The sequence below is a fragment of the Phyllobates terribilis genome, unplaced genomic scaffold, assembly GCF_046119375.1.
Source record: "Phyllobates terribilis strain yellow unplaced genomic scaffold, ASM4611937v1 Scaffold_11__3_contigs__length_659146591, whole genome shotgun sequence".
NCBI lineage: Eukaryota > Metazoa > Chordata > Amphibia > Anura > Dendrobatidae > Phyllobates > Phyllobates terribilis.
This window is the reverse complement of record NW_027362771.1, coordinates 288,926,520-288,998,608: the sequence shown is the minus strand read 5'-3', so window position 1 is coordinate 288,998,608 and position 72,089 is coordinate 288,926,520.

Below are 72,089 nucleotides of genomic sequence, written 5' to 3'. Positions count from 1 at the left end.
TCCAAAGCCAGACTTGATTGTTGGCTGAGTAACACTGATGCATGTTTCCTCCGTCCCCTCCTGCCAAACACATTCAACAGAAAGGTGATGATTATCCTCTTTGTCTTCTGACTGTTGCTCGCCCATCACCTCTTCCTCCTCCATTTGTTCCTCGGCTCTTGCACCTTCACTAACATTATGTCTGGTATAACCAAACCCCCTCGATCGCAGGAAGCCACCGTCACTTGGTATCCGCCTGTGTGACGACAATCTGGAACTCTGAGACATTCTTATCCCTTCCGCATCCTCCTCTTCTTCTGGGACAACCACCTCCTGCCGCACGCTATTAAAATCTTTGCCAGCATGTAGATGACCGGAATAGTGATGTTGATGACAGCATTGTCAGCGCTAACTAGTTTAGTTTCCATTTCAAACCTGTACAGAAGGGTGCAGAGGTCCTTAATCTGCTCCCACTCCGTAAATATGATATGCCCCATGTCCTTACTGAGTTGGCTTAAGCTATACTGCATCAGGGCTCGTTGCTGCTGCCTCAGTTGCTACAACATGTGCAGAATGGAATACCACCACGTCGGCAAATCACATATCAACCTATTAACTGGCATGGAGAAAGACCTCTGTATCGATGCAAGTCAATGACATGAGGGATACAAACGACGGAATTGAGCACACAGCTTCCATACTTTCTGAAGCAGCTCATCCAGGCCGGGATAGTGGTGGAGAAATCGCTGTACCACCAGGTTGAGGACGTGAACAATGCAAGACACGTGTGTGAGTTTGCCTCGGTGTAGGGCCGCCAACAGGTTCACACCGTTATCGCACATGGCCTTCCATGGCTCCAGGTTCAGCGGAGGCAACCATTGCTGAAACTGAGCCTGGAGAACTGTCCACAACTCTTCAGCTGTATGACTGTGATCTCCAAGGCCTATTAATTTGAAGACTGACAGATCGGACCGCCCACTGGACCAAAAATCTCAGAAACAGATCAGTCATCATGTGTGGAGAAAGTGGGCTCTGTGTATGATCCCAAATCAAAGACATGGACATGACCTTTGAAGTAAATATACTTCAAATGTCGTGAAGGGGTTAAATAGTAATAAATGCTAAATATTTCTAATAGAAAAACAAAGGATTGTGAAGGGGATAAATGGTAATCAATGTGAGATAAGAATTGTGGACAAATTGATTATTTATCTGTACTTTTAATAAACAACTGTGCAAATTATTTAACATTGGGGCACTTAGGATCAATCCATCCCAGGACTGCAATGTATGGAGTTTATATGTTCTCCCTGTATTTGCATGAGTTCTTCCAGGTACTCTGTATTCCTCCCACATTTATTAATAAATGTTCAAAGGGGTTAATTGCCTTTTATGAAATTGGCCTTAATCTCTATTAGAAGGGACATTAGATTGGCAGAAGCTGATGTTTACAATGACAATCTCTGAACAGCGCTTAGGAATATATTACATAAGCAACAGCAATTAAGTTGAAGTCTAAAAATGTCATTTGAAATTTCATGATGAAAAGTAGGCTACATTAGATGATAATTGTGTTTCAAATTAATAATATTGAAAAATCCATAAAAGAAAATATTTCTTAAAGAATTGTAATGGATTATCCAAAATTCTAACTTTCTCATGTAGCCGTTAAACTAAACAGGAAAATGGCAAGCAATGAAGTGGGAAACTAGTATAAATGTGATTTCAAAACAGTTTCAATGAAATACATTTTAGATCTAATTGCATTGGTAGAAACATAAAAGACGTTATAAATATAGACAATGTTCTGTCAGCTTTTGTTCAGGTTGCGCTATAGGGAATTATTCAAGTGCTGCTTTCTGTTTTTCGATATGAATAGAATATTGTCTTGCTGCTTAAAACATGTGTAGGCAGACCCTAAGAAGTCTTTTCTGGTGGAAAACTTTTGACTTCCTACAATTTTGATGAATGCCTGTTTATAATACATTTAACCCCTACCAGGAGCTAGTTTTAACAACACATTTCAATTGTGTGCTCAAACTAATTCTTTTTATACAATCATATCACAGTTAATTCATGGACAAATGAATTCTGAGAACTTCATGGATAAGGACTCCAAAAAAGAGTGTTTCATTTTATAGCTGTGAAGCTTATTACTCTTGAAAAATCGTTATAAGATGTGCAGATACAGAGCATATACTGTAGATATGAATTTCAAGACCATTAAGAGAAAACTTCCATCCAATAATAAATAAAATAAATTATATGCTCTATGTATTTGCTGGTGTTGTTACCTTTAAAATGCCAACTAGCAGATTAGATGCAACAAGTTATGTTAGCCATTATGTGGAATTGCACTGAAACTTTAACCCCTTTACCCCCGAGGGTAGTTTGCACGTTAATGACCAGGCCAATTTTTACAATTCTGACCACTGTCACTTTATGAGGCAATTACTCTGGAATGCTTCATTGGATCCCGCTGATTCTGAGACTGTTTTTTCACAACATATTGTACTTCATGATAGTGGTAAAATTTCTTCGATATCACTTGCGTTTATTTGTGAAAAAAAAGGAAATTTGGTGAAAATTTTGAAAATTTTGCAGTTTTCAAAGTTTGAATTTTCATGCCCTTAAATCAGAGAGATATGTCACACAAAATAGTTAATAAATAACATTCAAAACATGTCTACTTTACATCAGCACAATTTTGAAATCAAATTTTTTTTTTGTTAGGGAGCTATAAGGCTATAAGGGTTAAAAGTTGACCAGCGATTTCTCATTTTTACAACAAAATTTCCAAAACCATTTTTTTTTTAAGGGACCAAATCACATTTGAAGTCACTTTGAGGGGCCTCTATGACAGAAAATACCCCAAAGTGACACCATTATAAAAACTGCACCCCTCAAGGTGCTCAAAACCACATTCAAAAAGTTTATTAACCCTTCACGTGCTTCATACCAATTAATTGAATGTGAAAGGAAAAAATGAACATTTTACTTTTTTTTCACAAAAATTTTATTTTAGACCCAAATTTTTAATTTTTACAAGGGTACCAGGAGAAATTGGACCCCAAAAAGTTGTTGTGCAATTTCTTCTGAGTATGCTGACACCTCATATGTGGGGGAAAGCCATTGTTTGGGTGCACAGCAGGGCTCGGAAGGGAAGGAGCGCCATTTGACATTTTCAATGCAAAACTCGCTGGAATTCACAGCGGACCCCATGTTTCGTTTGGAGAGCCCCTGATGTGCCTAAACAGTGGAAACCCCCCACAAGTGACCCCATTTTGGAAACTAGACCCCTTAAGGAACTTAGTTCGATGTGTGGTGAACACTTTGAGCCTCCAAGTGTTTTGCAAAAGATTATGACGTTAAGCCAAAATAATTTTTTTTCCATAAAAACAATTTTTGCCACAATATTTTTAATTTTACGAGGGTACCAGGAGAAATTGGACCGCAAATGTTGCTGTGCAATTTCTCCTGAGTATGCTTATACCTCATATGTGGGGGAAAGCCATTGTTTGGGCGCACAGCAGGGCTCGGAAGGGAAGGAGCGCCATTTGATGTTTTCAATGCAAAACTCGCTGGAATTCACAGCGGACCCCATGTTGCGTTTGGAGAGACCCTGATGTGCCTAAACAGTGGAAACCCCTCACAAGTGACCCCATTTTGGAAACTAGACCCCTTAAGAAACTTATTTAGATATGTGGTTAGCACTTTGAACCCCCAAGTGTTTTTCAAAGGCTTATGACGTAGAGCTGTGAAAAAAAATAAATAATTTTTTTTCCACAGAAACAATTTTTTGCCACAATATTTTTATTTTTACGAGGGTACCAGGAGAAATTGGACTGCTATTGTTGTTGTGCAATTTCTCCTGAGTATGCTGATACCTCATATGTGGGGGAAAGCCATTGTTTGGGCACACGGCAGGGCTCGGAAGGGAAGGAGCGCCATTTGACATTTTCAATGCAAAATTTGCTGGAATTCACAGCGGACCCCATGTCGCGTTTGGAGAGCCCCTGATGTGCCTAAACAGTGGAAACCACCCACAAGTGACCCCATTTTGGAAACTAGACCCCTTAAGAAACTTATTTAGATGTGTGGTGAGCACTTTGAACCACCAAGTGTTTTGCAAAGTTTTATGAAGTAGAGCCGTGAAAAAAATAATCATTTTTTTTCCACAAAAACAATATTTTTCTGCAATATTTTCATTTTCACAAGGGTACCAGGAGAAATTTAACCCCAAAAGTTGTTGTGCAGTTTCTCCTGAGTACGCTGATACCTCATATGTGGGGGAAAGCCATTGTTTGGGCGCATGGCAGGGCTCGGAAGGGAAGGAGCGCCAATTGACGTTTTCAATACAAAACTCGCTGTAATTCACAGCGGACCCCATGTTGCGTTTGGAGAGCCCCTGATGTGCCTAAACAGTGGAAACCCCCAACAAGTGACTCCATTTTGGAAACTAGACCCCTTAAGGAACTTATTTAGATGTGTGGTGACGTAGAGCCGTGAAAAAAAAACATTTTTTTTCCACAAAAACAATCTTTTTGCAGCAATATTTTTATTTTTATGAGGGTACCAGGAGAAATTGGACCCCAAATGTTGTTGTGCAATTTCTCCTGAGTATGCTGATACCTCATATGTGGGGGAAAGCCATTGTTTGGGCGCACGGCAGGGCTCAGAAGGGAAGGAGGGCCATTTGACGTTTTCAATGCCAAACTCGCTGATATTGACAGCGGACCCCATGTCGCGTTTGGAGAGCCCCTGATGTGCATAAACATTGGAAACCAACCACATGTGACCCCATTTTGGAAACTAGACCCCTTAAGGAACTTATGTAGATGTGTGGTGAACACTTTGAACCCCCAGGTGCCTCACAGAAAATTATAATGTTGACTTGTGAAAATAAAAAAAAAAAACATTTTTTCCACAAAAATGTTAAAAAAAATATTTTCACAAGGGTAACAGGGGAAAGTGGACCTCAAAATCTGTTTTCCAGTTTCTCCTGAGTACACTGATACCCCATGTGTTGGAGAAAACTACTGTTTGGGCGCATGTCAGGGCTCGGAAGGGTAGGAGTGATGCTTTGTAATGCAGACTTTGATGGAATTGTTTGCGGGAGTCATGTCAGGTTCTCAGAGCCCCTGATGGGCATAAACAGTGGAAATGCCCAACAAGTGCCCCCTTTTTGGAAGTGGTAGCTGATTTTTGAATTCTATAATGTAGTGTCATATGTCAGTTGTGTAGGACAACCTGACTAACACTACACAACTGACGTATGACAACCTGACGAACACTACGTCAGTTGTGTAGTGTTCGTCAGGTTGTCATACGTCAGAAATTAATTTAGTAGTGCATGGAAGTATGGTACTTTTTGAAGAATTCTTTCATGCACAGGCCAGGTTTGTCGGGGCAGGTGTCAAATTGATAAATGGTGTCCTTGCGTATTCCCCTTTTCTAACACACTCAAAACCTCATTTGTGACTTACCTTTTTTTGCGACTTGAGGGATCTGCCCTGGGAAATGCTGGCCTGGTACAATTCTCGGTCCTTCAGCTCTGAATGTACTGGGGCCCGCTTCGACACCGCTGCCAAAGATCAGGGCCTTGATAACTGTCTCCTGGAAGTGAAGGTACGACGTAGAAGTCTGGCCTGCACATTGTGACAGAAGGAAAGCGTTGAGCATTGCCATCTGTACAAGGTGCACCGCCAACTTTTTATACCATACCTTGGCCTTTCTCAAAGCACTGTACAGCTGGAGGACTTGATCAGAGAGATCAACTCCCCCATGTACTTGTTGTACCCCACTACACAGTCTGGTTTGCCGACCTGTGTAGGGGAACCTCGTACAGTGCTGAGGCAATGCCATCACCATGTATGGTGGTCAAGATAAGGACATCCCTCTTGTCCTTGTACTTGACCACCAGCAGGTGGTCGCTACATTGGGCTCTGCTCTCACCCCTTCAGAGAATCTGCTCAATTAGTGTCTTTGGGAGGCCTCTCTGATTTTGGCGGACAGTACCACAGGCTAAGTTACGTCGCGCCGAGAGGGTTTTGAAGAGAGGGACACTGGTATAAAAGTTATCCACGTACAGGTGATAACCTTTATCCAGCAGTGGGTGCAACAAGTCCCACACAATTTTCCCAATCACTCCCAGAACAGGGGGGCATTCAGGGGGTTCAATCCAGGAGTCCTTCCCTTCCTAAACTCTAAACTTGTGAGGGTACCCTGAGGTACTCTCACAAAGTTTATACAGCTTGATTCCGTACCTGGCCCTCTTACTGGGCAGGTACTGACGGAATCCAAGCCGCCCCTTAAAAGCAATTAAGGACTCATCCACACAGATGTCCCTTTGGGGCACGTACACTTCTGCAAACTTGTTGCTGAAGTGTTCGATGACTGGCTGAACTTTGAAAAGACGATAAAAGTTCGGGTCATCACGTGCAGGATACCTTGCATTATCATTGTAATGCAAGAACTTGTGGATGGCCTCAAAACGTGTCGGGTCATGACTAGAGATGAGCGTTGTTCTACTCGAACTGTTCGCCAATCTCAAATTCGAGCTGTTTTGGGTGGTGTTCGAGCCGTTCGGCGAACACGAACAATTTGAGAAAAATTCGGCTGTTCGAGGTTATGTTCGATAACTGTTCGTGCACCAAAATCATAACTGGATTTTTTCTCAGTAATGATGAAAATTAATGTTAATACGCAGTTTGAGTGTACAGCGGGGTGGGGGGAGGGGCAGGGGATGGATCTCTGCAGGAACAATGAAGATCTCCATTTTTTTTTCTCTTTCCCGCATTTGCAGTGGGGAGGTGCAATCTGTCAGCCTATCAGCAGCGCACACACGGAGCGAAGTGCTTTTTTTCACACAAGCAAGGGCATGTGTCATTGGCAGTGTATGTCACATGTCCTTGCCCTATAAGACCAAGCCATTTTCCCCGTCGCCACCATTTTCTCACTGCTGCAGCTGCGTGTTAGACGGCACCGCTGTTGCTGTGTGCGCTATACCTTGTTAATTTCAAGCCAATTTTCGCACAAATATACAGATAGCTTGGGAGTAGGGAATAGTTGTGATTGCAGTCCTTTTAAGGACTAGGTTACAGCATTTCCTATGACTTTTATCAGGGAGGTCTGTGCTCTTAAATAGATAGATTGTGGGAGTAAAGACTAATTGTAATTGGAGTCCTTTTCAGGACTAGGTTACATCAGTTCCTATCAGTTTTTGCCAGGCAGGTCTGTGCCAGTGCTGTGCAAGTTTTTTTCACAGCATTTGGCTGAATCTAGCAAAGCTAATCCTTTTTGGCCTATTGCAGAGTGTGTTAGTCGATGGAGTAGCCTATCTGTGTTGCAAGATATACCACCTGTGTATAGAATACCAATTTTTTTACTGCACCTAGTGAAGTAAAATCTTTTGGGCATAGCATCATTCTATTAGTCCATCTATACTGACCTCCATCAGGTTGCAAACTGAATATAATTTTTTTCTGCATCAAGCTCTGAAAAAATATTTGGGCTTCTAGCTGTGTGTGGGACTTGTTGTATTAGTCCATCTATACTGACCTCCATCAGGTTGCAAACTGAATATATTTTTTTCTGCATCTACCTCTGAAAAAATATTGGGCTTCTAGCTGTGTGTGGGACTTGTTGTATTAGTCCATCTATACTGACCTCCATCAGGTTGCAAACTGAATATATTTTTTTCTGCATCTACCTCTGAAAAAATATTGGGCTTCTAGCTGTGTGTGGGACTTGTTGTATTAGTCCATCTATACTGACCTCCATCAGGTTGCAAACTGAATATATTTTTTTCTGCATTTACCTCTGAAAAAATATTGGGCTTCTAGCTGTGTGTGGGTCTTGTTCTATTAATCCATCTATACAGACCTCCATCAGGTTGCAAACTGAATATAATTTTTTTCTGCATCTAGCTCTGAAAAAATATTTGGCCTTCTAGCAGTGTATGGGACTTGATCTATTAGTCCACCTATACTGACCTCCATCAGGTTGCAAATTCAAAATAATTTTTTGTATGCATCTAGCTCTGAAAAAATATTTGGCCTTCTAGCAGTGTGTGGGACTTTCTCTGTTAGTCCATCTATACTGACCTCCATCAGGTTGCAAACTGAATATAATTTTTTTCTGCATCTAGCTCTGAAAAAATATTTGGCCTTCTAGCAGTGTGTCGGACTTTCTCTATTAGTCCATCTATACTGACCTCCATCAGGTTGCAAATTAAAAATAATTTTTATCTGCATCTACAGTACCTCTGAAAAAATATTTGGGCTTCTAGCTGTGTGTGGGACTTGTTGTATTAGTCCATCTATACTGACCTCCATCAGGTTGCAAACTGAATATATTTTTTTCTGCATCTACCTCTGAAAAAATATTGGGCTTCTAGCTGTGTGTGGGACTTGTTGTATTAGTCCATCTATACTGACCTCCATCAGGTTGCAAACTGAATATATTTTTTTCTGCATCTACCTCTGAAAAAATATTGGGCTTCTAGCTGTGTGTGGGACTTGTTGTATTAGTCCATCTATACTGACCTCCATCAGGTTGCAAACTGAATATATTTTTTTCTGCATCTACCTCTCAAAAAATATTGGGCTTCTAGCTGTGTGTGGGTCTTGTTCTATTAATCCATCTATACAGACCTCCATCAGGTTGCAAACTGAATATAATTTTTTTCTGCATCTAGCTCTGAAAAAATATTTGGCCTTCTAGCAGTGTGTGGGACTTGTTCTATTAGTCCACCTATACTGACCTCCATCAGGTTGCAAATTCAAAATAATTTTTTGTATGCATCTAGCTCTGAAAAAATATTTGGCCTTCTAGCAGTGTGTGGGACTTTCTCTGTTAGTCCATCTATACTGACCTCCATCAGGTTGCAAACTGAATATAATTTTTTTCTGCATCTAGCTCTGAAAAAATATTTGGCCTTCTAGCAGTGTGTCGGACTTTCTCTATTAGTCCATCTATACTGACCTCCATCAGGTTGCAAATTAAAAATAATTTTTATCTGCATCTACAGTACCTCTGAAAAAATATTTGGGCTTCTAGCTGTGTGTGGGACTTGTTGTATTAGTCCATCTATACTGACCTCCATCAGGTTGCAAACTGAATATATTTTTTTCTGCATCTACCTCTGAAAAAATATTGGGCTTCTAGCTGTGTGTGGGACTTGCTGTATTAGTCCATCTATACTGACCTCCATCAGGTTGCAAACTGAATATATTTTTTTCTGCATCTACCTCTGAAAAAATATTGGGTTTCTAGCTGTGTGTGGGACTTGTTGTATTAGTCCATCTATACTGACCTCCATCAGGTTGCAAACTGAATATATTTTTTTCTGCATCTACCTCTGAAAAAATATTGGGCTTCTAGCTGTGTGTGGGTCTTGTTCTATTAATCCATCTATACAGACCTCCATCAGGTTGCAAACTGAATATAATTTTTTTCTGCATCTAGCTCTGAAAAAATATTTGGCCTTCTAGCAGTGTGTGGGACTTTCTCTGTTAGTCCATCTATACTGACCTCCATCAGGTTGCAAACTGAATATAATTTTTTTCTGCATCTAGCTCTGAAAAAATATTTGGCCTTCTAACAGTGTGCCGGACTTTCTCTATTAGTCCATCTATACTGACCTCCATCAGGTTGCAAATTAAAAATAATTTTTATCTGCATCTATGGTACCTCTGAAAAAATATTTGGGCTTCTAGCTGTGTGAGGGACTTGTTGTATTAGTCCATCTATACTGACCTCCATCAGGTTGCAAACTGAATATATTTTTTTCTGCATCTACCTCTGAAAAAATATTGGGCTTCTAGCTGTGTGTGGGACTTGTTGTATTAGTCCATCTATACTGACCTCCATCATTTTGCAAACTGAATAAATTTTTTCTGCATCTACCTCTGAAAAAATATTGGGCTTCTAGCTGTGTGTGGGTCTTGTTCTATTAATCCATCTATACAAACCTCCATCAGGTTGCAAACTGAATATAATTTTTTTCTGCATCTAGCTCTGAAAAAATATTTGGCCTTCTAGCAGTGTGTGGGACTTGTTCTATTAGTCCACCTATACTGACCTCCATCAGGTTGCAAATTCAAAATAATTTTTTGAATGCATCTAGCTCTGAAAAAATATTTGGCCTTCTAGCAGTGTGTGGGACTTTCTCTGTTAGTCCATCTATACTGACCTCCATCAGGTTGCAAACTGAATATAATTTTTTTCTGCATCTAGCTCTGAAAAAATATTTGGCCTTCTAGCAGTGTGTCGGACTTTCTCTATTAGTCCATCTATACTGACCTCCATCAGGTTGCAAATTAAAAATAATTTTTATCTGCATCTACAGTACCTCTGAAAAAATATTTGGGCTTCTAGCTGTGTGTCGGACTTGTTGTATTAGTCCATCTATACTGACCTCCATCAGGTTGCAAACTGAATATATTTTTTTCTGCATCTACCTCTGAAAAAATATTGGGCTTCTAGCTGTGTGTGGGACTTGTTGTATTAGTCCATCTATACTGACCTCCATCAGGTTGCAAATTGAATATATTTTTTTCTGCATCTACCTCTGAAAAAATATTGAGCTTCTAGCTGTGTGTGGGACTTGTTGTATTAGTCCATCTATACTGACCTCCATCAGGTTGCAAACTGAATATATTTTTTTCTGCATCTACCTCTGAAAAAATATTGGGCTTCTAGCTGTGTGTGGGTCTTGTTCTATTAATCCATCTATACTGACCTCCATCAGGTTGCAAACTGAATATAATTTTTTTCTGCATCTAGCTCTGAAAAAATATTTGGCCTTCTAGCAGTGTGTCGGACTTTCTCTATTAGTCCATCTATACTGACCTCCATCAGGTTGCAAATTAAAAATAATTTTTATCTGCATCTACAGTACCTCTGAAAAAATATTTGGGCTTCTAGCTGTGTGTGGGACTTGTTGTATTAGTCCATCTATACTGACCTCCATCAGGTTGCAAACTGAATATATTTTTTTCTGCATCTACCTCTGAAAAAATATTGGGCTTCTAGCTGTGTGTGGGACTTGTTGTATTAGTCCATCTATACTGACCTCCATCAGGTTGCAAACTGAATATATTTTTTTCTGCATCTACCTCTGAAAAAATATTGGGCTTCTAGCTGTGTGTGGGTCTTGTTCTATTAATCCATCTATACAGACCTCCATCAGGTTGCAAACTGAATATAATTTTTTTCTGCATCTAGCTCTGAAAAAATATTTGGCCTTCTAGCAGTGAGTGGGACTTTCTCTGCTAGTCCATCTATACTGACCTCCATCAGGTTGCAAACTGAATATAATTTTTTTCTGCATCTAGCTCTGAAAAAATATTTGGGCTTCTAGCAATGTGTCGGACTTTCTCTATTAGTCCATCTATACTGACCTCCATCAGGTTGCAAATTAAAAATAATTTTTATCTGCATCTACAGTACCTCTGAAAAAATATTTGGGCTTCTAGCTGTGTGTGGGACTTGTTGTATTAGTCCATCTATACTGACCTCCATCAGGTTGCAAACTGAATATATTTTTTTCTGCATCTACCTCTGAAAAAATATTGGGCTTCTAGCTGTGTGTGGGACTTGTTGTATTAGTCCATCTATACTGACCTCCATCAGGTTGCAAATTGAATATATTTTTTTCTGCATCTACCTCAGAAAAAATATTGGGCTTCTAGCTGTGTGTGGGAATTGTTGTATTAGTCCATCTATAATGACCTCCATCAGGTTGCAAACTGAATATATTTTTTTCTGCATCTACCTCTGAAAAAATATTGGGCTTCTAGCTGTGTGTGGGTCTTGTTCTATTAATCCATCTATACTGACCTCCATCAGGTTGCAAACTGAATATAATTTTTTTCTACATCTAGCTCTGAAAAAATATTTGGCCTTCTAGCAGTGTGTCGGACTTTCTCTATTAGTCCATCTATACTGACCTCCATCAGGTTGCAAATTAAAAATAATTTTTATCTGCATCTACAGTACCTCTGAAAAAATATTTGGACTTCTAGCTGTGTGTGGGACTTGTTGTATTAGTCCATCTATACTGACCTCCATCAGGTTGCAAACTGAATATATTTTTTTCTGCATCTACCTCTGAAAAAATATTGGGCTTCTAGCTGTGTGTGGGACTTGCTGTATTAGTCCATCTATACTGACCTCCATCAGGTTGCAAACTGAATATATTTTTTTCTGCATCTACCTCTGAAAAAATATTGGGTTTCTAGCTGTGTGTGGGACTTGTTGTATTAGTCCATCTATACTGACCTCCATCAGGTTGCAAACTGAATATATTTTTTTCTGCATCTACCTCTGAAAAAATATTGGGCTTCTAGCTGTGTGTGGGTCTTGTTCTATTAATCCATCTATACAGACCTCCATCAGGTTGCAAACTGAATATAATTTTTTTCTGCATCTAGCTCTGAAAAAATATTTGGCCTTCTAGCAGTGTGTGGGACTTTCTCTGTTAGTCCATCTATACTGACCTCCATCAGGTTGCAAACTGAATATAATTTTTTTCTGCATCTAGCTCTGAAAAAATATTTGGCCTTCTAACAGTGTGTCGGACTTTCTCTATTAGTCCATCTATACTGACCTCCATCAGGTTGCAAACTGAATATATTTTTTTCTGCATCTACCTCTGAAAAAATATTGGGCTTCTAGCTGTGTGTGGGTCTTGTTCTATTAATCCATCTATACAGACCTCCATCAGGTTGCAAACTGAATATAATTTTTTTCTGCATCTAGCTCTGAAAAAATATTTGGCCTTCTAGCAGTGAGTGGGACTTTCTCTGCTAGTCCATCTATACTGACCTCCATCAGGTTGCAAACTGAATATAATTTTTTTCTGCATCTAGCTCTGAAAAAATATTTGGGCTTCTAGCAATGTGTCGGACTTTCTCTATTAGTCCATCTATACTGACCTCCATCAGGTTGCAAATTAAAAATAATTTTTATCTGCATCTACAGTACCTCTGAAAAAATATTTGGGCTTCTAGCTGTGTGTGGGACTTGTTGTATTAGTCCATCTATACTGACCTCCATCAGGTTGCAAACTGAATATATTTTTTTCTGCATCTACCTCTGAAAAAATATTGGGCTTCTAGCTGTGTGTGGGACTTGTTGTATTAGTCCATCTATACTGACCTCCATCAGGTTGCAAATTGAATATATTTTTTTCTGCATCTACCTCAGAAAAAATATTGGGCTTCTAGCTGTGTGTGGGAATTGTTGTATTAGTCCATCTATAATGACCTCCATCAGGTTGCAAACTGAATATATTTTTTTCTGCATCTACCTCTGAAAAAATATTGGGCTTCTAGCTGTGTGTGGGTCTTGTTCTATTAATCCATCTATACTGACCTCCATCAGGTTGCAAACTGAATATAATTTTTTTCTACATCTAGCTCTGAAAAAATATTTGGCCTTCTAGCAGTGTGTCGGACTTTCTCTATTAGTCCATCTATACTGACCTCCATCAGGTTGCAAATTAAAAATAATTTTTATCTGCATCTACAGTACCTCTGAAAAAATATTTGGACTTCTAGCTGTGTGTGGGACTTGTTGTATTAGTCCATCTATACTGACCTCCATCAGGTTGCAAACTGAATATATTTTTTTCTGCATCTACCTCTGAAAAAATATTGGGCTTCTAGCTGTGTGTGGGACTTGCTGTATTAGTCCATCTATACTGACCTCCATCAGGTTGCAAACTGAATATATTTTTTTCTGCATCTACCTCTGAAAAAATATTGGGTTTCTAGCTGTGTGTGGGACTTGTTGTATTAGTCCATCTATACTGACCTCCATCAGGTTGCAAACTGAATATATTTTTTTCTGCATCTACCTCTGAAAAAATATTGGGCTTCTAGCTGTGTGTGGGTCTTGTTCTATTAATCCATCTATACAGACCTCCATCAGGTTGCAAACTGAATATAATTTTTTTCTGCATCTAGCTCTGAAAAAATATTTGGCCTTCTAGCAGTGTGTGGGACTTTCTCTGTTAGTCCATCTATACTGACCTCCATCAGGTTGCAAACTGAATATAATTTTTTTCTGCATCTAGCTCTGAAAAAATATTTGGCCTTCTAACAGTGTGTCGGACTTTCTCTATTAGTCCATCTATACTGACCTCCATCAGGTTGCAAATTAAAAATAATTTTTATCTGCATCTATGGTACCTCTGAAAAAATATTTGGGCTTCTAGCTGTGTGAGGGACTTGTTGTATTAGTCCATCTATACTGACCTCCATCAGGTTGCAAACTGAATATATTTTTTTCTGCATCTACCTCTGAAAAAATATTGGGCTTCTAGCTGTGTGTGGGACTTGTTGTATTAGTCCATCTATACTGACCTCCATCAGGTTGCAAACTGAATAAATTTTTTCTGCATCTACCTCTGAAAAAATATTGGGCTTCTAGCTGTGTGTGGGTCTTGTTCTATTAATCCATCTATACAAACCTCCATCAGGTTGCAAACTGAATATAATTTTTTTCTGCATCTAGCTCTGAAAAAATATTTGGCCTTCTAGCAGTGTGTGGGACTTGTTCTATTAGTCCACCTATACTGACCTCCATCAGGTTGCAAATTCAAAATAATTTTTTGAATGCATCTAGCTCTGAAAAAATATTTGGCCTTCTAGCAGTGTGTGGGACTTTCTCTGTTAGTCCATCTATACTGACCTCCATCAGGTTGCAAACTGAATATAATTTTTTTCTGCATCTAGCTCTGAAAAAATATTTGGCCTTCTAGCAGTGTGTCGGACTTTCTCTATTAGTCCATCTATACTGACCTCCATCAGGTTGCAAATTAAAAATAATTTTTATCTGCATCTACAGTACCTCTGAAAAAATATTTGGGCTTCTAGCTGTGTGTCGGACTTGTTGTATTAGTCCATCTATACTGACCTCCATCAGGTTGCAAACTGAATATATTTTTTTCTGCATCTACCTCTGAAAAAATATTGGGCTTCTAGCTGTGTGTGGGACTTGTTGTATTAGTCCATCTATACTGACCTCCATCAGGTTGCAAATTGAATATATTTTTTTCTGCATCTACCTCTGAAAAAATATTGAGCTTCTAGCTGTGTGTGGGACTTGTTGTATTAGTCCATCTATACTGACCTCCATCAGGTTGCAAACTGAATATATTTTTTTCTGCATCTACCTCTGAAAAAATATTGGGCTTCTAGCTGTGTGTGGGTCTTGTTCTATTAATCCATCTATACTGACCTCCATCAGGTTGCAAACTGAATATAATTTTTTTCTGCATCTAGCTCTGAAAAAATATTTGGCCTTCTAGCAGTGTGTCGGACTTTCTCTATTAGTCCATCTATACTGACCTCCATCAGGTTGCAAATTAAAAATAATTTTTATCTGCATCTACAGTACCTCTGAAAAAATATTTGGGCTTCTAGCTGTGTGTGGGACTTGTTGTATTAGTCCATCTATACTGACCTCCATCAGGTTGCAAACTGAATATATTTTTTTCTGCATCTACCTCTGAAAAAATATTGGGCTTCTAGCTGTGTGTGGGACTTGTTGTATTAGTCCATCTATACTGACCTCCATCAGGTTGCAAACTGAATATATTTTTTTCTGCATCTACCTCTGAAAAAATATTGGGCTTCTAGCTGTGTGTGGGTCTTGTTCTATTAATCCATCTATACAGACCTCCATCAGGTTGCAAACTGAATATAATTTTTTTCTGCATCTAGCTCTGAAAAAATATTTGGCCTTCTAGCAGTGAGTGGGACTTTCTCTGCTAGTCCATCTATACTGACCTCCATCAGGTTGCAAACTGAATATAATTTTTTTCTGCATCTAGCTCTGAAAAAATATTTGGGCTTCTAGCAATGTGTCGGACTTTCTCTATTAGTCCATCTATACTGACCTCCATCAGGTTGCAAATTAAAAATAATTTTTATCTGCATCTACAGTACCTCTGAAAAAATATTTGGGCTTCTAGCTGTGTGTGGGACTTGTTGTATTAGTCCATCTATACTGACCTCCATCAGGTTGCAAACTGAATATATTTTTTTCTGCATCTACCTCTGAAAAAATATTGGGCTTCTAGCTGTGTGTGGGACTTGTTGTATTAGTCCATCTATACTGACCTCCATCAGGTTGCAAATTGAATATATTTTTTTCTGCATCTACCTCAGAAAAAATATTGGGCTTCTAGCTGTGTGTGGGAATTGTTGTATTAGTCCATCTATAATGACCTCCATCAGGTTGCAAACTGAATATATTTTTTTCTGCATCTACCTCTGAAAAAATATTGGGCTTCTAGCTGTGTGTGGGTCTTGTTCTATTAATCCATCTATACTGACCTCCATCAGGTTGCAAACTGAATATAATTTTTTTCTGCATCTAGCTCTGAAAAAATATTTGGCCTTCTAGCAGTGTGTCGGACTTTCTCTATTAGTCCATCTATACTGACCTCCATCAGGTTGCAAATTAAAAATAATTTTTATCTGCATCTACAGTACCTCTGAAAAAATATTTGGACTTCTAGCTGTGTGTGGGACTTGTTGTATTAGTCCATCTATACTGACCTCCATCAGGTTGCAAACTGAATATATTTTTTTCTGCATCTACCTCTGAAAAAATATTGGGCTTCTAGCTGTGTGTGGGACTTGTTGTATTAGTCCATCTATACTGACCTCCATCAGGTTGCAAACTGAATATATTTTTTTCTGCATCTACCTCTGAAAAAATATTGGGCTTCTAGCTGTGTGTGGGTCTTGTTCTATTAATCCATCTATACAGACCTCCATCAGGTTGCAAACGGAATATAATTTTTTTCTGCATCTAGCTCTGAAAAAATATTTGGCCTTCTAGCAGTGTGTGGGACTTTCTCTGCTAGTCCATCTATACTGACCTCCATCAGGTTGCAAACTGAATATAATTTTTTTCTGCATCTAGCTCCGAAAAAATATTTGGCCTTCTAGCAGTGTGTCGGACTTTCTCTATTAGTCCATCTATACTGACCTCCATCAGGTTGCAAATTAAAAATAATTTTTATCTGCCTCTACAGTACCTCTGAAAACTTATTTGGGCTTCTAGCTGTGTGTGGGACTTGTTGTATTAGTCCATCTATACTGACCTCCATCAGGTTGCAAACTGAATATATTTTTTTCTGCATCTACCTCTGAAAAAATATTGGGCTTCTCGCTGTGTGTGGGACTTGTTGTATTAGTCCATCTATACTGACCTCCATCAGGTTGCAAACTAAATATATTTTTTTCTGCATCTACCTCTGAAAAAATATTGGGCTTCTAGCTGTGTGTGGGACTTGTTGTATTAGTCCATCTATACTGACCTCCATCAGGTTGCAAACTGAATATATTTTTTTCTGCATCTACCTCTGAAAAAATATTGGGCTTCTAGCTGTGTGTGGGACTTGTTGTATTAGTCCATCTATACTGACCTCCATCAGGTTGCAAACTGAATATATTTTTTTCTGCATCTACCTCTGAAAAAATATTGGGCTTCTAGCTGTGTGTGGGTCTTGTTCTATAAATCCATCTATACAGACCTCCATCAGGTTGCAAACTGAATATAATTTTTTTCTGCATCTAGCTCTGAAAAAATATTTGGCCTTCTAGCAGTGTGTGGGACTTTCTCTGTTAGTCCATCTATACTGACCTCCATCAGGTTGCAAACTGAATATATTTTTTTCTGCATCTACCTCTGAAAAAATATTGGGCTTCTAGCTGTGTGTGGGTCTTGTTCTATTTATCCATCTATACAGACCTCCATCAGGTTGCAAACTGAATATAATTTTTTTCTGCATCTACCTCTGAAAAAATATTGGGCTTCTAGCTGTGTGTGGGACTTGTTGTATTAGTCCATCTATACTGACCTCCATCAGGTTGCAAACTGAATATAATTTTTTTCTGCATCTAACCCAGCCAATAGTTTTGGCCTAATACCACAGTTTGGCCACTCAGCTCTGCTCGGTTACCATCCATTGTTTTTTTGTGCAAACAACTCCAGAGTTGTGAATTAGTTAACCACCAAAATGAGTGGAAAAAGGCCTGCTGCTGGTGGAAAGGGGAATAGGCGTGTTGGGAAGGGGAAAAAAGGTTGTGTCCGTGGGGTAGGTGTTAAAGCAACAGTAACATCTGCAGAAGAAAGACCATCTTCCAGCCAAACTAAAATGTCTACTTCTTTTAGCGGACAATGTGATAAGATCCCTTTCTTACGGCCACGCCAATCGCTACAAATTCCAGATGAGGCACAAAAACAGCAGGTGCTTCAACGGATATCAAGTGCTCCTTTAAGTGGGCTCTCCTCCACATCAACTTCAATATCACAAATACTCCAGTCCTCAAAGGTGTCACCCCAATCGCACTTGCTTCCTCACAGCTCCCAAATCTCCAGCTGCCCGTCTGAGTATGAGGTAGAACAGATGGTTGAGTCTGCAGAGCTGTTTACTCATACTATAGCCTGGGAATCAGAGGTCGACTCCAGCGCTTCTGTGAATCCAGACGAGGAAACGATCTGCACTGATGGCCAGAATCTTTATGATTCGGATCCAGGACCAGACGCAGAAGGTTCTGACCATAATGTAGACCCTCATTCCCAAACTGTAACTCCTGTTGGTGGAGACAATGAGGAAGACGATGATAAGACTCAAATACCTGATTGGAGCGACAACTTTAGTTTTTTGTCAGGGCAGGAACAGGTTGGCTCTGAGGACGACGGGTGTGATAACGCACAGGGTGATGATGATGAGGTTGGAGATCCCACTTACTGTCAACCCACAGTCAGCCAAGAGATGAGGTAGCAGAGGAGGTGGAGGAAGATGCTAGTGACGACGAGGTCAGGTTGCGCCTTCCTGGACAGAGACGTAGTACTGGAAGCACGTCAACAACTGCATCCTCAAACACAATTCTGCCTCTCACCACAAGTCGTGGTGGCTCTTCAGGTCGCATGGGTGCTAAGCCTTGCATAGCCTGGGCATTTTTTCAGATCGATAAAGATGACCCAACTCGTGTTATCTGTAACAATTGTCAGCAAAAGTTAAGTAGAGGCCAAAAAATACATAGTTTGAGTACTTCATGCATGAACCGACACATGGACATTAAGCATAAGTTGCAGTGGGAAGCTCAGTGTGCTACAATGCGGCCTAGCCGGCCGGGCCAACCACCATCTGCCATATCTTGTGCATCCGCGGCCTCTTCATCCTCTGTGACTGGGGGGACAGCAGTCACACCTGTTTTGGGGCGCAGACCTGCCACCTCTTTACCCGCAACAGCCAGCGTGATTGGCAGGTCATCATTTTCTTTGGAGGTGGGAACACCAGCTGGTGTTGAGCGCTGTCCGACATCGATAGCACCACCTTTGGATCAAGGCAACCTAACATGTCCGCCTGCATCTTCCTCACAGACCGGCAGTTTGCCGGGGACACCCTTATCAACCCCGTCTAAGCACAATAGCCAGCCCTCGGTCCCTCAGATGTGGACAAGTAAAAGACCATTTCCTCCTAGCCATGAGAAAGCTAAGAGGTTGAATTTCACCATCTGCAAGCTCTTGGTTACAGAAATGCTGCCTTTCCGCCTGGTGGACACAGAGGATTTTCGAGACCTTATGTCCGTCGCAGTGCCCCAGTACCAGATACCCAGTCGGCACTACTTCTCAAAGAAAGGTGTGCCTGCGCTCCACCAGCATGTCGCACACAACATCACCACTTCTTTGAGAAACTCTGTGTGTGACAGGGTGCATTTCACCACAGACACTTGGACGAGTAGGCATGGACAGGGGCGTTACATGTCGCTGACTGGGCACTGGGTAACTATGGTGACAGCAGGACAAGGGGCTGCTGTCCAAGTCTTGCCGTCCCCACGAGTTGTGCGTCAATCCTCTTTATGTCAAAGTTCCTCCACTGCTTCTGCCTCCTCAACCTCCTCTCGGTCTTCCACCTGCACCCAAAGCCTGTCTGGTCATGCCACAAGCTTTCTAACTGCGCAGAAGGGATCCTGCACACCTCCTTACTATGCTGGCAGTAGGGCTCAACGTCATCAGGCGGTTTTTACATTGAAATGTCTGGGAAATGTGAGTCACACAGCTGAGGAGTTGTGGTCAGCTCTGGAGAACCAATTTCATGAATGGTTGTCTCCACTGGACCTGAAACCAGGGAAGGCCGTGTGCGACAATGCTGCAAACCTGGGTGCGGCCCTTCGCCGGGGCAATGTCACACACGTGCCTTGTATGGCTCACGTGTTGGACCTGGTTGTCCAGCAATTTTTAGCCCACTATCCCAGACTAGATGGCCTTCTGCAGAGGGCACGGTCGCTGTGTGCTCACTTCTGCCGTTCACATCCCGCAGCTCAGCGACTTACATCTCTACAGAAGTCGTTGGGCCTTCCACTTCACCGGCTAAAATGCGATGTGCCTACCCGGTGGAATTCAACTCTGCACATGTTGCAGCGACTGTGGCAGCACCGACAAGCCCTGGTGCAATACGTTCTGACGTATAGCCTGGGCCAACGAGATTCAGAGGTGGGGCAAATCACGCTGGAGGAGTGGTCTCAGATCAGAGACCTATGCACCCTTCTGCACAGTTTTGAAATGGCGACAAAGATGTTTAGTGCTGACGATGCCATTATCAGCATGACTATTCCGGTGATTTACATGCTGGAGCACATGTTAAACAGAATTCGGAGTCAGGTGGTGGCACAAGAGGAGGTGGAGGAAGTAGAGGAGGAGGAGTTGTATGCGGAAGGGCTAACATCTGCAAGGTCCAGACAGTCGGCAGCACCAAGGCGGCAGGCATGTGAGGGTGGGGGAGATGGTTTTACCAGGGCGCATGGTAGCAGCCAAACTAGTGAGGAAGGTGCAGGAGCCCAGTAAGAAGTGGAGGACGAACTGATGGAAGACTCATCAGATGAGGGAGACCTTGATCACATTTCTGTTGTGCGAGGTTGGGGGGAGAGGACAGAGGAAGGAAGCATGATTGTTTCCTCGCCACCAACACAACAGGGACTTGGTGCTCCTGGATGCGCAACACACATGAGTGCCTTCTTGCTGCACTACCTGCAACATGACCCTCGAATTGTGAGAATTAGAAATAATCCTGACTACTGGGTTGCCACACTGTTAGATCCCCGGTACAAAAGTAAATTTGCAGAAATTATTCCTGCCATAGAAAGGGATGCACGCATGCAGGAGTATCAGCAGAGACTGTTGCAGAATCTTACATGTGCTTTTCCACAAAATACCAGTGGTGCACGTAGTGAATCTCACAGTTCCAACTTGCCAACCGTGGGACCGTCAAGTGTTCAGCACTCAAACCGTAACAGAACCACAGTATCTGCTGGTAACATCAATTTTGCGGAATCATTTCACCACTTTTTTAGCCCATCCTTTGCAAGGCCACAGGAGACAAGAAGTCTGACACATAGTCAACGCCTAGAGACGATGGTACAGGAGTATCTCCAAGTAAACATTGAAGCCACGACTGTGTCACTGGACCCTTGCTCTTTTTGGGCTTCCAATCTGGATAAATGGCCGGAGCTAGCCACTTACGCCTTGGAGATCTTGTCATGCCCCGCAGCCAGCGTTCTGTCTGAACGTGTGTTCAGCGCTGCTGGTGGTGTGCTGACAGATAAGCACACGCGGCTCTCCACTGATAATGTAGACAGACTCACGTTCATAAAGATGAACAAATCATGGATCCGAAACGACTTTTCTACCCCTGTGTCATCCTGGGGAGAGTAAAAGCTTGATGATTGGTTAAAACACCCTACCAACCGTTTTAAGCTTTCAAATTACTAATCATGTTTATCTGTATCTTGGCTGGAAAATAATTTGGGCTTTGTAGCAGTGTGCAGCACTGATCCTATTAGGCCATCTATACTAAAGCTTCACCAGATTTAAAATTAAAAATAATTTTTAGCTGCATCTAGCCCGGAAAATAATTTTGGGGCTCCGAGATGCGCAAGACACATAAGTGCCTTCTTGCTGCACTACCTGCAGCATGACCCTCATATTGTCAGAATTCGAAGTAATCATGACTACTGGGTTGCCACACTCTTAGATCCCCCAAACTTTTCGATCAACCTTTTCATTTTAATAAAGACCAAAAAAATGGTCATTTTTGAAATTATAAGCATTAGCAGGTTGTTAGAAACTGAAATCAAACAGTTTTCAACTCAAAACTTTATTCTAGGTGATGTTACATTTTCACATAGGACCCCTTGTTCGAAAGGAGCTTCTGAACTCTCTCGTCCATTGAATTTGTCAGGTTTTGGATGGTTTCTGCTTCAATTGTTTTGCATGAGGACAGAATACCCTCCCAGAGCTGTTGCTTAGATGTGAACTGCCTCCCGCCATCATAGACACTACTTTTAATGATGCTCCAAAGGTTCTGAATGGGGTACAGGTCAGGGGAGCATGGGGGTCACACCATAAGTTTGTCCCCTTTTATGCCCATATCAGCCAGAGATGCAGATGTTTTATATGCAGCATGAGATGGTGCATTATCATGCAGAAAAATGATCTTGCTGTGAAATACACGGTTCTTCTTCTTGAACCATGGCAGGAAGTGCTGTTTGAGAAAATCCACATACATTATGGAGTTCATCTTTAGCGCCTTCAGGGATCCTAAAGGGGCCGATAATCTCTCTCCCCATGATTCCAGCCCAAAACATTACTCCACCTCCTCCTTGTTGGCGCTGTAGCCGTGTTTGCGTGGGGTGTCCATCAACCAGCCATCCTCCACTCCATCCATCTGGACCATCGAGCGCTGCACCGCACTCATCCGTGAACAAAACTGTTTTGAAATCAGTCTTCATGTAATGTTTGGCCCACTGGAGCCGTTTCTGCTTGTGTGAAGTGGATAGAGGAGGTCGACAGGATGGCGTATGCACAGCTGCAAACCTCTGAAGGACCCTGCATCTTGTTGTTCGGGGGACGTTGGAGGCACAAGCAGCTTCAAAAACTTGTCTGCTGCTATGACAAGGCTTTTTTGCCGCTGCTCTTTCAACCTGACGTAATTGCCTGTAGGAAAGAGTCCTCAATTTGCCCTTATCAGCACGCACACGTGTGTACTGTGAATCAGCTACATACTTCTTGATTGCCAAGACACTTCATCCTGATCATCGCACAATGTTGATTGTAGTCATGCCTTGACCTAAACACTCCACAATTTGTTGCTTCTCAGCAGCCGACACATCCTTTTTCTTTCCCATTTTGGCAGAAAATGTAGGCTACTTAATAATGTGAGAGAGCCTTCTTAAGTAGTCTTGCCTTTCATTGGACACACCTGCCAAACTAATTAGCACAGGTGTCTGCAATTGCTTACAGTGATATAAAGAGCCCTGACACACATCACCATCAATGAGTTTAACTGACAAACAAACAAATTCTTCCCTTATCACTCCCAAACACTTTTTGCATAATAATTTGGAACGCAGTGTACATGTGCTTTTCCACAAAACACCAGCGGTTCACGTAGTGAATCTTACAGTTCTAACTTGCCAACCGTGGTCTGTATGGAGTTGTTCAATAAAGGGCCCAGAATTAAGATAACATAGATGGGAGAGGTCTCTATGAATAGGAATTCCTAAGTATTTGATACCCTGTGAGGGCCAGGCAAAGGGAAAGTTGGACTGGATGGAATCCTATATGGATTTGGGGAGGGAGACATCGAGGGCCTCAGACTTCGCTGCATTGATTTTAAAATTTGACCATGTAACAAAGTGATCTATTTCAGCCATAACAGCATGGATGGATATATGTGATTGAGTGATATATACTAGGACATCATCAGCAAATAGAGAGCACTTGTACTCGGTGCCTCCCACCTCAATCCACCTAATATTGGGGTTATGGCGAATTGATGAGAGCAGGTGCTCCGTCACTAGGATGTATAAGAGAGGGGACAGAGGACATCCCTGCCTTGTCCCATTGGTGATTGTGAAAGGTGATGAAAATGTTCTGACGCACCCCCTGGGCCTTGGGACACCCGGAGCCGGACCCTTTTTGGTGGATGCTGGTGGTTGTAGTCTTCGTGGCGGCGACCCGGTTCCGTGGCTCAGGGCGGTCAAACCAGTGGCGGAACTATTTATGTGGTTTTGATGTTTAAATGTACGACTACGCCACCCGTGAATTGCGGTCAGAGTGAACCGCCGCTACAGGGCAGACCGCTGAGGCTGGTGTTGTGGGTGCAGCAGAGCGTAGCATAACTCCCCACGGGAGGAGTATAGCCTCAGGGCAGTGTATGCGGAGGATGGGGGTGATGGTGCAGGGCAGCAGAAGTAACGACACGGAGTCAGTGATGCAGTTCAGGGCCTTTACTCACAGTTCTTATTATCCAGACCACGTCTGCAGGTAACGGCTGCCCACGTCGTACTGTGCTCACCAGGTGAGGGGCTCAGACAACTCCCAGATAACTTTGGAGCACTTCACAGGACCCCCTTTGTGTGTCCTTTGTCTGGCCTTTCTTACCAACACTTCTGTCCGGCTGCCTCGGGCCTCCTCTTGGTAAACTTGGCGCCAGTTTCCCTGACCCTATGTGGTGCCTTCCTAGCGGGTGTAGCGAGGGGCTGCGCCACATAAAGTGTCAGAGTCTCCGGTTTCTAGCTGAGGGTCGTTTCCTGCCTCCACTAGTTCGGGGACCGGTCTCCCCCTTTGGCTTGACCCCTCCACGCAGGTGGATTCGGGCGTGCGGTGGCGACTCGCCCGTCCGCACCCCTGGGATCCCTTCATTCCTCGTTCCTGGAGCCTTCTCCGCTCCTCTTCCTTCCTTCTCCCTCTTCCAGGCCTGGGCCTCTGTTACTAGGCCCGCCTCCGGAGCAGAGCTCATGCAGAGCCCCTGCTCCCTGCCACTTCTGCTCAGACTTCTCTGCACTGAACTAAGATGGTGCCCACCTTTTATACTCCCTTCTCAATGCACCCAGGAACTGCTTCCTCCCTGCTCCTGCACTACAGGGTTCCCCTTCCTCAGTGTTCCCTCCCCCCACTCCAGCCAGGGACAGGGACTGTCGTGCCCATCTCAGGGGCATATTGGTCGCCCTGCCCCACGGCAATGTGGTGTAATGCATGCAGGTGTCGGGTCCTGATCCACACTCCATCCTTACCTGAGAGTGAGATATCACACCTCTGGGTGAGGTGCAATACGTCTGTAGCAACCGAGCCCTCAGGGTGCTACAGTTCCATTTATCTTCAGCCTAGGTGACGTATTGTGATACAGGGCCGTGATTTTGGCTATAAAAGGGTCCCCTAGACCCCTACCCCAAGCTTTTTAAGAGAATCATATATGGCGTGCCAGGAGACTCTATGGAATGCTTTCTCAGCATCCAACGAGAGTAACTAATTACAAATTTTTAACTGCATCTAGCCCAGGAAATACTTTGTGCCTAGTAGCAGTGTCTGCTAGTCAGCGGATTATCCCGGCTGTTAAGCAAGCTACACCACCTGTAGTTTAGACACTTAATTTTTTCAAAGGAAATTCTTCGGGACCATGGGATACTTAGTGAAGATCATCAGGAGGCACCCCAAGGCATAGGGGCTGGGACTGGCAGTAGGATGCCTTGCGGTGGACAGCCGAGCTCGATCCTTATAAAAGCTTTTTAACTGCAGCAGCTTTAGTGGATGCTACTGGAGCTGGAATTACGCGGCTGCTGGCATGAGACTTGCCCTCCAATAGATCCTTGTAAATGGATTTAAAGTGTATTCATTCAAATTAGAGAGACAATTTAAATTAAAAAGCTTAGAGCTGCCTCCACCACAGGGGGGCTCGCTCGACCCACCAGCGGACAGGCACCAGTATTGGGAGAGGGGGGCTGGCCATCAGGGTTCACCGCTGCTCTGGCACAAACCCGGCGACACGGAGGTGGCACGGGCAGGAGCGGACTGGCCGTGTCGGCTTCTCACTTTTTGGATTTTAGAAGGGCATGACATGCCTATATCTGTGTCTCCCCCTCCTTTTACTACTCCACCTCTTTTATTTTCGCATGACTATATGTACTTGTCACTTTTCCATGTGTTAGTTATGTCTTCTGAGCAGTTTGTCAGCTTTTGGACACCTTTGAAGGTGTTTTCTATGTGTTTCTATGTGTTTTTGTTTGCCTGCCATTGGTTTTAACGGTGTTCGAAGGTGTTCGACGAACAGTTCGACGAACAGTTCGGCGAACACACGGGTGTTCGACGAACCGAACCGAACTCGAACACTACGGGGGTGGCTCAACACTAGTCATGATCATTCGGAGCACTGGACTGTTATACAAAACGTCAGCACTCCAGTATTGATGAACCTCTGGCTTCTTCACGATCCCCATATGAAGGATCAGGAGACCAGTTATAAAATGATGAAGAGGGGTTTTGTTCCAAAAACTGATGAGTGTACAAATTAGTTTGGCCCACCATGAGGTTTATAAAATCCTTAGAGAAAAAGACTTTGAAAAAGTCTATTTCTGTGAGGCCGGTGGTGTCAAACTTGATTCCTGATTCCGCCACGAAATCAGGAATCAGTCGCTCATAGTTTTCGGGGGGCGAGATCCATATGGGGTCAGTAGAGGGGGGCTCTGGTTCGTCTTCTCTCCTGGGACGACTGCGGGGTGGTCCAGCAGCACCTGATGAGGAAGAAGAGGAGGATGAAGAAGAGGACGATGAGGCATCGGAAAAATAAAAAAATGTGGGATCCTCGCCCTCACTGTCAGTGTCAGTGTCGGAGGCAAGAATAGCATATGCCTCCTCCGCTGAATAGCGAGTTTGGGATGAACAGGACAATTTTTTTTTTGTTATTTATGTAGTGTTTGTGCGTCTGTACTTTATTTATAGTGTGTGTGTGTCAGTACTTTATTTAGAGTGTGTATGTGTAAGTGTGCTTAGTGTGAATTTTTTTTCTGACAAAAAGGGAAAAAGGGACTACTGTATGTGTTGCAAACAGTGAGCACGAGTGTGGATCGGTGAACTAGGTCACTGATCAATGCTCGGCAGCTGCTGGATGTACGCACGGATGTGTGAGAAGTGGGAAGAGGGGAATTGGGGTGGAAGAGGGGAGATCAGAGATGACTTACCAAAGTCTTCTCTGTTCTTCTTCCAGCAGCAGGCTCTGGAGCAGGATCAGCAGCAGGACCGATGCAGAAGACCCAGGAGCAGGAGACGGCGCCCGGGGCAGGAGATGGTGCCCGGGGCAGAAGACAGCGTCCGGAGCAGGAGACTGCGCCCGGGGCAGGAGACTGCGCACGGGGAAGAAGACGGCACACGGGCAGAAGACGGCACCCGGGACAGGAGTCGGCGCCCGGTGGCAGGAGACGGCGTCCGGAGACGGAGACGGCGCCCGGAGCAGGAGATGGCGCCCGGAGCAGGCACTGGAGCCCGGAGCAGGGACTGGAGCCTGGAGCAGGAACTGGAGCCTGGAGCAGGAGACCAGAACCAATAGAATTAACAAAAAAAATCCTGAAAAGCAGCGAGCACGGACGTTGATCAGTGACGTAGTCACTGGTCAGCGCTCGGCCGCTGCAGGATGCACGAAAAAAAAAAATGGTTGGAAGGGGGATAAAAAGAGGGGGGAGGGGAGAGCGGGGGATTGGGTGGATGAGGGGAGAACAGAGATTGCCTTACCAAAGTCTTCTCTGTTCTTCAGCAGGATCAGCAGCAGGATTAGCAGCAGGCTCTGGAGCAGGAACCACAGCAGGTCAGGAGCAGAAGACCCAGGACGCTGGAGCAGAAGATCCAGGAGCAGCAGCAGCAGCGACTGGAACAGGCGAGAAGATGGTCTTGTGGTGTCACAGAAGATTCTGTGGCACTACAAGGCCCAGCGACAGACAGATCAAATGTGACCGCTCTGTAGAAATCTTCACCAAGTGTGAGGGTCTGCAGGGCGGTCACAGGGGGGTGATAGGGTGGTGACAGGTGGAAGTCACCACCCAGTCACCTCCCGGTCAGGTAATCTGATTGGAGTGATCGATGATGACATTGATCGCTCCAATCAGAGTTCCTGAATACAGGTGACCGGGTGGTCACAGGGAGGTGTCACCTCTCTGTGACTCCCTGTGGTGCATGCTCTGCCCCAGCCATGTGATTGGTGCAATCAATGTCACCAATCAGACATGGCTGGGGCAGAGCACGCACCACAGGGAGTCACAGGGAGGTGACACCTCCCTGTGACCGCCTGGTCACCTGTATTCAAGAACTCTGATTGGAGCGATCGATGTCATCATCGATCGCTCCAATCAGAACAGTCTGGGGGCTTTCATCACATTGCAGGGGATCAAGGGGCGGTGACAGGCAGGTCACAAGCCGGTCACCACCCCATGACCGCCCTGCCACCGTGCGGTTCCGCTATGATTGGTGCGATCTATGTGATCGGTGATTGCACCGATCATAGCGCTTTGGAGTCAGAGCTGGTGACTCCTAGCAACAGGCTAGGATCGGTGCTCTTAGGAGCACCGATCCTAGGCTGCACATCACTGTTTCCGGCAATCTGATTGCCGGAAACAGTGAGAATGCTGTGATTGGCTGTTCAAAATTTAACAGCCAATCACAGCAATCGTGGGTGCGGGGATGCCGGCGCCATCTTTCCTGAGGTGATATGGCACCGGAAATTTAATGCGATCACCACGACTTTAGTCGGGGGACGGCATTAAAGACCATGACCTAATAGTACGTCATTGGTCCAATCGGCCCAGGTCACAATGACGTACTATTAGGTCACACGTCAGAAAGGGGTTAAATTGGCTCTGTCAAGTACACACTTCTCTGCACATGACATGGGGTGTACTTGCATAGGTTAATGTATCTCCTCTCACTCAATTGTGCTTTCACTCTGCAATAAGCTCCAAATAAATCATACCTGACACAGTGCACACAGCCCAGCTACACAACACGCTGCCACCACTCATCAAAGACATGAGGTGATGAGTCCCCAAAATTTGCTACTGTCTGATAATCAAAAGGATCACGCACTCTCTGAAAGGCTATAGATTCTTTAAAGCATACAAGGACTAAACATATTAAAGTTTTAAGCTTTAATATAATGTAAATACTTTACAAAACTATTCTCAGAGTGACACCTTTATTGGCTAACCAGAAAAAAAAAAAAAAAAAAAAAAAAAAAAAAAAAAATATATATATATATATATATATATATATATATATATATATATATATATATATATATATATATATATACTGTATATATTTAAATGTATAATATATATATACAGTACAGACCAAAAGTTTGGACACACCTTCTCATTTAAAGATTTTTCTGTATTTTCATGACTTTGAAAATAGTACATTCACACTGAAGGCATCAAAACTATGAATTAACACATGTGGAATTATATACTTAACAAAAAAGTGTGAAACTACTGAAAATATGTCTTATATTCTAGGTTCTTCAAAGTAGCCACCTTTTGCTTTGATGACTGCTTTGCACACTCATGGCATTCTCTTGATGAGCTTCAAGAGGTAGTCACCATGATCTTATAGTACTGACTTGTGTTCGGTATACGGACTGTATTTGATGATACTATATGTGTACAAGTTTTTAATTTTTTATTGTTACATGGGAATGTGCTCATCACTAATGGTGATTAGAGGACACTTCTGACAAGTAAATTCCTTAAGTTAGGGGGCTGTTTCTAGGAGAGAAGTGGTAGTTCTGGGAATACTCATTTCAGTCTGGGGTCTCTGTGGAGTATGGGTTGGAGATGAGCACCAATTTTCCTTGAAAATGAGGAGAAAGAGGAACAACCATGTTCACAGCAGGGTGGCACTCAAATCAGCTTACGGGCATCACTGGAGTGTATCTGGGGGGATGCAGTGAACCCAGACAATACATCTCCCACCGAGGACAGCTTGTCATTGCCTCTGGACAGCATGGCATATATGAGCCAATACATGCTTATGTGGCGGCACAATGACCGCCAAGTTGCCCATTTTGTTACCCGTGCAGATTACTGGGTGGCCACCCTGCTACAAGGACAGCACACCATTATTACATCAATACCCTTGCAGCGGGGTCACAAAATGCGTGAATACAAGTGCACGCTGGTAAAGAAACTACTGACTGCTTTCCCACCTGACAGCAGGGGCTCAGTGTAAATTACAAGGCAGAGGCGGAGGAGGAAGTTGCCAACTCAGCTGGGGCACCACCACAGCCACCTTGGAAGCAGGGATAGCATGGCCAAAATGTGGCAAAACTTTATGAGCATTCTACAACATATGGCTCCACCATCTCATAAGGTCCATATTAGCAGGAGGCAGCATTACAACTGCATGGCGGAAGAGTACGTGTCCACACGTCTCCACGTAGTAACTCATGGGTCTGCCCCATTTAACTTCTGCATCTCCAAATTGGACACATGGCATGAGCTTGTCCTTTATGCCTTGGAGGTGCTGGCCTGCCCTGCGATAAATGTACTGTCAGATCATGTGCTTTGCATGGTAGGGGATGTGATCACAGCCACGCGCACCCGTCTGTTCATAGCCAATATGGGAAAGCTAACATTCATTCCACAGGACTTTGGTTAACTAGAAAACCATACCAGCTCCACTCAGTGTTCAACTCTATTTGCCATTCCTTTCATTTGGGTGCATTCTGCCCAAATAAAAAAAAACTGTGTAGACTACCTCCTCCTCCACCTCTTCCACCTACACCATCACGTCCACCTCCTCCACCTCCTCCTCCAATTAAACCTCTGCCCCCTGGATTAATCCTCCCTTGCCTCTTCCACCTACACCATCACGTCTACCTTTTCCTGCTCTTGGACCTACGCCTCCTGGTTCTAGATTGCTAGTTTTAGTTTTGTTAATTCTGTTATTTTATTTCAGTTCCCTAAAAAAAACACAAAAAAGAATACAAAGTACAAAAAAAACAACAACACAAAAACAGTGTTGGATTACTCCTCCCTTGCCTCTTCAACCCACACCACCACATCCACCTCCTCCTCCTCCACCTACTCCACCTCCTCCATTTGGACCTCTTCCTCCTGGTTCAAGATTTTTTATTTCTGCTCTGCTTAGCATAGGGACAGGATGCAGCTGTAGTGGGGGACTCTATTAGGCTTTGTGTGTGAGCAGTTTTCCAAAAAGACTCTTTATGCGTACTCTGCACCTGTGTCTGTGATAGTACAGTAGATTAGCATCCACATTTTTTTTAATCTGCAACCGTGTCTGTAGGAGTCATGTGCGACAAAACTAATTTTTCTTCTCTTATGCACCCATGTCTGTGATAGTATTGTGTGTAAAAATAAATGTTTCCAATCTGCAACTGTGTTTGTGGGAGAACTCTACCTAAAAAACACTTCAGAAAAGGAGGAGAGCATCAAAAAAAGGACATGGACGTGGTTGTCATGTGTTTTTTTTGCCATCTTGTGCTTCTTGTTTCAGATCTGTATCATCTGCTGGAAATGAGTTTTCACTCAGTTCACATACATCCCTTTGATAGTCCACAACATGCTAGCTGCTTTCCATGCATTCCTTTACCGGTTCATAATTTTACAGCGATCTGTAGTCAGAAATTCAAAAAAATGAATTCAAATTGACTGATTTTATGACCATTCGTGGTTTCATTGTACCATTCGTGTGTATACAGCAGACGTGGTACAGGGCCTCTTCTTCAAAATTTTTTTAGTCCAATCCAGTTCACAAATATTTTAAATTTATTCCAAAATTTGAAGAATGGGTAATTTGCGTAAATGTTGCATTTCTTGGATGTTGTACCCATTTATAAGGCTCCCACTCCAGATTTAAATCATGATTCACTGCACTTCAAAGACACTAGCAAATAATAGAGCCCATGCAGCACGGTGGGGTGGTCAAAAGGGAGAGCAACTCGTTGAGCGGGCAGGTCCAGAAACGGCAGGCATAGAGAAAACATCCCTTGCATGGCGAGGTTGAGGAGAATGGCATCCAGTGGATACCACAGCTGCCCTGCCTCATCAACCACCAAGGAATCGCACAGGATCGCTGGGGAGACGGGCTAGGGCATGGGTGCCTATGCGATGCCTCTGTTAGGCTTTCCATGCATTCCTTTACCGGTTCATAATTTTAAAGCGATCTGTAGCCAGAAATTTAAAAATATGTATCCAAATTGACTGATTTTATGACCATTCGCAGATTCACTGTACCATTAATGTGTAGTCACGGTATAGGGTACACGCGGCAGTCGAGGTACAGGGCCTCATCTTCCAAAATTTTTCAAATCAAATTCACTTAATGATCTTTTGAAATTCATCACAAAATTTTTCAAAGGCCAGATTCACTGTACCATTAATGTGTAGTCGCGGTATAGGGTACACCCGGCAGTCATGGTACAGGGCCTCATCTTCCAAAATTTTTAAAATCAAATTCACTTAATGATCTTTTTAAATTCATCACAAAATTTTTCATAGGCCAAGTCAAATTTTTGTTGTCTTTCTTGTTGTATCATATCTGTATGAACTACTGAAAATGAGTGTCCATTCTGAGAACATACCATACCACAATCCATATCTGGATAGCTTTCTTCCATACATTCTTTGACAGATTCATGTTTTTTATGGTCATCTGTAGTGAGAATTTTTTTTTGAATTTTGATCACTTTATAGCGCCATTAATTCCACAACACTTTACAGACATTATCAGCACTGTCCCCATTGGAACTTACAATCTAAATTCCCTATCAGTATATCTTTAGTGTGTGGGAGTAAACCAGAGTACCTGGAAAAAACCCATGCAAAGACAGGGAGAAAATAAAAATTCCTTGCAGATGTTGTCGTTGGTGGGATTTGAACCAAAGATCCCAGCACTGCAAGGCTGCAGTGCTAACTACTGAGCTACCATGCAGGCAAAATTAACTAATTTACTGATCATTTGTAGTTTCACTTTACCATCCATGTGTGTGCGGCTGTGGTGGGAGACTTTAGTGTATGCTACTGGAGATGGAATTACAATGGCAGCTGGCACCAGATTTGCCCTTTAATAGATGCTCATTAAAGGATTTAATTACTCATTCCAATTACAGAGCCTCTAAATTGTCATAGATGGCTATTTATCTTGCAATTTCAACTGCTAACTCAGTTGAGGAGTGGTTAATTTGCTTGACTGCTGCATTCCTTGGATATGGTACCCATTTATCTGGCTGCATCTCCGGAATAGAACCCTGAATCCCTGTTACCCGTGGTCACCATGGAACAGAGCCCGTACGGCACAGAGGTTGGTTGGAACAGAGAGTGACTCGCTGTGCTGATAGGTTCCGAAGCGGCACACATACAGAAAACAACCCTCACACAAGGAGAGGGAGTGAATAGCCTTCAGAGGACACTACAGCTGCCCTGCCTAGTGATTCCTCAAACCCAAGGTAATGCAAAAGGTTGCTTGGGAGAGAGGCGAGGGCGTGGGGGCCTATGCAGCGCCTCTGTCAGACTTAGACCTGCCTCCACCATGGGGGTCCTTTTTTATTTAATGCTATGCTATTTTAAGTAATTTCTTTATACACATTTGTTTACAGGGCACTTGTCTTATTCGGGCGGGAGCTCGGGTCCCCACCCTGCATGTTTGGCACTCTTTAGAGAGTCAATGAACATGTAGGGATTGCTTACCCCCTTTATGCTTACTTTTGCAGCCCCCCAGCCCATAATATGACCATTTTATACCCATTTTAAAAGAACTGATGTTTGGTTTGCTATTGACTTCTATGGGGTTCGGGGTCAAGTTCGGATGCCGAACTGAACTTTGAACTACAGTTCGGCTGAACCTGACGAACCCGAACATCTACAGGTTCGCTCAACCCTACTGATAAACTTTTAACCCTTCTAACATCCTAACAAAAAAAACTTAAAAAATGATGCTCACATAAAGCAAGCATGTGATAAATGCTATTTATCAACTATTTTGTGTGGTTTTACTATCAATTTTTAAGGACCTAAAAATGTATCAAATGTCCAATTAATTTAATTAATAAATACAAATCATATGAGCTTAAATTTACCATAAACAAAAAGTACAAAGTGGATAGAAAAAAAACAGTATTAGAATCACTTGCATATATAGAAGCATTCCAGAGTTATTTTCACTTTGTCCATTAAGCCTGCTAATAGACTCAAATTTCTAGTTCTTTTCAGGAACATAGGCTGAGCATTGACTGCAATTATCTTGTAGGACAGAGATTTCTGGGCATGGTGTGATCTGGTCAAAGGTTATTGTGAAGATAAGAGGAGAAAGTGAGCTTCTATCATCACTTATTGTAAGTGGTGTATCTTGTGTTACCTCTTATATGTAAAGATGAGCAGATCAGGCAAAATTTTAATTCACCTGTTATGCTCAGCCAGAACTTCTGTCTTTCATGAGGTCCAGGAGAGTTCTGCACAAGCATGCTGAAAATTATGGCATTATGATGTCACGATGTGTGCCATGATCCACCTTGTACATGCAAAGTCCCAGCTCAGAGTTCTGCACAAGCATGCTGAAAATTATGGCATTATGATGTCACGATGTGCGCCATGATCTACCTTGTACATGCAAAGTCCCAGCTCAGCATGAGAGGCCTTGGGATTCCAGTGTGAACTGCAGGGGATAAGATGATGCGTCGATGACCGGATGGGTGGCAATGAGTATTGGAGAGGCCTGAGAGGTGAGGTGAGTATAAAGATTTTTTTTTACCTTTTTGTGGCCTTTATGGTATATAAAAATTGTGGCCAGTGGCGACCTTCTTGCTTATTCTGCACATAAGTAAATAACAAAAAGCTTACATTTTGGCAAATTCAGATTTTTGTAAAACTCAAGTAGAATTAATTTCCACTAGAATTTATTCGCTCGTCTTTACTTATATCTAAAGCAGGAACAGCTTTAGTAATGTTAAAGTGACATCAACATATACGGATATGGGAAAATGGATGGTAAAAAGCAACCTGTTTATTAACACACTGCACTGTCTTGCTTTTACGATTTTATTTATATTTCCCTTTAATACTCTCTTTTTTTGTAGTACAGTCCTTCCCTTCCCATAATAAAGCAAGTTTCTAGTCAGTACTGTTTGAGTCATGCACACTTTGTGAAGCTGTCACTAAGTTAAATCACTATTTTTTTCACTTCTCTTTTGAAATTTTTTTAGCATAATTTCCACTTTCTCAGAGTAGATGAGTAGCAGAGGGGCCTGAGAGGTAAGTGATTGGTGAGTATAACAATTTCATTTATTTTTACATATTACCTTTATTATTCTCTGGTGTCTGGGGAGACTCACGACCATAATATGAGACATTAAATCCTCACAGAATAACTTCTTGATTAATCAAATTTCTTGGGAAAAAATTCACAAACAGGCAATTTGAATTTTACCTGATCCGATCATCTCTACTGTTGACCATAAGAGCTTACACTGTATAGGAGAGAGAAAGAGGACCTCATTGACCACAAGAGCTTACACTCTACAGGAGACAGAGAATCCTGCTCAGTAAAATACCTTACACTTTACAGAAAAAAAAGAGATACTTACCCAGTAACTCTGGAGAAGTACAAATCGCTGATCTATGATGGTTCAGGTACTGAACACCACTGTACAAGGTATGATAATTTGTAATATGTTATAGCTCCAGCGAATTATAGGGAAGCCGACGTTGCATTGCAAAATGACATTAGCCTGCTCTACAATGCTTCAGTAGTGTGTGAAATGGTGCCAGCTAGTAATTCGCGATTGTGCTCAGATAAGGTGTTATCCGAGCACTCTCAAGTCCTAACTGAGTTTCAGCATGCTCCCAAATATGTTTGCATCGCCGAGGCTGCATGTCTCGTGGCTGATAGACAGCCGCAACACATGCAGGGATTGCCTAACAAACACGTAATCCCTGTATGTGGTGCAGTTGTCTAACAGCTGCGAGACATGCAACCATGGCAACGTGAACATATTTGACAAGCACATCAAAGATTCTCAGTTAGGACACGTTCGTACATCACTAGTGGCAGCAAATTTTTTTGCAAACTGCAAATTGAATCTCAAAATGTTTGAATTCACGTAAAATTCAGGATATTTGACTTTAACTCATCTCTTATATACACACTGAGTGGTAGTTCCAGTTATTTTTGTTTTCTTTCAGCAATATGGGTAGCTTTCTTCTGCATAAATGCCCAAAAATGTGTGATTGAATTGCAGCACCACTATATCTACACTGTTCATTCAAGCAGCAGCTGTCAACTATGTATCCCTCCCTGATTCTACCTCACAGACACAGAGACTCTTTGACTCTATTCTTTTTTCTTCATTTGCTAATATTCTTCATTGATACAATGTCACACACTATCTGTACAGTTTTAACAGTGTTTTATGCTTTTTCCTTCCAATCTCTATTGCAAAGCTATGAGCTAGATGTCCACCCCACCTCAAAATGGTAGCTGCATTTCATGCTTTAGCTATTATACAGGCTGTGATTTACCATGTGATTTGAAAGCTTCAAAGCATAGGGAAAACCACCCAAAAGCATGTAACCTATGTTTGGTAGATGTAATTTTTGCAAAGTTTTGACATTGGCAGCCATTTTAGGTGATTCACATTATGCAAATTTCAGATTTTTTAATTTGCTGGCTTCAGTGAGTTGCTAAAAATTTTGAACAAATTTGGTTTGATTACAATCAATTTGCTTATCTCTATGTATAATACGTTCTTTCCGGTCAGCATCAATATCTACATATATAAAAGCATTGCTGACATTACTTTATTATGTCAGAATGTACATGGTCACCTCCAGCGGCCTGACCTATTGCTAAACAGTAGTGATGAGTGAACATGCTCACCACTACTCGTTACTCGCCAGCGAGTATTTTCGAGTTGATCGGGCGGGAGCTCGGGTCCCCACCCTGCATGTTTGGCGCTCTTTAGAGAGTCAATGAACATGCAGGGATTGCTTGCCCCGCACTGTAATGCCATAGCCATGTTGGTTGTGGCATTACAGTGATTGGCTGGCCGCATAGCGTCATCGGGTCTATTTAAGACCCGGTGATGCTAGGCTCGTCCCAGTCTACCCCGGAAACAGGCAGAGTAGGGAGAGCTGCTGCTGAGTCAAGGAGAGATTTGCTGGTTTATAATTAGTAAAAGTATCCCACAGTATATCTATATATCCATCTGAACTAACAGTCCTTCTGAGGACTAATCCAGCTGCATATATTCAGTGGTGATATCAGGAGCCAGACAGGCAGGGTTTGTGGCAGACTGCAGTGCATACAGCGCAAGAAGGTCCATTGCACATTCTGCCTGCTGCTGTTGTTACAGATATTTGTAGACATAGTCCCAGATATCAGGGTCCAGGGCATTTTTTTTTTATCTAAATCCAGGTTATTTGCTTGAAAAGCAAGGCAGGCAGGGTTTGTGGCAGACAGTGTATACAGCACAAGAGGGTCCATTGCACGTTCTGACTGATCCTGTTATTACAGATATTTTTAGACATAGCCCGAGATATCAGGGGCCAGGGCTAATTATTTTTCCTCTTAATCCTGATTATTTGCTTAAAAAGCAATCCAGAGTACACCATTTGTCTGCTCCATTTGCTTGTTAGCACTGCAGAATACAGACAAATCTTTTCCATATTACAGCGATAAAAATCCAGAAATTTGTAGTGAACGTGGAAAATATTGGCCTCCATTTAGTTTGTTGCAGGGTGTCAGTGAAGCTATTCACATGAGGTCGCTGTGAAGAATAGAATTAGTAAACTACAGGCCAGTTATTTAAAATTGTGGTTGTCCGTCAGACGTATCACATATAACTGCGGTCAAAAATCATCCTTTTCTAGCCTTCATTTACATTTTGTTGGAGTGTGTCAGTGAAGCTACTCACTCGAGGTCGCTGTGAAGAATAGTAACCTACAGGCCGACTATTTAAAACCATGGTTTTCCGTCAAACGTATCACATATAACTGCAGTCCAAATTCAGCCATTCTTGCCTCCATTTACATTTTGCTGCAGAAGAATAGTATTAGTAAGCTACAGGCCGGCTATTTAAAATTGTGGTTGTTCATCAGACGTATCGCATATAATTGTGGTTCAAATCCAGCCATTTGTAGTGAACGTGGAAAATATTGTCCTCCATTTAAAATGGGCAAGGAGCGTGGCAAGGGATGGGGAAGTGGACATGATGGTGATGGTGCATGCAGAGGCCAAGGCCGATGCCGTGGGCAAGCTGAAATTGTGCCACAACAAACAGCCACTTCTTGTCGCTCGACCTTCCTGTCCCAATTAATAGGGGACGGCAGAACACCACTATTGAACACAGAGCAATGTCAAAAGGTTGTTGGTTAGATAGCAGATAATGCTTCCGGTCACTTTGCCACAACCACCACCACCACCCTGTCTTCCACACGGTCAAGTCTCAGTAGCTGTGAGTCTGGACTGCATATTCCTCACCCTGATCCTCCTTCCTCCCACCATGCTGAGTGCCCGGAGACAACTGATCCCACACTTGGACACTCCGAAGAGCTGTTCACTTTTCCATTTATAGATTGTGGCCTCTCGCCCGGCCATCTTCAAGCAGGTCAAGAGGAGAACAAGTGTAGCAATGCCCAAAATATTTGAGCAGCCACGGTCACGTGAAGGCAATGGTGGGAAAGTGCAATTACTGTCGCAAAAGGTGGATGATGATGAGGCTCAATTGCCAGAAAGTCAGGAGGAGTAACAGGGTGCGGAAGTGGAAGACGAGGTGGTGGATGATATTGTAACTGACCCAACCTGGCAGGGGGACATATAGAGGGAGGACATCAGAACACAGGGGGAGGTAGGTGTAGCACCACAAGAGGCAGGAAGAAGCAGTGTGGTGGCTGCAGACACAAGGCGGTAAAGCGTTCCCCATAACACCAAGATGACGGAAGTTGCTAGTACAACTGTTATGTCTTCCCGAGTCTAATTGGTTTTTATAGACTCTGCAGATAACCCAAAAAAATCCATTTACACAACCTACTTGGCCAGCATCAGGAGGGGTAGCAAAACTAGCAACCTAACCACCACCAGCATGATCAGACAGACGGCAGCAAAGCACCCGACTAAGTGGGCCGAACCCTAGGGTCCAGAAAAAGTGTCTGCAGGTGACACCACTGCTTCTTCCACTGTTGTGCGTGCACGCCAATCCACTGTCCATGGCGCATAAGAAGATGACTCCCACCCTGCAACTGTCATTGCACACTCTCAACTAGCACCATCAGCAAGAACATCCACGTCCTTGTCCCAGTGCAGCGTTCAGTTGTCCCTACCCCAGTCCTTGGAACACAAGCGCAAATACGCAGCCAACGCCCCACTGGAAACATTACTAAATTCACACATTTTGTGAATGCTTGCGCTCGAAATGTTGCCTTTTAGGCTCGTGGAGACGGAATATTTCTGCAACCTAATGACGGCGGTCGCCCCTCAGTACGCGGTCCCCAGCTGCCACTATTTCTCCATGTGTGCCAAGTTTGTTTCCCACAACATTAGCCGTGCCCTCAACAACGTAATTACTGGGAAAGTCCACCTAACCACAAACACGTGGACAAGTGCTTGTGGGCAGGGACGGTACATCTCGCTGACGGCACACTGGGTTAATATAGTGGAAGCCAGACCCATTTGTATTTTGGGATGGAACAAGTCCTCCCAAAGCCAAGGATTTCGGGCCCTGGGTCAATCAGTGTTGCCCTCACATTCTACAGTTCCTGCACCTCCTCCTCCTCTTCACCCTCCATCTCCGAAATGACCACATCAGTCACAAGCTGGAAGCACTGCAGCACTGCCTCGGCCAAGCGGCAACAGGCTGTGCTGAAGCTAATATGCTTTGGTGACAAACCGCTAAATGCTAAAGAGTTATGAACAGCTCTGAAAGAGCAGGAAGATCTGTGGCTGACACCGCTGACCCTATAGCCAGGCATAGTTGTCTGTGACAATGGCTTGAACCTGGTGGTGGCTCTGAAGCGAGGCGAGCTCACATATGTACCATTCCTGGCCCATGTTCTTAACTCCGTGGTTCAGCGGTTTCTCAAAACCTACCCGGATCTGCCGGATCTGCATATCAAAGTACACCGTGTGTGTGCTCATTTTAGAAAGTCAGCTACAGCTACAGCTTCCGCCGCCCTTCCCGTGCTTCAGCAGCGTTTGCAACTTCCAGCTCACCGACTGGTGTGCGATGTTCTCACGCGTTGGAACTCTACATTGCAGATGTTGGAAAGGATTTGTGAGCAGAAGAGGGCAGTTGTTGACTACCAGCATCAACACGGACGTCGGTATTCAGTTCAGACTCCAAACATGAGACCTCAGGAGTGGACATGGATGTCAGACATCTGTGCCATCCTCCAAAACTTTAAGAAGTCCACCAGGATGGTAAGCGTAACCATAATTAGCCATTCCACTTCTCTGTCTTCTGAAATGCTCTCTGCTCACAATTAAAGAGGATGCATTGGAGGTGGAGCACGATGAGATGGAGCAAGGAACCATACAGGGTGATTCCACACAATCCAGCCTCATCTCATTCCAATGTGGATTGGGTGACAATGAGGAAGAGGTGGAGGAGGAAGAGCAGGAGCTAGTTTCCTGCGTTATAGATGGTTCTACCTGCACAACTGTCATACCGTCTGTTCAGCATTGATGGCCTGAGGACAGGGAGGAGGAGGATGAGGAGGAGAGCATGGTCAGTCATCCTCTTGGTGAGGACATGGAAGTCTTGCCTGTTAGCAATCTGGCACACATGGCTGATTTTATGTTAAGCTACCTTTCCCGTGGCCCTCACGTTGTCCAAATTTTGGGTGACAGTCATTACTGGTTGGTGACACTTCTAGATCCACGATACAAGGAGAACTTTCTATCTTTTGTTCCAGCGGCGGACAGGCATAATAAAATGGGGCAGTACCAGAAGGCCCTGCTGAGGAACTATTAAAAATTCCCATCTGAAAACGCTGGCGGCAGAGATCACAGTTCATTGGACAACCAAGGAGTACAGGTGAGAGAGACACAAATGCAATCCAGCAGAGGGAGGGGAACACTGTCAAAGTTCTGGGACAGTTTTCTCAGACCCTTCCATCACACAAGCCCTGGGGGGCAGGGTACTTTCACAAGGAGTCCAAAGTTTGGGAGGATGGAGAGGGAGTACCTTGCTGACTGTACCAACGTCCTCCCTGATTCCTCTGTTCCATATAATTATTGGGTATCTAAGCTGGACACGTGGCATGAACTGACTCTCTACGCCTTGGAGGTCTTGGCCTGCCCTGCCATTAGCGTTTTGTCAGAGCAGATTTTTAGTGTGGCTGGTGGAATTATAACTGCCTGTCAACTGAAAATACTGATGGGCTGACTCTTATAAAAATGAACAATGGCTGGATTGGGCCAGACTTCTCAACACCACCGAATGAAAGCAGCATCAAAAACAGAAATACAGTGTCTTTTTTTGGGAGGTACAAGACATGGGTATATGCTTCCTGATTTTGTCTATTTGCTCTTGTCCTCCTCCTTCTCCTCATCCTATACCACCATATCACCACCATATCTACCATATCACCATATCTAAGTCTCTTACAAGGGGCATTGAAATGCCTCCAATTATTTGGCAGCCATTGCATTAACTGCATAGGCAAACAATATGGGAGACCCACTTCCTAATAATGGCAACATTTTTTTCATGAGGCCCTCCGACCTCTACGTCTCTTGCAAGGGGCATTGTAGTGCCTCCAATTTTTTTGGCAGTCATTGCATTAACTGCATAGGCAAACAGTATGGGAGACCCACTTCCTAATAATGGCAACATTTTTTTCATGAGGCCCTCCGACCTCTACGTCTTTTGCAAGGGGCATTGGAGTGCCTCCAAATTTTTGGCTGCTATTGCATTAACTGCATACGCAAGAATGGTGTGGAAGATCCGTTCCTTTCTAATGGGAACATGTCATTACTGAGGCCCACTTCTATGTGTCTTTAAACTGTTATTGTGGTTTTTCCTAAAATTTGGCAGCCGTTGTACTCACTGCATGCCCTATAATGTATAACAGACCAGCTCCTCACTAATGGGAACATGTCGTTACTGAGGCCCACCTCTATATGTCTTTAAATTGTTATTGGGGTTTTTCCTAAATTTTAGCTGCCGTTGTATTCACTGCATATCCTATAACTGTATAGCATATCCGCTCCTTCTAATGGGAACATGTCGTACTTATTACTGTGGCCCACCTCTATGTGTCTTTAAATTGTTAGTGGGGTTTTTCCTACACTTTGGCAGCCGTTGGACTCACTGCATACCCTATAACTGTATAAGCAGACCCTCTCCTTTCTAATGGGAACATGTTGTTACTGTGGCCCAGCTCTATGAGTCTTTAAATTGTTAGTAGGGTTTTTCTAAATTTTGGCAGCAGTTGCAATCACTGCATACCCTATAACTGAATAGCAGACCCATTCCTTCCTAATGGGAAAATCTTGTACTCATTACTGTGGCCCAGCTCTATGTGTCTTTAAATTGTTATTGTGGTTTTTACTAAATTTTGGCAGCCATTGTACTTATTACATACCCTATAACTTTATAGCATACCCTCTCCTTTGTAATAGGAACATGTCGTTAATGTGGCCCACCTCTATGAGTCTTCACATTGTTATTGGGGGCTTTTCCTAAATTTTGGCAGCCATTGTACTCACTGCATACCCTATAACTGTATAGGATACCCACTGTTTTCTAATGGGAATATGTCGTACTCGTTACTGTGGCCCACCTCAATGTGTTTTTAAATTGTTATTGGGGTTTTTCTTAAATATTGGCAGCCATTGTACTCACTGCATACCCTATAACTGTATAAAAAACGAAGCAATGTGAACTGAGGTCTAAGATGGTATACATGCAAGAAATAAGAGCATGTTCACACTAGCAAAAGGATACAAAACCTACAAAAGACAAAAAATATATCACATACCCTACCATCATTATATATAAATGTAAAGCAAAGTTGCATATGAAATATAGGGTACTTAGTGAACTATTTTTGATCAAAAAAAGTATACAAGCCGTCCCACCAGCGACAAGGTGACCCTAATTGGGACGGTACTACACTGTCTATATTAAAAACCTTACTGTATATCAGAGTTGAAGTGATGCATATAAAAGGGTAGACAAATAGAACCGGGTCCCAATATCAGACCACGTAAGCCCGTGGTAAGCCACATATATACTGACCAGCTCAACAAGGGGGATGCCACACCCCTAATTTGCACAGTATACAAACAAGACAAAAAACCAAGCAATGTGAACTGAGGTCTAAGATGGTATACATTCAAGAAATAAGAGCATGTTCACACTAGCAAAAAGATACAAAACCTACAAAAGACAAAAAATATATCACATACCCTATCATCATTATATATAAATGTAAAGCAAAGTTGCATATGAAACATAGGGTACTTAGTGAACTATTTTTGATCAAAAAAGTACTTTTTGCTAGTGTGAACATGCTCTAATTTCGTGCATGTATACCATCTTAGACCTCAGTTCACATTGCTTGGTTTTTTGTCTTGTTTGCATTCTGTGCAAATTAGGGGTGTGGCATCCCCCTGGTTGAGCTGGTCAGTATATATGTAGCTTGCCATGGGCTTAGGTGGTCTGATATTGGGACCCGGTTCTATTTGTCTACCCTTTTATATGCATCACTTCAACTCTGATATACAGTAAGGTTTTTAATATAGACAGTTTAGGACCGTCCCAATTAGGGTCACCATGTCGCTGGTTGGACGGCTTGTATACTTTTTTTGATCAAAAATAGTTCGCTAAGTACCCTATATTTCATATGCAACTTTGCTTTACATTTATATATAATGATGGTAGGGTATGTGATATATTTTTTGTCTTTTGTAGGGTTTCTATAGCTGTATAGCAGACCCGCTCCTTTCTAATGGGAACATGTCGACATTGTGGCCCACCTCTATGTGTCTTTAAATTGTTATTGGGGTTTTTCCTAAATTTTGGCAGCCGTTGTACTCACTGCATACTCTATAACTGTACAGCATACCTGCTCCTTTCTAATAGGAACATGTCATGCTTGTTACCGAGGCCCAGCTCTATGTGTCTTTAAATTCTTATTGGGGTTTTTCCGAAATTTTAGCAGCCCTTGCAGTCACTGCAAAGGCATTACCACTAACCACTTTAGGAGACCCACTCCTTTAATATGGGAACATGTTTTTGTACTGAGGCCCTCCGCTATGTCTCTTCAAAGGGGCAGTGGGGTGCGTCCAAATTTTTGGCAGCCCTTGCGGTCACTGCATATGCAATAACAGTATAGGAGACCCACTCGTTAATAATGGGAACAACGAAGCATAGCCGGCTGATGGCTCTCTAACAATAGTAAGGGCCGACTGCTGTCCCTTTAAGAATAGTAAGGGCCATCTGATGGTCCTATAAAAATAGGCTTTGTGACTTTCAAAGTCCCTACTTCATAAGTGAAACAGGATGTGTCTGATTATGTCTCACACACAACATGGCAAGATAAGGTTGTAAAATGTTAAAATGACATTTAGCAGTGAATGTATTTTTCACTGTTGAAAGCAATGCAAAAACTCTTCAAAAACACTACATGTGAACATAGCCCAAGGTGTGGAAGAGCATTTTTATTTTTGGATATTTATTTTGTCGTATATACAAGTCATTACCCTGGAAAGGACGTTTCTTAAAATTTTTACCAGGAAAATCCATTTTGGTTTCGTTTTTGTATGTTTTACTGTGAGTCCGTTAAAGTGGCGCAATACTCTGTTGACAGAATTAACCTGGGAGTCAGAGATGCTTCCATGTGTCTTCCCCATGCTGTTCCCATATCATTTGAGCACTGTTCCCATTGATTTGAACAAGTTTTAGGCCCTCTGCAGACCGCCGGAAAAATGCTCGAGTTTCCCATAGACTTACATTGGGCTCGTTGCTTGGGTCGAGCACTTGAGCATTCTAATTTGCTCGACTCAAGTAACGAGTACTCGAGCATTTTAGTGCTCGCTAATGACTCTTAAACAGTCATCAGTTTCCAGAGCTTGGTCATTGGGGAGTATGAAGAACAGTCTAATAAAAAATTCATTTTTTTATTTTCCACTTTAATTATTGCCAATTATGCATTCAGTTATTTTGATTTTTTTATATCAATAAAACAATCTAATAATACTAAATGATATTTTATATATATGCAAATACCCAAAAACATGATAGATGTGGAAACTGCCACAGATTGTGGTCAAGGGATTAGTCCACATAAAAAGTATGCACCACTCCAAATCAACTTCTTATATAGAAAGGAGAACTACTTGGAGTTTAAAGGTTAAAATTTCAATATTATTAAGCATAGATGAGGTTCCAAGGTAAATGACACAGTGGTCAAGTGTACATCACATGACAAGTGTATATCACATAAATGTGGTCAGATTTAAGGAACCAAACACCTTACCCATTGTTGAGGTCACACAGGTCTGCTACCAGATAAAAGAAAGTCTGCAACGCATGTTTCGCTATTTCAGGTAATCTAGCTTTCTCAAGGGGAGTTGGTAGCAGTAATACCTTTCAAGACCTTTAAGTATCCATAGGATAGCGATCACGTGACCGCCTCTGCCAGTAAGATCGAGAGAGTGGTGCATGCGCCCGTCGCCGACCGCGCTCCACAGAACACTGCCCAGCAGTCCTGTCACCACCGTGCATGTCAGAGAGCACAGCTAAAGCTGGGAATCCTGGACATGCACAGAACAATATAAAGACGCCGAGAGGCGTCCAGGGATGCCGAAAAGCGAAGCGCTCACATCGATCTCAAGGGGAGACAATATGAAATTACAAAATATGACAAATCATGAAAATATAACATGCAAATCAGCCAATATAGTAGTGAATACACAAGTGGTAGGTCATTAAACATTCTTTAAGGTAAATCCAATGATAATGGCATCCATGATCTGTGGAGTTTCAACTTCATAATCTGAGATGCATGGCGTCTTTGCAGGTGAAGGAATAGCAATGAGAGAGAGGTCCAGGTAGGAACACTAATAATTAGTGAACTACAAACACAGAAAAAAGGCACAATTAGACAATAAAAAAAATGTAATAAAAATCAGTGATTTAAAATGGAGGGTAGTGTGGTTAGTCATACATAGACTATGCCATATATTCCTTAATTACAAAAAGGAAGCATTGCTCAAAGATTCATTTAACCCTGCTGGAGTCATAGTACCCAACGTTGTAATCCACTTTTTCTCACACTGAGTGAAGAGTTTTTTAACATTTCCCCACTAATGCCAGTGTGAAATACATCAATACCTCTCACTTTAACTTATTTAGAATCGCTGTTATATTCTCATAATTTGGCATATTTTGTACTTTCATATTGTCTCCCCTTGAGATTAATGTGGGGGTGTGCGCTTCGTTTTCTGCCATCCCTAGATGCCTCTCGGCGTCTTTATGTTCCTCTGTGCATGCCCAGGATTCCCAGCTCTAGCAGCTCTCCCTCACATGTGTGGTGGTGACTTGACGGCAGGGCGGTGTTCTGCAGGGAGCGAGTGGCGTGAGGTGCATGAGCCGCTCTCTCGATCTCATTGGCAGAGGCGGGTAAACGTGAAAGCAATCATGTGATCGTTACTATGGATACTTAAAGATCCTGGAAGGTATTACTGCTACCAACTCCTCTTGAGAAAGCTAGATTATCTGAAAAAGTGTGTTGGGGACTTTCTTTTCTCTTGTAGCAGACCTGTGTGACCTCAACAATGGGTAAGGTGTTTGGTTCCTTAAATCTGACCACTTTTATGTGATATACACTTGTGGACTGCTGAGTCATTGACCTTGGAACATCACCTATGCTTAATAGTATGGTCCTATATGATCCATTGACAACATGGAAAGGAGTCTTCTGCTCACTGGGCTAGATGCGGGGGAGGGTGGTAGTAGGGAGCGGCAGGACAGTGAGGCAGCTAGCTAGGTGAAAGTTAGAAGGGGGGGTAAAGGGAAGATTGCAAGGGAGGCTAGTCCTGATCTGGCACACCCCAATAAGTTTGCAAAGTTGGCAGATGAGGGGGGTGTCGGTACAAGGGTAGCACTGCTGCAGCAAGGCATATCCTCTGAAAACCGGAGGAGTGTCAGCTCCAGTAAGGGGGGAAATAGGAGAGCAGGGCAGGCCAGGCAGGTGCTGGTAGTAGGGGACTCAATTATTAGGGGAATAGAAAGGGCAAACTGTCACAAAGACAGGGATCGTCGAACAGTGTGCTGCCTACCTGGTGCTCGAGTCCAGCACATCGCTGACCGGGTTGACAGATTACTGGGAGGGGCTGGTGTGGACCCAGTGGTCATGGTGCACATTGGCACAAATGACAAAGTTAGAGGTAGGTGGAAGGTCCTTAAAGATGATTAGGCTGCAAGCTTAAAGCAAGGACCTCCAAAGTGGTATTCTCTGAAATACTGCCTGTACCACGTGCCACGCCAGAGAGGCAATGGGAGATTAGGGAGATAAATAAGTGGCTCAGGAATTGGTGTAGGAAGGAGGGGTTTGGGTTCCTGGAGAACTGGGCTGACTTCTCAGTTGGCTACAGGTTCTACGCTATGGACGGGATGCTCCTCAATGGGGAGGTTGCAGCTGTGCTGGGGGAGAAAATGGCTAGAAGGTTGGAGGAGTGTTTAAACTAGGGATTGAGGGGGAGGATATTCATTTTATAGGTGGGGAAGATAGTGCAGATAGTGACCTGGGCACAAATAAAGAAATTGGGGGTGGGGTAAGAACAGTCAATATAGTAAGAAGGAATAGATGTACAGAGAGATACATAAAATGCATGTACACTAATGCCAGAAGCCTCACCAACAAAATGGAGGAATTAGAATTCATTTTGTTGAAAAATAATTGTGACATGGTGGGATATCTGAGACATGGCTGGACGAGAGCCATGGGTGGGCAGTTAATTTACAGGGCTAAAGTCTGTTCAGAAATGACCGTACAAACAAGCAAGGGGGGAATGTGTGTTTATACAGTAAGTCTCCAAAAATAATGGAAACAGCAGAGAATATCCTCATAAAGCAAATAGATGAAGCAGCGACTCACGGAGAAGTCAATGTTATGAGGGACTTTAACTACCTTGAAATACATTAGGAAACTGAAACCTGTAGTTCAAGCAAAGGTAATAGGCTTTTGACAACTATGAGAGACAATTACCTTTCACAGCTGGTTCAGGACCCAACAAGAAGGGGGGCACTGCTAGACCTAATATTAACCAACAGGCCAGACCGCATATCAAATATACGAGTTGGGGGTCGCTTGGGTAATAGTGATCACAAAATAATAAGCTTTCATGTATCCTTTAATAAGATGGGTAGTAGAGGGGTTACAAGGACACTAAACTTCAGGAAGGCAAATTTCCAACGGTTGAGAGATGATCTTAGTGAAATAAACTGGGATGATATCCTGAGACATAAATCTACACAAAGCAAATGGGAGACATTTATTAGCATCCTGAATAGGACCTGTGCACAATGTATACCTTATGGGAATAAACATGCTAGAACTAGGAGGAAACCACTATGGCTAAATAGAGCTGTAAGGGGTGCAATAAGTGACAAAAAGAAGCATTTAGAGAACTAAAGCAAGTATGTTGTGATGAGTAGTGTTGAGCATTCCGATACTGAAATATCGGGTATCGGCCGATATTCTCGGTATCAGAATTCCGATACTTAATTTCGATACTTTTAGAATATCATATACCGGAATCGGAAGTTCCCATTATGCAATGAGCCAGTTTCATTTTATTCAGCCAATGAGGATCCTAAGAAGTGTGGGCACATCCTGTTATGCATGTAGGCATGTTAACTAATGGCATGGCTGTGATTGGCTGCTGAAATTATGTCATGATGCACTATAAAAGCCGCTGCCGCCATTTTGAGCTCACTCTGCTGTGATTTCAGTTAGGGATAGCACGCTGTTGTTCTGAGGGACAGTTTTAGCTACCTATTTGCCCTATTCTGCTTTACCCAAGCTACTTTATAAATCGCTGTGCCTTGCAGCGCTAGTGCACAGTTCTCTGTGCTGTTCACCGCTGTCTGCAAGGTCTCTGTGTGTGAGTGCAGCTCACGCTGTAGTGTGTGCTTCAGCCACATCTGGTTGTAGTGCGCTTAGCGTGCGTCACTGCCTCATAGATTGTCCATTTTTGCTAATTGATCATTTTTCCTGATTTCTCCTATTAGTGTGGTGGTTCCATCCGTATTCAGCTACATTGGTTCTAAACACACTATATAGGAGTAGATAGAGGAGCGTTTCTGCAGCATTGTGCCCTGCAGCCCCAGCCAGATTAGTATTAGCCTATTTTTTGTAGCCTCATCTATTGCATTGTAGGTTACCTTCCTGCATTGTAATAGCTACAAAAAGTTTGTGATACTATCAGTATTACATCCTTGGGCACATCCAGTGTCTTTTTGTGACAAAAAAAAACTAAATAAAGTTCACCAAACACTCCACTTTACAGATGTGTAGGCCACATTAGCTCATATTAAAGTCTAGTCCACACTTTATAAAATTAGTGTTTCTTATACCTCTTAGCAGCTGTTCAGGAATAAGCACACTAAGCTCTTAGTACTTTTCTGCCTATCTTTATCAGTCTACCAAGATGAAGAAGGCAGGGAGTAAGGCATGTGGTCGTGGTTGTGGGCGTGGGCGTGGAATTTCTGCAGGGAGAGGACGTGAGGATTCTGTGCCTGCAGGAAGAGGACGTGGGGATTCTGTGCCTGCTGCGGGCACCAGTGACTCAGCATCCCCCAGTTTTACCAGGGAACAGTCCTTTATGCGCAGCTTTGTAGGAGCTAGCCGTACTCAATTGCTGCAGGAGGACCAAATTGAAGCCGCTGTCGGATGGATGGCAGCTAACGCATCGACTTCAATTAGTTCCAGATCCTCTCAGGTCCTGAGCACTGAAGAGCACCCATCTGTCTCTTCACCACCTGCCAAATTGCCCAGGCAGTCAGAGAGCCCTGGACAGGAGCCATCTCTACTTCTGTTCTCTGAGTCTCTTGGCTTGGAAAGAGGGGGCCAGCCAAGCAGAATTCGAGAATTTGAAGAAAAGGTAGTATGCAGTTATGCGCAACCGTTTTGTCTCTCTGAATCTGAAGAGGCGGGTGGGCCAGTGCCTATGGTCAGCAGCACACCTCAGTACGCATCTGATGATGAGACTCAGGTGCCACTTTCTGGTGCGTACTGTGCTGTCGAGACTACCCAGGAGAAGCAGTTGTTTGAAGAGGGTGGTGTAGATGATGACCCATCATGGAGTGAGGGACAGGAAGGTGGTGGGAGAAGCTCTGAGGAAGAGATTCCCCGAACGGCCCAAAAAGGAGGGAGAGGGAGGGGGCAGACTTGGTTGCCTGTAGCCTCTACTTCGGCACCCATTAGGAGCATGGCTCTTCCAAAATCCAAAGCGGGCGCTCCCAAGACTTGCAGTGCCTGGTCATTTTTTGACACCGTTGCAGATGACATTTGCTTTGTCAAATGCAAGCTGTGTAATCAGAAGGTGAAAAGAGGGAAAAGTGTCAGCAACCTCAATACCACAAATATGTGGAAACATGTGCAGACCAAGCACGTGGTGGAGTTACAAAAACACACTGAAGACCTAGGCCAACCTACAGCGCCACCTACCACCTCTTCAGCTCGTGTTGTAGCCTCTTCCTCCAGCTCACACACAGCTGGTTCGGCTTCCTCACAGGATCGCCATGGAAGAACCTCTGGCACTGTTGTACAGAGACACAGTGTAATTCCACCCACAGCACCACTTTCCCTGTCATCCTCACACTCCCAGGCCAGTCTACAGCCATCGTTAGCACAGGCATGGGAGAAAAGGCGCCCAAACTCGGCAAACCACCCCCGCGCACAGGCTCTGAATGCTGGCATTGCAAAACTACTGGCCCTTGAAATGCTATCATTCAGGCTGGTGGAGACTGTCACCTTCCGTAACTTTATGGTATTGGCAGTCCCACAATACAACGTGCCCAGCCGCTTTTATTTCAGAAGGTAAGCCATCCCTGCCCTGCAACAGCAAGTGGAGGGAAAAATTAAACATGCGCTACAAAACGCCGTCAGTAGCAAGGTCCACCTGACCACCGATGCGTGGACCAGTAAGCATGGACAGGGACGCTACCTTTCCCTCCCTGCCCATTGGGTAAATGTTGTGGAGCCGGGTACAGATCTTGAGAGGGGCGCTGTACGTGTTCTGCCAACTCCAAGGATTGCAGGAATCCAGTCTGTAAACATTGACTCCTCCTCATACTCCAGTTCCTCTGAATCAGCGCTGCAGGAGCCGTCACGGTCTACCTCCACATCGACCCGTGAAAGGTTACCTGTTATGATGACCGATATGAGCACAGCCGTGGCCAAAAGTCAACAGGCCGTATTAAAATTAATTTCTCTGGGGAATCGAAGCCACACAGCGCAGGAGCTCTGGAATGCCATCAAGCAGCAGAGCGACGTGTGGTTTGTGCCAGCGAATCTCCAGCTTGGCATGGTAGTGTGTGACAATGGCCGAAATCTGGTGGCAGCTCTGGGCCTAGGCAACCTCACTCACATCCCATGTCTGGCACATGTGCTCAACTTGGTCGTGCAGAGTTTTTTGAGGGACTATCCGGATCTTGATGCACTGCTGCACAAGGTCCGCATAGAGTGCGCTCACTTGTGGCGTTCCAGCAACGCAAGATCGCACATTGCAGCTCTGCAGTGCCGATTACGTCTTCCGGAACATCGCATCATATGTGACCTACCCACCAGGTGGAATTCAACGTTACATGTGTTGGAGAGGTTGTGTGAGCAGCAGGCAGCAATAATGGAGTACCAGCTGCAGCAGGCGCAAACAAGTCGCAGTGCAGGCCGTTCACACTCCACCACCACTGAGTGTGCCTCTATGAAGGACATTTGCCACGTTTTGCGTGCCTTCAATTATTCCACACGGATGGCGAGTGCAGATGATGTACTAGTCAGCATGACTATCCCCCTTATCTGCCTGCTTGAAAAAACACTGTAAGCACTAAGGGAGGAGGTTTGGAAGATGTGGAGGATGAGTAGTCACAAATGCCATCTGCTTCTGTACAGTCTGCGCAACGTGGTTCCTCACAAAGGCCTAGGCAGGGGATACTTTGTGAGGAGGATGAGGAGGAGTCAATGGAGGAGGAAGACATCTGTCCAGAAGAGGGAGGTACACAATGCTCTAGTAGTCAGTATCTAGAGCGAGGGTGGGGTGATGCAGAGCAGGCAGAGATCACGCCTCAAGCAGGGGACAGCGCTTCTTATCCAGTTGGCATTCTGCAGCACATAGTTGATTTCATGCTGCAGTGCATGAGAAACGACCGCCGCATCGCCCACATTCTCAACACGGCTGATTATTGGGTATCCACCCTCCTAGATCCTCGCTACCGGGACAACTTACAAAGCCTCATAACACCGTTGAACTGGGAGAGTAAAATGGGGGAGTACCAAGACGCACTGGTGCATTCCATCATGTTCTCCATTCCAACCGAGAGCAGTGCTGCTAGTGCTTTATAATCAGCTCAGTGCGTCGATGCAGTGGAGGAAGCTCTGCACAAAGAGGGAGCAGAAGCAGCGCCTCAGCACAAGGCAAGACCAGTATGGCCCAAATGTGGCAAAGTTTTGTGTCCCCGCTGCCACAAATGTCTACACCATCACAGACGGCTCCAGTCAGAAGGTGACAAACTACATGTCTTGCCCTCTCAGTGTACTCCCAGACGGCTCTTCCCCCTTCAAGTTTGGGTCTCTAAGCTGGATACATGGCCAGAGCTTAGCCAGTATGCATTGGAGGTGCTGGCTTGCCCTGCTGCTAGTGTATTATCGGAACGCGTCTTTAGTGCCGCAGGTGGTGTACTAACAGACCGTCGCAAGCGCCTATCCTCCAATAATGTTGACCGGCTTACTTTTCTGAAAATGAACAAGGCCTAAATCTCGCATGAATTTGCCAGTCCTCTTCCAGAATAAATAATTGGTTGGCAACAGCGTCTAGGTCTCCTCCTGTGTTCATGTTTCTACCACCTGAACTGTAATCCCTGAGCTCCAACACCGCCAGTTGCTGCTCAGAAGTGCGGTCTGCACAGTCAACGCTTGCTCCAGTGTTATTGGGGTTCAGAAACGTCAGCTGATCCCCAGCTGTGTGTCCGGCAAATTCTCCTGCTCTGTCCACATCCACTGTACTACTAATTTAAAACTTGCTCCAATTACACCTCTGGCTCCTCTGTTTTTAGTATTTACCCTGGGCTCCAACAGCGCTAGTTGCTGCTCAGAAGTGCCGTCTGCATAGTCAACGCTTGCTCCAGTGTTATTGGGGATCAGTAACGTCAGCTGATCCCAAGCTGTGTGTCCGGAAAATTCTCCTGCTCTGTCCACATCCACTGTACTACTAATTTAAAACTTGCTCCAATTATACCTCTGGCTCCTCTGTTTTCAGTATTATCCCTGAGCTCCAACACCGCCAGTTGGCGCTCAGAAGTGCCGTCTGCACAGTCAACACTTGCTGCCCTGTCATTGGGGTTCAGTAACGTCAGCTGTTCCCCTGCTGTGTATCCAGCAATTTCTCCTGCTCTTTCCACATCCACTGTACTACTAATTTAAAACTTGCTCCAATTATACCTCTGGCTCCTCTGTTTTTAGTATTTACCCTGGTCTCCAACACCGCTAGTTTCTGCTCAGAAGTGTCGTCTGCACAGTCAACGTTTGCTCCAGTGTTATTGGGGTTCAGTAACGTCAGCTGATCCCCAGCTGTGTGTCCGGCAAATTCTCCTGCTCTGTCCACATCCACTGTAATACTAATTTAAAACTTGCTCCAATTATACCTCTGGCTCCTCTGTTTTTAGTATTTACCCTGGGCTCCAACACCGCTAGTTGCTGCTCTGAAGTGCCGTCTGCACAGTCAGCACTTGCTCCAGTGTTATTGGGGTTCAGTAACGTCAGTTGATCCTGAGTTGTGCGTCCGGCAATTTCTCCTGCTCTGTCCACATCCACTGTACTACTAATTTAAAACTTGCTCGAATTATACATCTGGCTCCTCTGTTTTTAGTATTTACCCTGGGCTCCAACACCGCTAGTTGCTGCTCAGAAGTGCCGTCTGCACAGTCAACGCTTGCTCCAGTGTTATTGGGTTTCAGTAACGTCAGCTGATCCCCAGCTGTGTGTCCGGCAAATTTTCCTGCTCTGTCCACATCCACTGTTCTACTTATTTAAAACTTGCTCCAATTGTACCTCTGGCTCCTCTGTTTTTAGTATTATCCCTGAGCTCCAACACCGCCAGTTGGCGCTTAGAAGTGCCGTCTGCACAGTAAACACTGGCTGCCGTGTTATTGGGGTTCAGTAACGTCAGCTGTTCCCCTGCTGTGGGTCCGGCAATTTCTCCTGCTCTGTCCACATTCACACTACTACAGATTTTAAAGTTGCTCCAATGACACCTCTGGCTCCTCTGTTTTCAGTATTATGCCTAAGCTCCAACACTGCCAGTTGGCGCTCAGAAGTGCCGTCTGCACAGTCAACACTTGCTGCCGTGTTATTGGGGTTCAGTAACGTCAGCTGTTCCCCTGCTGTGTGTCCGGCAATTTCTCCTGCTCTGTCCATATTCACAATACTATAGATTTTAAAGTTGCTCCAATTGCACCACTGGCTCCTCTGTTTTCAGTATTATCCCTGAGCTCCAACACCACCAGTTGGCGCTCAGAAGTGCCGTCTGCACAGTCAACACTTGCTGCCATGTTATTGGGGTTCAGTAACGTCAGCTGTTCCCCTGCTGTGTGTCCGGCAATTTCTCCTGCTCTGTCCACATTCACACTACTACAGATTTTAAAGTTGCTCCAATTACACCTCAGGCTCCTCTGTTTCGGTGTTATTGGGGTTCAGTAACGTCAGCTGTTCCCCTGCTGTGAGTCCGGCAATTTCTCCTGCTCTGTCTACATTCACACTACTACAGATTTTAAAGTTGCTCCAATGACACCTCTGGCTCCTCTGTTTTCAGTATTATCCCTGGGCTCCAACACCGCCAGTTGGCACTCAGAAGTGCCGTCTGCACAGTCAACACTTGCTGCCGTGTTATTGGGGTTCAGTAACGTCAGCGGTTCCCCTGCTGTGTGTCCGGCTAATTCTCCTGCTCTGTCCACATTCTCACTACTACAGATTTTAAAGTTGCTCCAATTACACCTCTGGCTCCTCTGTTTTCAGTATTATCCCTGGGCTCCAACACTGCCAGCTGCCGCTCAGAAGTGCAGTCTGCACAGTCAACACTTGCTGCCGTGTTATTGGGGTTCAGTAATGTCAGCTGTTCCCCTGCAGTGTGTACGGCAATATCTCCTTCTCTGTCCACATTCACACTACTAGTCTACTACTGATTTTAAAGTTGCTCCAATTAGGCCTCTGGATCCACTCTGTTTTTAGTATTTACCCTGGGTTTCAGCACCACCAGTTGTTTCCCAGCAGTGTCTTTGGCACGGCTACTCCCTCCAGCCCAGCCTGGTTTCAGCATGACAGCTGTTTCCGGGTAGCGTCAACGTCACTTTGCCTCCAATGCGTTGTCCTGTCGTGTTGCGGTCGGGTTAGCCGACTCTATGGTGCCTGCAGTTTAGGTGACTCCTATGTGGGCTGCGGAATCTGGCAATGAAGGCTGGTTCCATAGCGCCAATAGGACAAGCACTCCCTGTAGGACTGTGGGTTTCGGTAACTGCGGCCGGCTCGCAGCCTTGCACCTTTTTTTTTCATGGGTACCTTCTGCTACCCATCCGAGTTCCAGTACCGTCAGCTGGTTCTCGGCAGTGCCTTTGGCTTAGGTGCCTCCTTCTCAGTATCCAAGTTCCACCAATGTCTGCTGGTCCTTGGTAGTGCTTTCTGGCACAGGTACCTCCTGCTTAGTAACCGAGCTCCAGTACCGTCAGCTGGTTCTCGGTAGTTCCATTGGCTTTTTTACCTTCTGCTACCCATCCGGGTTCCAGTACCATCAGCTGGTTCTCGGCAGTGCCTTTGGCTTAGGTGCCTCCTTCTCGGTATCCAAGTTTCACCAACATCTGCTGGTCCTTGGTAGTGCTTTCTGACACAGGTACCTCCTGCTTAGTAACCGAGTTCCAGTACCGTCAGCTGGTCCTCGGTAGTTCCATTGGCTCTTGTACCTTCTGCTACCCATCCGAGTTCCAGTACCGTCACCTGGTTATTGGCAGTGTCATTGGCATGGGTACTCCCTTCTGCCCAGAATGGTTCCAGCACGCCAGCTGTTTCCGGGAAGTGTCAACGTCACTTTGCCTCCAATGCGTTGTCCTGTCGTGTTGCGGTCGGGTTAGCCGACTCTATGGTGCCTGCAGTTTAGGTGACTCTTATATGGGCTGTGGGATCTGGCAATGAAAGCTGGTTCCATAGTGCCAATAGGACAAGCACCCCCTGTAGGACTGTGGGTTTCGGTAACTGCGGCCGGCTCGCGGCCTTTCAACTTTTTTTTTCATGGGTACCTTCTGCTACTCATCCGAGTTCCAGTACCGTCAGCTGGTTCTCGGTAGTTCCATTGGCTCTTGTACCTTCTGCTACCCATCCGGGTTCCAGTACCATCAGCTGGTTCTCGGCAGTGCCTTTGGCTTAGGTGCCTCCTTCTCGGTATCCAAGTTCCACCAACGTCTGCTGGTCCTTGGTAGTGCTTTCCGGCACAGGTACCTCCTGCTTAGTAACTTAGTTCCAGTACCGTCAACTGGTTCTTGGTAGTTCCATTGGCTCTTGTACCTTCTGCTACCCATCCAGGTTCCAGTACCGTCAGCTGGTTCTCGGCAGTGCCTTTGGCTTAGGCGCCTCCTTCTCGGTATCCAAGTTCCACCAACGTCTGCTGGTCCTTGGTAGTGCTTTCCGGCACAGGTACCTCCTGCTTAGTAACTTAGTTCCAGTACCGTCAACTGGTTCTTGGTAGTTCCATTGGCTCTTGTACCTTCTGCTACCCATCCAGGTTCCAGTACCGTCAGCTGGTTCTCGGCAGTGCCTTTGGCTTAGGCACCTCCTTCTCGGTATCCAAGTTCCACCAACGTCTGCTGGTCCTTGGTAGTGCTTTCTGGCACTGGTATCTCCTGCTTAGTAACCGAGTTCCAGTACCATCAGCTGGTCCTCGGTAGTTCCATTGGCTCTTGTACCTTCTGCTACATATCCGGGTTCCAGTACCGTCAGCTGGTTCTCGGCAGTTCCTCAGCCTTCTTATACCTTCTGCTACATTTCCAAGTTCAATCTTATTGAAATGGTTCTTGGTAATCACTCTGGATCTCCCTGACGAGGACCCTGAAGACGAGGACCCTGAAGACCACCCCGAAGAAGACGAGGACCCCGAAGATGAGGATCCTGAAGACGAGGACCCTGAAGACCACCCCGAAGAAGACAAGGACCCCGAAGATGACGACCCAGAAGACGAGAACCCTGAAGACCACACGAAGAAGGCGAGGACCCCGAAGATGATGACCCTGAAGACGAGGACCCTGAAGACCAGACCTAAGAAGACGAGGACCCTGAAGATGACGACCCTGAAGACGAGGACCCTGAAGACCACCCCGAAGAAGACCAAGAAGATGACCCTGAAGAAGATGACCTAGAGGACAAAGAACAAGAAGACAACCACCAAGATACAGAAGAACAAGAGACAGAAAACCAAGAAGCAGAAGTACAAGAAGCTGCAGAACAAAAAGTGGAAGAACATTAAGCATAACACTAAAAATCAGAGCAAAAGATATTATCTAAATTATAAGCAGAAGAAAACTAAGCAGTGTATGGGGGTGAGTCCGTTCCTCCTCGTGGTGCCCCTGGAAAAGACCTGCTGCTGCAGGCCAAACTGAACGCGGACAAATCCTGTTGTAAATCTTTTGTGACGGGCAGAACGAAAGGTGTAATGTTCAAACTTTTATAGATAACAACTACAGGAATGGCTGTCACAATTAAGAATATGATGAAGAAGAAGAATATGAAGAAGATGAAGAAGTAGAATATGAAGAAGAATAATAGTTGAATAAGAAGAATATGAAGAATGTAAAAAAAAAATAATAATACGAAGAAGGTGAAGAAGATGAAGAAGGTGAAGAAGAAGTTGATGAAAAAGATGCTGATGCTGAGGATGATGAAGGAGAAAGTGTGGGAGAAGTAAAAAAGAAAGTGAAGAGCATGGAAGTAGTGAAACATAAATATCTGACAAAATATAAAAAAACTTAACATAGTCAATATTTCCGTAACTCAGAACGTCTTAAAAAAAATATTAATTCCTGCTATTCCATTTGATTGGGCTAAACCTCTATGCCTTTATTGTCTCCCCCACCTCCCCCAATACATTCTACATTATTCTTAGTTGTTTTCCTTGATGTAGAATTAACCTACAAGGAAAGAAAGGGTTTATTTTCATTCCGATATTTGTGTCCTTTGACTTGCATTGGTTTCCGGTATCGGAATCGGCGGTATCCAATATTTTTGGGGTATCGGTCCGATACAATCCGATCCGATATTTCTCGATATCGGAAGGTATCGCTCAACACTATTGATGAGGCATTAAATAAATACAGAAAATTAAATCAATTCTGTAAAAACCAAATCAAGGCAGCAAACATTGAGACAGAGAGACTCATTGCCAGAGAAAGTAAAAATAATCACAAAATATTCTTTAACTACGGTACATAAATAGTAAAAAAACTAAAAAATGATAGTGTTGGCCCCCTTAAAAATAGTCTGGGGGAAATGGTGGATGAGGATGAAGGAAAAGCCAAGATGCTAAATGATTTTTTTCAACAGTATTTATACAAGAAAATTGCATGACAGAAAACTGTGTATAGATGGCTACGTGCTTCCCCCTGCTGTGTATAAATGGCGCCGTGCGGCCTCCCGCTGTGTATAGATGGCACCGTGTGGCCTCCTGCTGTGTATAGACGGCTACATGCGGCCCCCTGCTGTGTATAGATGGCACCGTGCGGCCTCCTGCTGTATATAGACATGTATAAATACATCAGGGGGCAGTACAGAGATCTCTTCCATGACCTGTTTATACCAAGGATGGTGACAAAGACGAGGGGGCACACTATGCATCTGGAGGAAAGGAGGTTCCTGCACCAGCATAGAAGGGAATTCTTTACGGCCAGAGCCGTGAGACTCTGGAACTCTCTGGGAGAGGAAGTGGTGATGTCCAACTCACTTAATGAGTTCAAGAGAGGCCTGGACGCCTTTCTTGAGAACAATAAAATTACATCTTATGCTTAGTGATAGTTAATTAATCCAGGGATTTAATCCGACTGCCAGATTGGAGTCGGGAAGTGAATTTTTCCTCAATGATGTAAACTGGCCTATACCGCATGTTTTTTTTTTGCCTTCCCCTGGATCAACGCTGCGGAATAGCTGCAGTGCACAAGAAATAGGCTGAACTGGATGGACGCTAGTCTTTTTTCAGCCTTATAAACTATGTAACTATGTAATAGATGGCACCGTGCGGCCTCCTGCTGTGTATAGATGGCTAAATGCGGCCTCGCGCTGTGTATAGATGGCGCCGTGCGGCCCCCTGCTGTGTATAGATGGCTACGTGTGGCCTCCTTCTGTATATAGATGGCTGCGTGCGGCCTCCCACTGTGTATAGTGGCTATGTGCGGCCTCCCGCTGTGTATAGATGGCACCATGCAGCCCCCTGCTGTGTATAGATGGCTTCGTGCGGCCTCCCGCTGTGTATAGATGGCACCGTGCGGCCACTCACTGTGTATAGATGGCTACGTGCGGCCTCCCGCTGTGTATAGATGGCACCGTGCGGCCTTCCGCTGAGTATAGATGGCAACATGCCGCCTCCCGCTGTGTATAGATGGCACCGTGCGGCCTCCCGCTGTGTATAGATGGCTACGTGCGGCCTCCTGCTGTGTATAGGAGGATTGTGGCAGCTCATATTGTGTGTAGGGTCTCATACTGTGTAAAGGGGATGTCAGCATACTTAATTGTGCTCAATATTAAGTTATACAATTAATGTAAAAAAATTATTATAATTAATATATTAATATTGTGCCAAATTTGACGTGAACTATCACATTATCTATCACAGGGAATCATGTGACATGTCACTTGATACATCAGGTGTGTGAGGGAAAGGGGGGGGCCCGCGCCTTCTAAACTGCCCAGGGCCCTTGGTACTCTTAATACACCCCTGCCCGCGAGTACTGTAGGAATTACGTAACGTCATAGATAGACCATTATTTTTAATCTTTAAAGATTCCATAATAAAAAGGTCTGTACCACAAGACTGGCGTATAGCAAATGTGGTGCCAATATTCAAAAAGGGGACAAAATCCGAACTTGGAAATTATAGGCCAGTAAGCTTAACCTCTACTGTGGGTAAAATCCTGGAGGGTTTCCTAAGAGATGCTATACTAGAGTATCTGAAGAAGAATAACCTCATGACCCAATATCAACATGGGTTTACGAGGGACCATTCCTGAAAAAATAATCTGATCAGCTTTTATGAGGAGGCAAGTTCCGGACTGGACCAGGGAAATGCAGTGGATGTTGTGTATATGGACTTTTCAAAAGCTTTTGATACGGTTCCACACAAAGGGTTGATACTAGTGATGAGCGAGCACTAAAATGCTCGGGTGCTCGAAGCTCGGGTCGAGCACATTGGAATACTCGGGTGCTCGACCAGAGCAACGAGCCCAATGTAAGTCTATGGGAAACTCGAGCATTTTTCTGGTGGTCCCCCCCGGCGGTCTGCAGAAGGTCAAAAATTGCCCAAATCGATGGGAATGGTGCTCAATTAAATGTCAGGCAGGCAGAATGTATAGGCAGACAGCCAGGCAGGGTATATAGGAGGGTGCATGAAAAACATAGCAGGGCACTTGGAACACACTAGTGCCCTCCGATTTTCATGCACCCGTCTCTTTAAAAAAGCCGGCCGGCAATTCATCAGCGGCATACACCGGTACCCGGCAATTTAAAACAGAAAGAATAGAGCATCACACATGGATTAGATAGATAGAAACATGTCAGTCACATATATAATAAGTACAGTGATAGTGTTGATTACTGTACTTGTCATATAGTGTTAAAATAAAGGACTTATTAAAAAAAAAATTGGCATAGGGTTCCCCGTAATTTTAGTTTCTAGCGGACCCATCCATAGGATGTGCCAATTCTGGCACTTAGCCTCGCTCTTCCCACTGCCCTATAGCGGTGGCAGTGGGGTAATGGGGCTGGGGTTGATGTCAGCTTATAATGCCAGTTGACATCAAGCCCAGGTTAGTAATGGAGAGGTGTCTATAAGACACCCCCATTACTAACCCCATAGTCAAAGTAAAAAAAAAACACAAACACCCAGAATGGCATTATAAGCTGACATCAACCTCAACCCTATTATCCCACTGCCACCACTACAGGGCAGTGGGAAGAGCGAGGCTAAGTGCCAGAATGGCGCATCCTATGGATGCGCCATTTCTGGGGCGGCTGACGGCTGGTGTTTCTAGCCTGGGAGGGGGCCAATATTCATGGCACCCTTCCTGGGCTATTAATATCAGCCCCCAGCTGTCTGCCTAGCCTTTGCTAGCTATTAAAAAAGAGGGGACCCCACGTCATTTTTTGGGGGGGTCCCCCATTTTAATAGCTAGTAAAGGCTAGATATTCAGCTGGGGGCTGTTATTAGAAGCCTGGGATGCTCCGTGGGTACTACCCCCTTCCCAGGCTTCAAACATCTGCCCCAGCCGTCTGCTTAACCTTTGCTAGAGACTAAAATTACGGGGAACCCCTCACCAATTTTTTTTTTTTAATAATTCCTTTATTTTAACACTAAATGACAAGTACAGTAATCAACACTGTCACTGTACTTATTATATATGTGACTGACATGTTTCTATCTATCTAATCTATGTGTGATGCTCTATTTTTTCTCTTCTAAATTGTGAGGTACCGATGTATGCTGCTGAATTGCCAGAGACGGGTGCATGAAAACACTATTATTATATTTTTAATAAATCCTTTATTTTAACACTAAATTACAAGTACAGTAACCAACACTGTCACTGTACTTATTATATACAGTATAGACGAAAAGTTTGGACACACCTTCTCATTTAAAGATTTTTCTGTATTTTCATGACAATGAAAATTGTACATTCACACTGAAGGCATCAAAACTATGAATTAACACATGTGGAATTATATACTTAACAAAAAATTGTGAAACAACTGAAAATATGTCTTATATTCTAGGTTCTTCAAAGTAGCCACCTTTTGCTTTGATGACTTCTTTGCACACTCTTGGCATTCTCTTGATGAGCTTCAAGAGGTAGTCACCGGAAATGGTTTTCACTTCACAGGTGTGCCCTGTCAGGTTTAATAAGTGGGATTTCTTGCCTTATAAATGGGGTTGGGACCATCAGTTGTGTTGTGCAGAAGTCTGGTGGATACACAGCTGATAGTCCTACTGAATAGACTGTTAGAATTTGTATTATGGCAAGAAAAAAGCAGCTTAGTAAAGAAAAACGAGTGGCCATCATTACTTTAAGAAATGAAGGTCAGTCAGTGCGAAAAATTGGGAAAACTTTGAAAGTGTCCCCATGTGCAGTTGCAAAAACCATCAAGCGCTACAAAGAAACTGGCTCACATGAGGACCGCCCCAGGAAAAAGAAGACCAAGAGTCACCTCTGCTTCTGAGGATAAGTTTATCCAAGTCACCAGCCTCAGAAATCGCAGGTTAACAGCAGCTCAGATTAGAGACCAGGTCAATGCCACACAGAGTTCTAGCAGAAGACACATCTCTTCAACAACTATTAAGAGGAGACTTGGTGCAGCAGGCCTTCATGGTAAAATAGCTGCTATGAAACCACTGCTAAGGACAGGCAACAAGCAGAAGAGACTTGTTTGGGCTAAAGAACACAAGGAATGGACATTAGACCAGTGGAAATCTGTGCTTTGGTCTGATGAGTCCAAATTTGAGATCTTTGGTTCCAACCACCGTGTATTTGTGCGATGCAGAAAAGGTGAACGGATGGACTCTACATGCCTGGTTCCCACTGTGAATCATGGAGGAGGAGGTGTGATGGTGTGGGGGTGCTTTGCTGGTGACACTGTTGGGGATTTATTTAAAATTGAATGCATGCTGAACCAGCATGGCTACCACAGCATCTTGCAGCGGCATGCTATTCCATCTGGTTTGCGTTTAGTTGGACCATCATTTATTTTTCAACAGGACAATGACCCCAAACACACCTCCAGGCTGTGTAAGGGCTATTTGACCAAGAGAGAGAGTGATGGGGTGCTACGCCAGATGACCTGGCCTTCACAGTCACCAGACCCGAACCCAATCGAGATGGTTTGGGGTGAGCTGGATCGCAGAGTGAAGGCAAAAGGGCCATCAAGTGCTAAGCATCTCTGGGAACTCCTTCAAGATTGTTGGAAGACCATTTCCGGTGACTACCTCTTGATGCTCATCAAGAGAATGCCAAGAGTGTGCAAAGCAATCATCAAAGCAAAAGGTGGCTACTTTGAAAAACCTAGAATATAAGACATATTTTCAGTTGTTTCACACTTTTTTGTTAAGTATATAATTCCACATGTGTTAATTCATAGTTTTGATGCCTTCAGTGTGAATGTACAATTTTCATAGTCATGAAAATACAGAAAAATCTTTAAATGAGAAGGTGTGTCCAAACTTTTGGTCTGTACTGTATGTGACTGACATGTTTCTATCTATCTAATCTATGTGTGATGCTCTATTCTTTGTGTTCTAAATTGTCGGGTACAGGTGTATGCCGCTGCTGAATTGCCTGCTTTTCATGTTTCACTATGAGCACTGTTCTCATCGATTTGGGCAACTTCTGTAATGTCACAACCACCATGGCTGCGGCATTACAGTGAGTGGCATACATTCCCTGCATGATTGGTGCTATAAAGAGAGCCAAACATGCAGGAGGGGGACCTGAGCTCCCGCCCGAGCATCTCGAAAGTTCTCGGCGAGCTCCGAGCATCTCGAGTACTGAGAAGCTCGGGCGAGTACCGAGCAGTGGCGAGCATGCTCGCTCATTACTAGTTGATACATAAAATGAGAACAATGGGGATAGGGGAAAATATATGTAAGTGGGTTAAGAACTGGCTCAGTGATAGGAAACAAAGGGTGGTTATTAATGGAACGCACTCAGACTGGGTCACAGTTAACAGTGGGGTACCACAGGGGTCAGTATTGGGCCCGTTTCTTTTTAACATATTTATTAATGACCTTGTAGGGGGCATACAGCGTAATATTTCAATATTTGCAGATGACACTAAACTCTGCAGGGTAATCAATACAGAGGAGGACAATTTTATATTACAGGAGGATCTATGTAAACTAGAAGCTTGGGCTGATAAATGGCAAATGAGCTTTAATGGGAATAAATGTAAGGTAATGCATTTGGGCAGAGGAAATAAAATGTATAATTATATGCTTAATTGTAAAACACAGCGCAAAACTGTCACTGAAAAAGACCTGGGTGCATTGGTGGACGACAAGCTCACGTTTGGTGGCCAGTGTCAGGCAGCTGCTGCAAAGGCAAATAGAATAATGGGATGCATTAAAAGAGGCATAGATGCTCATGAGAACATAATTTTGCCTCTATACAAGTCACTAGTGCGACCACACATAGAATACTGTGTACAGTTCTGGTCTCCGGTGTATAAGAAAGACATAGCTGAACTAGAGCGGGTGCAGAGAAGAGCGACGAAGGTTATTAGAGGACTAGGGGGTCTGCAATACCAAGACATTGTATTACATTTTTTAGTTTGGTAAAACAAAGACCTTTCTACTGATCTTTTAACGCTGAGGCCTGAGACGGGGACAAGGGGGCATCTTCTACATCTGGAGGAAAGAAGGTTTATTCATAATCACAGACGCGGATTCTTTACTGTAAGAGCAGTGAGACTATTGAACTCTCTGCCGCATGATGTAGTGAGCGATTCACTACTAAAATTTAAGAAGGGCATGGATGCCTTTCTTGAAAAGTAAAATATTACAGGTTATATATACTAGATTCCTTGATAGGGCGTTGATCCAGCGAAATAGTCTGATTGCCGTATGGAGTCAGGAAGGAATTTTTTTCCCCAATGTGGAGCTTAGTGTTTGCCACATGTTTTTTTTTTGCCTTCCTCTGGATCAACATGTTAGGCTATGGGATGAACTAGATGGACTTAGTCTTCCTTCAACCTTAAAAACTATGTTACTATGTGTTATGCACACGCCCGGACTGACTGGCGTGTGCGTGTTTTAGTGATCCCACTGGACCATGAACCGGAGAGTGCCTGGAGCGGCGTAACAAAGTATCTACCCGATCCGACCAAGGTCGCACGACGGCATACGACGCCAGTGCACCAGGAAAGAACCGAGCAGAGTGACCCGGTGCGACTCCAGGTCAGACCCCGGACACGGCTGTTGACCCACACGGTGAATACAGGAACAGGCAGGTTAGAGCACAGGCTGGGTAGGGTCCAGTACACACTAGGAGACGGGTTCAGAGCCGCAGATGCGGTAATCAAGCAGAGTAAAGCGAAACCGCAGGTGCGGTGGACAAGGCTGAGCAGAGCAAAACCGCAAGTGCGGTGGACAAGGCTGAGCAGAGCAAAACCACAAGTGCGGTGGACAAGGCTGAGCAGAGCGAAACCGCAAGCGCGGTGGACAGGGCTGAGCAGAGCGAAACCGCAAGCGCGGTGGACAGGGCTGAGCTGAGCGAAACCGCAAGCGCGGTGGACAGGGCTGAGCAGAGCGAAACTGCAAGTGCGATGGACAGGGCTGACCAGAGCGATACCGCAAGGGCAGTGGACAGGGCTGAGCAGAGCGAAACCACAAGTGCAGTGGACAAGGCTGAGCAGAGTGAAACCGCAAGTGCGGTGGACAGGGCTGAGCAGAGCGAAACCGCAAGTGCGGTGGACAAAGCAGAGCAGAGCGGGCAGAAACCGCCAGAGCGGTAAGTATGGCAGAGCAGAGATAAACCGCCAAAGCGGTGAGCAAAAACAGAGCAGAGGGGACAGGGCTCTGTTCACACGGAACAGACTGGAAGGGAAACGCAGAACCAGATACACATAAGGTACTTGCAAAGAAGTAGCGAGTGGACTCCAAACTCACAAACGGAAGTACAGCGACAATGAGTAGGAGTTAGGTGCAGGTTCAGACTCTGCAGAAAAAGAGAAGAAACGGACATAGAGACAAAACAGGTAACAGGTTAGGAGACAGTTCAGACAAGAAGTGTACTGCAATGAAATACAGGAGCGAGCCTAGGTAAAGCCAAGTGCTGGTTCAGACACTGCAGCAAAAGGGAGGAAACGGACATAGAGACAAAACAAGTAATAGGTTAGGAGACAGTTCAGACAGGAATTGTTACTGCAACGAAATACAGGAACGAGCCTAGGTAAAGCCAAGTGCTGGTTCAGACACTGCAGCAAAAGGGAGAAAACGAGCATAGAGACAAAACAAATAACAGGTTACGAGACAGTTCAGACAGGAACTATTACTGCAACGAAATACAGGAACGAGCCTAGGTATAGCCAAGTGCTGCTTCAGACACTGCAGCAAAAAGGGAGGAAATGGACATAGAGACGAAACAAGTAACAGGTTAGGAGACAGTTCAGACAGGAACTGTTACTACAACAAAATACAGGAATGAGCCTAGGTATAGCCAAGTGCTGGTTCAGACACTGCAGAAAAAGGGAGGAAACAGGCATAGAGACAAAACAGGTAAGAGGCTAGGAGACAGTTCAGACAGGAACTGTTACTGCAGCGAAATACAGGAATGAGCCTGGGTATACGGACCCCAGAGGCAGAAACGAACAGGCTAGGAGCGTGTTCAGACAGGCCTGGAAATACAGCCTCCAAGAAGGTGGACAGGCAGGAGAAAAACAGAACGGGACCTGGCACATTCAGAGTAAAAGAGCACACTGAATGTTGAAGTTGCTCAGGCATCAGCTTCCAAGAGAAGCTGGTTTAAATATCCAGTGACAAACAGCAATAGGCTGAGGACGCATTAGGGGTGTGCCTACAGCAGCTACAAGAATCAGGAAGTAACCGGGCCGCCACCCTAAGCAGTCAGAACAAAGACAAACAGCCAGCATGGAAAGTAGCCAGGCTAGCAGACTGAACTGAAGATAAAGTTTGCGATCTTGCATAGTGAGAGATGGTGCACTATGCAAACCCGCCACCAGGTATGTCACAGTAGCCCCCCCTTACGCCCCCTCTTTTTCAAGCCTGCAAGAATGTTCCGCAGCGAATTGGGAGGCCAGTCCTTCTCTTCAAGAGGATTGCCTCTTCTGTCCACTAGAGGAAACGAAACTGGTCTCATCATCTTGGTGACAAGGATGCTTCCTCCCATCAAGCCATCCTCAGCAACGGATGAAGTGAGTGAAGTACCAGGTACAGGGTGTAAGAAAGTCTCTGTCCATTTGTTATCAGGTAGCACCCCAGAGGGTTCAGGAGACAACTGGGGGTCCTCCGCCTGGTTGGAGGGGTGCAGAGACTCGGGGGTAACCACTGCTTCGGGGTACACTTGATCAAACTCACTGGAAGAAGTGGGCGAGGTATCCGATACAGGTTGCAGGAAAGTCTCTCTCCATTCGTTAACAGGCAGAACCCCGGAGTATTCAGGTGGCAACTGGAGTTCCCCCCCCTGGTTGGAGGGGTGCAGAGACTTGGGGGTAACAACTGTTTCAGAGTACACTTGGTCAAGCTCACTGGATGAAGTGGGCGAGGTATCCGGTACAGGGTGTAGGAAAGTCTCTCTCCATTTGTTACCAGGTAGCACCCCGGAGGATTCAGGAGGCAACTGGAGGTACTCCGCCAGGTTAGAGGGGTGCAGAGACTTGGGAGTATCCTCCGCCTTGATGGACGTATCGCCAGATTCATTAAGGATGGTGAGTTCCTGCTCAGGGACCATCTTCAGTCTGGTTTCTGGGAGGGCAGCAGTCTCTTCAGGCAGGAGAACTGGTGCGCTACCCACACACATCACCCATCGGGGCTGCTCCGGGACACTGAGAAGGGCAGCTTCAGCAGAGACCCCAGGATTAGGGTCATCGAAGACTATTAGAAAGGCCACCAGGAAGGCCTGCAGGTCAAGGACGATAGGATCCCATGCTTCCCATAGGGGGGTTACCCATTTCAAGGCATCACCCACTAGGTAGGATAACATAAATGCCACTTTAGACCAATCGGTAGGAAAATAGAGAGGGTAGAGATTGAAATGCAGCATGCATTGCTCCACAAACTCACAGCTTTGTTTAGGATCCCCATAGTACCGTGGCGGATCCGCAGGAACGAGTGCAGAAAGCTCTATTTGAACTGGTGCGTACATCGCCTGGGCCATAGGTAGAAAACATTTTTTTTTATTTATTTTTAATGCACGTATTCGCTGGAAACAGATTCAAATTGACTCAGAGAGCGAAGGGCCGTGGGGCTCAACGGGAACCATGGCCTGAGCAAACTGTTATGCACACGCCGGACTGACTGGCGTGTGCGTGTTTTAGTGATCCCACTGGACCATGAACCGGAGAGTGCCTGGAGGGGCGTAACTAAGTATCTACCCGATCCGACCAAGGTCGCACGATGGCATACGACGCCTGTGCACCAGGGAGGAACCGAGCAGAGGGACCAGGTGCGACTCCAGGTCAGACCCCGGACATGGCTGTTCACCCACACCGGGGAATACAGGAAAAGGCAGGTTAGAGCACAGGCTGGGTAGGATCCAGTACAGACTAGGAGACGGGTTCAGAGCCGCAGATGCGGTAATCAAGCAGAGTAAAGCGACATCGCAGGTGCGGTGGACAAGGCTGAGCAGATCGAAACCGCAACTGCGGTGGACAAGGCTGAGCAGATCGAAACCGCAAGTGCGGTGGACAAGGCTAAGCAGAGTGAAACCGCAAGTGCGGTGGACAAGGCTGAGCAGAGCGAAACCGCAAGCGCGGTGGACAAGGCTGAGCAGAGCGAAACCGCAAGCGCGGTGGACAAGGCTGAGCAGAGCGAAACCGCAGGTGCGGTGGACAGGGCTGGGCAGAGCGAAACCACAAGTGAAGTGGACAGGGCTGAGCAGAGCGAAACCGCAAGCACGGGGGACAGGGCTGAGCAGAGCAAAACCGCAAGCATGGTGGACAGGGCTGAGCAGAGCGAAACCGCAAGCGCGGTGGACAGGGCTGAGCAGAGCGAAACCGCAAGTGCAGTGGACAGGGCTGAGCAGAGCGAAACCGCAAGTTCGGTGGACAGGGCTGAGCAGAGCGAAACCGCAAGTGCAGTGGACAGGGCTGAGCAGAGCGAAACCGCAAGTGCGGTAGACAGGGCTGAGGAGAGCAAAACTGCAGGTGCGGTAGATAAGGCTGAGCAGAGCGAAACCGCAAGTGGAGTGGACAAAGCAGAGCAGAGCGGGAAGAAACCGCCAGAGCAGTAAGTAAGGCAGAGCAGAGATAAACCGCCAAAGCGGTGAGCAAAGACTGAGCAGAGGGGACAGGGCTCTGTTCACACGGAACAGACTGGAAGGGAAACGTAGAACCAGATTCACACAAGGTACTTGCAAAGAAGTAGCGAGTGGACGCCAAACTCACAAACGGAAGTACAGCGACAACGAGTAGGAGTTAGGTGCAGGTTCAGACTCTGCAGAAAAAAAGAAGAAACGGACATAGAGACAAAATAGGTAACAGGTTAGGAGACAGTTCAGACATGAACTGTACTGCAACGAAACACAGTAACGAGCCTAGGTAAAGCTAAGTGCTTGTTCAGACACTGCAGCAAAAGGGAGAAAATGAACATAGAGACAAAACAAATAACATGTTAGGAGACAGTTCAGACAGGAACTGTTACTGCAACGAAATTCAGGAACGAGTCTAGGTAAAGCCAAGTGCTGGTTCAGACACTGCAGCAAAATGGGAGGAAACGGACATAGAGACGAAACAAGTAACAGGTTGGGAGATAGTTCAGACAGGAACTGTTACTACAACAAAATACAGGAACGAGCCTAGGTATAGCCAAGTGCTGGTTCAGACACTGTAGAAAAAGGGAGGAAATGGACATAGAGACAAAACAGGTAAGAGGCTAGGAGACAGTTCGGACAGGAACTGTTACTGCAGCGAAATACAGGAACGAGCCTGGGCATATGGCCCCCAGAGGCAGAAACGAACAGGCTAGGAGAGTGTACAGACAGGCCTGGAAATACAGCCTCCAAGAAGGCGGACAGGCAGGAGAAAAACAGAACGGGACCTGGCACATTCAGAGTAAAAGAGCACACTGAATGTTGAAGTTGCTCAGGCATCAGCTTCCAAGAGAAGCTGGTTTAAATATCCAGTGACAGACAGCAGTAGGCTGAGGATGCATTAGGGGTGTGCCTACAGCAGCTACAAGAATCAGGAAGTAATTGGGCCGCCGCCCTAAGCAGTCAGAACAGAGACAAACAGCCAGCATGGAAAGAAGCCAGGCCAGCAGACTGGACTGAAGATAAAGTTTGCGATCTTGCATAGTGAGAGATGGTGCACTATGCAAGCCCGCCACCAGGTATGTCACACTATGTTACTATACATCTGGATACATTGAATTCACCAGTGTTTGTTGTTATCTGTCTTTCTGTTGCACAAACCTTCTATTTATTAATGAATTTTTGTAACGAATAAAATTGACATTTTAACTTTTAAACTCCAAGTAGTTCTCCTTTCTATATAAATGATATTTTAATATCACAATATTTCCAATACCAAAACCAACAGTATGGAGTATGTAGATATGTAAAAAATATATCCATATTACCCTGATTATTAACAAATTCTTAAACAATATATTTCTTATGAAGTTTAAACTTGGCACATGCCATGCAAAAATGTGCTCATTGTACCTATTAGACAAACAAGAGACATAAAGCAATCGTATAATTATAAAACATATAATTTACTTTGAGAACATCTTTCCTAAGTGACAATGCTCACAGCATTCGCCTTGCTGTGTAATGTATTGATAATTGGTGTAGTTATTTTTGTCATGCACATTATCCAAGCTTTTTTTTGTTTTTTTTTAAATGTTAAAACAACATAACCAAAAGTGTTAGTGATATATGTGAAAATTGTTATTAAACTGTTAATATTGTGATATTCTGTTCATATTTGGAGACTTTTCATATTTTAATCTCCTTATAAAGTAGAATGCTTTATAAATACTGCTTTAATGTTTCTTTTCTAGAGCTATTTGATTGAGCTACAATCCTCAACATTGAAATTGCAACAGAATGAAAGGAAGATTGTGGTATTATGGAAATCACAGGATCGACAGACATGTAATTGATATGCACATGACAAAAAAATGGAAACAAAATTTTTAAAGCATCTCAATTTATTTAATATCAAGTATGAGCGCCATGCGCAGAAATACAAGCACTTACATACCTTGATTGTTACAAATGAGGTTATTATTGATTGTCTGAGAAATGTTCTGCCTTGCTGAATGTCTTTGGACATGTAACTCATCAAGATCCACTGCTGGCAGCTCCCTTAGCAACTGACAACCAATGAAATCCCAATGGAAGTTAATTTTGGTGATGCTTCAGGCCATGGTATCATGTTTAGGCCCTGTCAGGCTGCTCTTATTAGCATGAGCAAAATGCATCATGGAGTTGTCATGTTGAAAGATGGCTCTTGGAACACTTGTTCAGCAATAGCAAAGGGTGCCACCAGCAGCAAATCTCAATGATTTGGGTAAACAACTGCATTCAGCATGGCAGAACATTCCTCAGACAATGATTAATATCCTCTTTGATAGCATGCCAAGGCATATAAGTGCATGCATGTCTGTGCATGGAGCTTATACTCAATAATGAACAAATCAAGATGTTATGAAATTTTGGTTTACATTTTTTAATCATTTGCATATCGTTAACATGTATATCGATCTTATGATTTCCATATTTCTACAACTTTTTCTTCTTGATGTTGCAGTTTTAATGTTGAGGAGTGTTTAATAATAACAAGTGCAGTGTTAAAATAAAAGCATAACTTTTACATCTAAGAAAACATAATCAAAAAGCTAAACATATTAATCTAGAAATATTAAATTACATCTTTAAACTAAAATCTCGGAATGTCTAGAGCAGTGGTTCCCAACCTTTCTTACCTTGAGAGCAACATTCAGCTCATAGAGAGGGTCATGAGCCACACCTTCACTTCCCCTCTCCGGACATCCAGCTCCCGCCTCTCCCAAATTAATGACATCTAGAGACCCCATTATCTGTATAA